The sequence below is a fragment of the Ascaphus truei genome, chromosome 12, assembly GCF_040206685.1.
Source record: "Ascaphus truei isolate aAscTru1 chromosome 12, aAscTru1.hap1, whole genome shotgun sequence".
NCBI lineage: Eukaryota > Metazoa > Chordata > Amphibia > Anura > Ascaphidae > Ascaphus > Ascaphus truei.
Window position 1 is genome coordinate 48,949,677 of NC_134494.1, and position 72,089 is coordinate 49,021,765.

Consider the following 72,089-nt stretch of genomic DNA (forward strand, 5'->3'; position numbering starts at 1 on the left):
CTCACTTACAAGCTTGCACAGGCAGTTACAGGCCCATGAGGCAAAGGGAATACACAGATAATGCATTAACTGGCCCACTGGGCTTACACAGTTAACCCCACATACACAGTGCCTAGCTTATACCCCTATACTGTGAAGCGCTATGTACATTTTATGGCGCTATACAAATAAAGACATACATACATACATGGGGGACAGTATAACAGAGGAACAAAATTACAAGCAACACAGTAAGGTACAATATTAGACCCAAGAGCTGACACTCTCAGCCCTTACCATATGGTTTCAGGGGCAGACAGCCGGGCTCCACCTTTATTAATGAAGGCCGGCTATGTCTACCGCCACAGACCCAAGTCACTAGATTGTCTGTTTCTCTGCCTTGGCCATTTCCTTGTATACTGTAACGATGCGCTCACCACAAACAAGGCGTGACCGCGAGGCCGAGGTGGGGATTTGATAAACGCCAACCCTCAGCAGCGAGGGCGCGTCTGGAGTGTTGATTTGCACAGGGAAAGGGGTAAAGAAAGTATATATTTTTTAGCAAAATATAAGGCAGTTTTCTGCATTAATAAGGAGAATTAGCCTTGTATGGTGCCCACATGTGTGTGTATATATATATATATGTGTAACCCTTGTTCCCCCCCCCCCCAACCTCACTTAGAGTCCAGTGTATGGGAAAGGAGTGCGTTACCTCGCTGTTTGGTGCTTCACCTGTTGGTTCGCAGGAAGTCCGAGTGGTCTGCAGATGTTATGAGTCGTAGACAGGACTGGCTCTTACAGGACTCTGGTTCATCTCGTTGTTTCAGCGCCTCCAGTAGCGTTGGCTCCCACAAGTGTAGGCGTCAGCCCCCATCACTACACACATACCTTCACCCAGCCCAGGAACTGACACCTTAGGCTGAGGTATATTTGCAGGGTCTTTATTTATCATCACACAGCTTAGCAGCAAACTCTTCTGCATACACCCCAGGACTTCTGGACGTTGCTTTACTTCCACTGCTCAAGGTGGTCTTGACTAGCCAGCCAATTGAACAGGCTAACCCCGCCATAGGGAAGACTCACAGTTCCCACCATCTCTTCTCCCTCCTTCACCCTAGCCAGGGATCTGGCAGAGACTCACTCATACATCCTCTCTCTCCAAGGTGGAGAGGAAGACTCTTCACTCATATGGGGAGAAACAGGTACGCCTTGGACAGACCCTGTTATATATATATATATATATATATATATATATATATATATATATATATATATATATATATATATATATATATATATATATATATATGCCAGTTTGCATGATGCTGGACCACTTCACGGAAAGGCTGATGCCAACTTTACAAGCCGGCCCTCAAAGGGTTTGTGACTGATCTTCAGACCACCTGCTCCTGTCAATTTCAAGACGGTAGCTCAAGCAGTTAACTGTTTTTTTTGGGGGGGGGGGCAGGGGGTTACACTGAAAGTTACTTTTCAGCTAAGATAATGACAATGTATAATGCAAGTCAGAGGCGGAACTAGGTATTTTTGCGCTCGAGGAAAAGGCATGCAGGATGTTATTACAGCGTATGCCTTGTATTGGAGAATGGTTCCCAGATCTCTGGATGGTGCTGGGAGGCCTTGTGCTCTGCGCACATCTTGGCTGCATCTCTGCTCCAGGAGGAACTGGAGGCATGTCTCAACCCCAGGAGAGGCTGAGCTGGACTTTCTCTCCCAGCCGGAGAGACTCAGAGCTGCACCATATACCCCACGATGGGGAGAGCTGGACGGAAACAATTTGGAACACTTCCTCCCTTAGGCCGAGTCCATAGAAGGACAGGCCGTGCTGAGCTGTGCGGATGCTCTGCGCTGAGCCCCGGCATCCTCCATGAGGATGCCTTGAGAGGGGGCTCACGCGAGCGTCCGCAGGCGTGCTGAGGCGCTGGATTTTTCAGCCGACAACCAAGCTGTTTTTCAGAGCGCTGTTGGCTGAAAACATCCAATCAGCGTGGAGCAGCGTCAACATCAGTGATGTTGACGCCGGTGCGTCGCGGGCGATTGGCCCAGCGACGTCACTGCCCCGCCTCCCTCAGTCTCCCCCCACCTCCGATCGCGCCCGCTGGGCATGAAATCGCGCAGATTTCAGCAGGCGAGCCTCAGCATCAGCGCGCCTCAGCCCTGCTACCCCCTCTATGGCCCCAGCCTTAGGCTGCGCTTATAATGCCGACTACGGCTACAGCTACGGCTACGGATGACGTCACCCGTCTCGGTAGCCCTTGCGAAAGTTGTAATTTGAGTTTTTGAGACGCCTCTGGCTACAAGGGGAGTAAGAGCAGGCAAGGGGGAAGGCAGAGGGGCGGGGACAAGAGCAAGGGGGAAGGCAGAGGGGCGGATACAAGAGCAAGTGGGAAGGCAGAGGGGCGGAGACAAGAGCAAGGGGGAAGTCAGAGGGGCGGAGACAAGAGGAATGGGGAAGTCAGAGGGGCGGAGACAAGAGGAATGGGGAAGTCAGAGTGGCGGAGACGTGAGCAAAGGGGAAGTCAGAGGGGCGGAGACGTGAGAAAGGGGGAAGGCAGAGGGGCGGAGACTAGAGCACGGGGGAAGGCAGAGAGGCGGAGACGTGAGCAAGGGGGAAGGCAGAGGGGCGGAGACTAGAGCACAGGGGAAGGCAGAGGGGTGGAGACAAGAGCATGGGGGAAGGCAGAGGGGCGGAGACAAGAGCAAGGGGGAAGGCAGAGGGGCGGAGACTAGAGCACAGGGGAAGGCAGAGGGGTGGAGACAAGAGCATGGGGGAAGGCAGAGGGGCGGAGACAAGAGCAAGGGGGAAGGCAGAGGGGCAGAGACAGGAGCAAGGGGGAAAGCAGAGGGGCGGAGACAGGAGCAAGGGGGAAGGCAGAGGGGCGGAGACAGGAGCAAGGGGGAAGGCAGAGGGGCGGAGACAGGAGCAAGGGGGAAGGCAGAGGGGCGGAGACAAGAGCAAGTGGGAAGGCAGAGGGGCGGAGACGTGAGCAAGGGGGAAGGCAGAGGGGCGGAGACAAGAGCAAGGGGGAAGGCAGAGGGGCGGAGACAGGAGCAAGGGGGAAGGCAGAGGGGCGGAGACAGGAGCAAGGGGGAAGTCAGAGGGGCGGAGACAGGAGCAAGGGGGAAGGCAGAGGGGCGGAGACAGGAGCAAGGGGGAAGTCAGAGGGGCGGAGACAGGAGCAAGGGGGAAGTCAGAGGGGCGGAGACAGGAGCAAGGGGCGGAGACAGGAGCATGGGGCAAGGCTGAAACGTTTCAGGAGGAGGAGTTGTAATTTCTGCTTGTATGCTGAATTTACTTTACATTTACTTTAAATTACGGGAGAATGTACTATTTTAAAGTTGTTCATATACAGTAGTGTGTTTCACTTGACAGACACACAAACACACACACACAATCAGGGCCGCCACACACAATCAAACACATATACAATCACAATCACACACAAGCACATACAGCAGGGCCCCACTTCTCGGCGCTCCATTATCCGGCGTTCCGCTTATACGGCGGCACCGAGAAGGGGGCCGCCATCTTGGATTTCCAGTCGTGCATGCGCAGAACGGGCGGGTGCGCCCGGCGCGCATGCGCATACCATAGGTTGCACATGCGCAGAACGGCAAAAATGCCGGTTTGCGCATGCGCAGAGGTGAAAATCGCCGGATCCGCTTTCCGGCGATTTTCACTATACGGCAGGCCTCTGGAACGAAACCCGCCATATACCAGGGGCCCTGCTGTACACACAAACACACACAATCACACACGCACGATTACTTCAAGTTATTGCTGCTGAAGGTGGTTCTACAAGCTATTGAATCATAAAGTGTACTTAGTTTTTCACACATGGCTTCTCCATTTTGGCTTTATTTTTGTTAAATAAATCATGACGGTGTAATATGTCATGTGTTGTTGTTCATCTGAGGTTGTATTTACCTAATTTTAAGACCTGCTAAGGAACAGATGATTGTTATTATGTCCTGATATGTAAAACCTTAGAATTCAAAGAGGGTGTACTTTCTTTTTCACACAACGGTATATATACAGTTGTATATATATATACATATATATATGTATATTATATACACAACCAATAAAAATGTATTACTGCCAGGTAGGGAGTAGGGATAAAGGCGGCTTGACCTTTATTAAAAGCAGTCACACCCACCCCTCCCTAGAAATGTTACTCTACCTGTATATCTTTATTTATATACGCCAGACGTGTACTCGGTGATTCACAAAGATACAATACAGGGAATGATGATAATAATACAACAAGCGCAGCAAAATCAGACAATAGGAAAGAAATCCCTGCTCCGAATAGCTTACAATCTAAGTGGTATGATGGGAGACTTGGGCCAGAGCCCCACTGGTGCTGACCCCGCTCATGCTTGAGAGCGGTGACGACACCAACTCTGTAAGCTTGAGCGCTGGGTGTCCTGCCTATTTTGCAAGTGCATGCGTCGGGGCATTGGGGGCATTTTGAGCGCACTTCTAAGTCACTTTTTTTTGTCTCCTCAAGTGCCAAGCTTGGGAGAGCGTGCATGCCCGCCCACGAGCGTGAGCAGGGACGTGAGGATTAATATTTCAATAAGTAAAAGCGGCAAGTGCCGAGCACACAGCATGCTCAGCGCCAGCGGGGATGCAGCCTCTGACTGCAGCCCTGCTAGCGCTCACTGCGCTGACCGTGCGGTGCTTGCCGCTTTTAGTTACATGAATGTATATGGGCAAGTCGCTTGGCGCTTGAGTAAACAAAAAAATTTAACTTTCCAGCGCGCTTAATTTGCCCGCAATGCTCCCCCAAGCACGCTTGCGAAATAGCAAGGACACCCGGCGCTCATGCTTGGAGAGCTGGTGATGTCACCGCTCTCAAAGCATGAACACGGTCAGCGCCTGTGTGGCCGTAGCCTTAAGCTTTGTCCCCGCTGGCGCTGAGCGCGCTCATGCTTGGAGAGCTCTCCAAGCATGAGCGCCAGGTGTCCTTTAATTTTTCACAAGCGCTCGCAGGGGGGGGGGGGGCGGGCATGCTGCAGGGGAAGCTGAGCGCGCTAGGAAGTTTAAAAAATGTGTTTATCTAAGAGCTGAGCGGCAGTGAGTGTGTGCCCACGCATACGTCACCTTGCCAAGCGTCGCCCGCTCAGCGAGCTCAGCACTAGCGGGGATGCAGCCTAAAGCTAAGGCCCCGCTCCTTCAGTCAGTGCGCCCGCACTGCAGACAGGCGGGGCGCTGACAGACACAGACCACAATATGCGGTCTGTAGGGAGCCGGGAGCCAGAGCGGGAGGGAGGGGGGCGGGATCTGATCGTGGTGCCGTCCACCTCCCCACACACATACATACACACATACATACATACACACATACATACACACACACACACACACACATATACATATACACATACATACACACATACACACACACACACACATATACATATACACATAGATACACACATACACACACACACATACATACATACACATACATACACACACACACACACACATATACATATACACATACATACACACATACATACACACACACACACATACATACATACACACTCACACACTTTAACCCGCAGCTCCTTCCCTGCTCCCCGCCCAAGGCGCCTCACATCTAGCTCCTTCCCTCCCCTCCTCCCCATTGGCTGACTCGCGTACCACGTGACGCGTCAACGCCGAAAATCCCTAGATTCTTGCAGCATCGGCCGGCTGACGCGTCACAGTATGTAGTCAGCCCTGTCGGAAGGAGGCAGCGGGGGCAGGGACCATTCGGGCAAGGGTCTGGTGGTCCGCGTCCCGCCTGCCGCAGCGGGTTCGCAGCCTTACAGAGACAGCAGGTGAGGGAATTAGTGCTGTAGATTGCAGTACTGGGCCACAATGCGTGGTAGGAGTCTCAGCGGGTGTGGGACCTCACCTCGCTGCCTCTTTCAAGCAGTCAGTTTGCCTATTAAATAAATCGATAGCTACGATGTATTATATAGATGTTTATTTACTATAAAGTTATTATTATATGTAACATTTATGGTTTGTTCATTAGAAAAGTTATTACTATACTTCATCTTTACCATGTTTGTGATTTATTACAAAGTTATTAATACATGCATCACTTATTATAGATGTGCTATTTATTATATGTATTATAATAATGAGGAAGTATGAGGAGACCGCTGCTTCCAGAGTTCAGCACCGCGGACAGCGCATGCGCGCCAAGCTCCAGCTCCTGGCGTGATTCCCCTAGGCCCCGCCCCCCCCTTGAGAAAGAACGAACACAGCGCGAGCCAGCCAGGGCTGAAAGGAACGCGTCCCCACGTCACGCGCCCTCGGCTCACGTGACCAGGCGAACGGTCAGTTTTAATGAGGTGACCGCCGCGCGCGCTTAACGGCCGGCAGCGCTATGTTACGCCATGAAGGAGCGAGGAAGGCGGCGGCGGCTAGGAAGTCGTCTCTGGACGGGCAGTGCTGCTGGGACGCAACGGAAGCGGCGGGACCGCCGCCACCACCGGAGGCCAGGGGCAGGACAGCCGCCGGTCAGAGGGGGGAGAGCGGCCGGGTGAGCACGGAGTCCGAGGTGTACGATGATGGCACCAACACGTTCTTCTGGTGAGTTGTGTCCCCTCCCGCTCCTTCCCTATTAGACACTGCATGGCCCGCTCTTGCTACGCTTATAGTGCACGCTACACCGCGACAGTGCTACCAAACATCTGGTACAGCAGGGCCCCGCTTTACAGCGCCCTAAATGTATACCCATATTCATTGGGTTCGGTGCGTGTTCCGTTTTTCTGGCGATTTTTGGCATGACGCGCTCAGCTAAGCCGCAGTTTTAGCGCGTGCGCAACTCCTTGTCAGGTGCCATTTGAAAGCGAAACAGTCGCGGTTTACAGCTCTGCGTCTCTGTTTTCAAAGGTACAGTACAGTAGGGCTCCGCTTTACAGCGAGTTCTGCTTTACGACGGCGGGGGCCTGGAACAGAACCTGCCATATGAGCGGGGCCCTAATGTAGTCACTGTTATATTTGATTTTTTTCGGCGACAGTCTCTCCTTGTGGCCAATCAGAGAGCTTCTCTGTCCCTCTGCCTTCCCCCCTTTCTGGCGTCACCGCGCCGCCCGCACTATAAGCATGGCCTTAGGCTGCGCTTATAGGGCCGGTGACACGATGTTGCGTCAAAACAAATGCATTGCCGCCGTCGCCGCGTGTGCTTATAGTAAGCACGATGTAATGGAGCGACGGCTTGGTCGCGATCGCTAGAAGTCATCTCAATTCGATTTTTCCAGCAACCGCAGCCTGACGTCGACATCACCGGCACTATAAGCGTAGCTTTAGTTTGTTAATGGGGTCAGGAGCAGCTTTTTAAAGGGCAATTACCCCATAGGTATTTAGTAGGGTCGAAGTTCCAAGGGTCAGGATTGGACTATTTAGAGGGGTGCAGTATTGTATTGCCCCATAGGCATTAGAATGATCAACTCGCTGAGAATCAGGATCAGCTTTTTTTTGTGACGTGTCCAGCATCAGTTACCCGTTGGGCATTAGTAGGTCAGCACCTTTTAAAAGCCAGGAGCAGCCTTTTTAGGCTAAGCTTATAGCGACGTCAGGCTACGGTCGCTGGAAAAATCGAATTGAGATGACTTGCAGCGATCGCGACCAAGCAGTCGCATTGCGCTTACTATAAGTGCACGCGACGGCGGCAATGCATTTGTTGCGACGTCGCTCTAGTCGGCCCTATAAGCGCAGCCTTTAAGGGCAATTGCCCCATAGGCATTAGTAGGGTCAAAGTCCTGGGAGTCAGCATTAGCCTATTTAAAGGGATCATGTGCCCCAGAGGACGTTGACCCTACTAATGCCTATAGGGCAATTGTCCTCTCAAAAGCTGCTCTCACTTTTCGGGTGCTGACCTACTACTGCACAACAGGTAAATAATGCTGGGCCCCTTCACGAAAAAGGCTGATCCTGACTCTTGGGGTTTTGACCCTACTAATAATGCCTGAAGTGTAAGGATCTGCCTTTTTGTGACGTGTCCCAGCATGATTTCCCTGTTTTGCATTAGCGCTAAACACCAGGGTCAGTCTTTGAGGCTTCCTGTATCACTTACAGGCATACCCCGCTTTAAGTACACTCACTTTAAGTACACTCGCGAGTAAGTACTTATCGCCTAATAGGCAAATGGCAGCTCACGCATGCGCCTGTCAGCACGTCCTGAACAGCAATACCGGCTCCCTACCTGTACCGAAGCTGTGTGCAAGCGGGGAGACTATAGAGCCTGTTACAAATGCGTTATTTACATCAGTTATGCACATATATGATGATTGCAGTACAGTACATGCATCAATAAGTGGAAAAAGGTAGTGCTTCACTTTAAGTACATTTTCGCTTTACATACATGCTCCAGTCCCATTGCGTACGTTAATGCAGGGTATGCCTGTACTTTGTAAACATTAGTAGGGTCAATGCCTTAAAAGTCAGCATCAGACTTTTTTTTTAAAGGGTTTCTGTATCATTTGCACACCCTAAAAGCCAGGATGGGTCTTTTGCATATGCTATAATATTTGCCATACTGGAATTTAGTAGTATCGACTGCCTGTGGCAAAATTAGATTAAAAGACCAGATCAGCCTCTTAGAAAAAAAACCTGTGTGTTCTCCTGTGTGGTTGAATAGGATCAGCCTTCCAGAAGTCAGAATCTCTCCCCTTACACACATTATTTTTAACCCTGAAGCTCTCTTGGACATATCTTTGTGAATATGATCACCCTCTTAAATGTCAGGATCTCTTCTTTGCAATTTATCTCCATGGTGGTAAATAAAGTATCAACCTCACCCTAATACACACATTAGTTGTTGTCTTGGTAATGGTAATATCACTATCCTAAAAATCAGTATTGCACACTTAACCACTTGATTCTAGTGGGTTCACCTTCGTAGTACAGAACTTTTACTTCCTTGAGTTCAGTTCGATCGCCCTTTTTATATCAGACTTGAATGGGGTCTGCCTCTTACTTCGACATCACCCTTTTTACACATCATGTTTTGCCCATAGACTAGAATGGGGTCTGTTTCTTACTTCGACATCACCCTTTTACACATCATGTTTTGCCCATAGACTAGAATGGAGCACCAATATGCTACATCCCTCCATAGACATTAGTAGAAATGAGTCTATGTGCCAGAATAACCCTTACTGTACACTAGAAGAGAATTGCCCCCATAGGCTCCATTAGGATCTTCCTCTTAGTCAGCAAACCCACTCATAAAGGAATTAGTAGGATGAGAGCTATGCTTTCAATAGACTGGATTAAGTGGATTGAGATTAATGCACTGGATAAAGCACATTATGTTAACCTGATGCGTTGTGAAGACAAGGTACAGTATATAGAGCCATCTGACAAATTCTTATATCTTAACCCTTCTGTTACATTTTAAACTATTTGAACCTCTGTGAATTGCCTGATACTGTACAGTAACTTTAAGAAATGTTATAGCTGCAAAGTAGAAGATATTAATTTGAGAATCTCTTCTGTTTTTAGAGCATAATATTGTACAAACCTTCAAAGTTAAGGTTCTGAGTGTAACAACCAATATTTAATGGATCTAGAATATCTCAAATAAGTATAGCAACACTATTTTAAGGCATTTTGACCACAGGGTCCAATAGTTACATTTGTAGTGGTGTACTATTTTGAATAATTGTGATATTATTCGTTTTCTTTTAGTCTTGCCTATTTGTTTTTAATACTTTGACTCATCTTTTTTACAATAACTTTTTAATTGACTAAATATTTTGTATTGTGTATAAATGTTTAGAAGATTATCTTCTCTCTTCAGTAGGTCAAAGATACAAAATATTCCCCCCCAAAAAGTTGTCAATGTAGCATTTTTTTAGTACATTAAAAAGGTATCAAAAAACATTTCTCGTTCAAAAACTTGATCTATAAGTCTGATCCACGCAATCACTGCACCTTTATCAAGTGGTAAATGTCATAAATTTTATAGCAACATCATAAAAACAGATCTGAATCTCTTATCTTGCAGATAAGAGTTGTTATTTGCCATACATATAATTGTAATTATTTATACAATTTTAAGTGAAACTATACAATAATTAAAGAGGGTGGGGTATTTATCAAGGTCTGTTGCAGGTAAACATGGACTTACTTGCACAGCAATTGAAGCTGAAACTGGTGCAATAACCTGCAGCATAAATTGGTGAATAACACCTTGATGTGCACAGGGAAATACTCTGGATCAATTATTTTATTACCATCTTCTACAGCGGATCTTCGTGAAGACTTGTGAATTGTACAACTATCAGAAAGAGAGTAACTGTTTTGTAACTTATCAGAAAGGTTACACATGCAGTTTTACTTTAATATTTGAATTGCAATTTAATTGATTTCTATTTTGTTGTGTAAATTTCATTTAAAAGTGGCAGTTTAAAATAGTACGTTTTAAAACGGCAGCTTTGAAAGACTGCGCGCTGCTACTACTACGCTGGTGCGTGGTCTGCATCCTAAATCCTATCGGGGGTGGGTTAATGAACGAAATTACCTTTGCAGCTTGGAGGGGTGATGGGACTATGGTTGAAACTTTCAAATATGTAAATGGTTTTAATAAGGTGCAGAGAGACGTTTTAGAAGAAGAGGTTCAGAAGCTGGAGCTCAAGAATTGGGAGAGCGTGCTTTTTTGGAAAGCATGGTGGCGTTATGGAAAAGCCTCAACAGAGGTGGTAGCTAATAATACAGTAAGGGAAATAATTGTAACCAAGGATGAAATAGGGTGTTGTGAGTACGGTGATGTTGATATGAGAATGGGCAGACTAGGTGGGCAAAGCGGTTCCGATCTGTCAAATTCTGTGTTTCTCTGTTTTTTTGGGGGTTTTTTTTAACATTATTTGATCCAGACTATTGAAAGGAATGTTGACGGACCCTGGTTCGGGCACTCAATATACAGTATATTAAATTGTACTCGTAATATTAGATGAGGCATATTTACCAAGCTCTCATTTTGGTGGCTTTAACATCTTGAACCTTGTTCCAAATGAGTGTTTGTGCCAGTTTGTTTATTTAACATGTATCGTCTAAAAACAGTCTGTTTTGGGTAATCCAAGTTGAACTTTGAAGAACTCCAATTAAAGAACGTTGCTGTTTTGCAGATATCTTTGACATGTTGCAGCTGTCTTATTAGTCTTCCTGTGCTGAGAATTGAGTTAAGAATTCAGTAAATGCATTATTGTTGCTTGAAGCACATGCATATTTAATAAGACTCTGAATGTGTCTTTATTTGCTGCATAGACTGTTTTGCTGTTATGTTCACAAAAACGCCATCAAAATGCTTAATGAATCGCACTAGGATGGAAAGTCTCGAAATCGCCACACATAGGGAGTTATGTCCGACGTGTCACTTTACTGGGACACTGACACTGAGAGGCATTCAGGAAATACGTCTTCAGATGTCACTTTCTATCAATGTATCTTTCACCTGAAGGAGCGGCGCGGTGAGTAAAGGCACTGACTGAAAATAATGACACAGACTTTGAAGCAGGGGAACCCGGTTCAAATCCCGGTGTCAACTCCTTGTCATTTTAGGTAAGTCTCTTTATCTCTGTTTCAGGCACCAATTATATATATATTTATAATTAATTAACATTCGCTATTTGAACAGAATATTCAATTAATGGGTATTCAGTTCTATCTCCCATATGACGAAGTTATATTGTAGTTGTACGGTGCTAGATTTAAACCAGATTTAAACATTTGATACCTATATTAATTTCTGTCAGATTTTGCCAAAATAGAAAATCATTTAGAGCATGATATATAAATCAGGAGGAAATATATAATATAAGTATGCAGAAGTAAAACACAAACAAAACATCTTTAAAGAATTTTTATTAATTGACTGAGATTTAATGTGGACAAAATGTCTGAGTTGTGATTATCATTACATAATGATAATTGGTGTTCATGTGTATAACACGCAGAAGAATAAAACATTTATATATCCTGATATATATTATTGGGTTAACATGTGCTCTCCTCCATACATTCTTACTTCGAGATTATCAAGGCAGGTCACGTTACACCAAGAAGATTTGGATGAATGAAGTCCATCTTTCAACACAGATCTTTCTAAATTACCATTACAATAAGGTGACACAATTTTATATACACACAGTGGAAAAATCCTGGACGACCAGGCCTAAAGATTCCTTCCTGTGCCTGTGTTGTGGTGCTGACTTACCCGCCAGTCACCGCTGCTACAGGCAACAACGCAACCCATCCTGTTTTAAGCACTGTCTCTCCAAATCTAGTGGGGGGGGTGAGGATGGGAGCACTCGGTGATTGTCTGTTCCCAGTGCAGCTTAAGGGCTGTTCTATACAGCGTGCGGCCGTGCGTTCCTATGCGACGCGCGTGCACGTGCCGCATGCTTTTCGTGTGTGTGTGTGTCTTTAAAAAAAAAAAAATCTAATACATTTTTAGTTTTACAATCCTTGACACACACACACATACACACATACATACATTTGAGCGAAGGTAGCGGCGCGAAAAGATAAATTTCTTCATCTTCGCCGCTGTCTGTCGGCTCCCCCTCTCCCTGTCGTGCGCGGCCCTTCTATAGAAAGGCTGACTGACGTCAGCCAGCTGAAATTCCGCGCGCTACGCTATAGAACGTGCCTTACTTGTGGCAGTGGGGGGGGGGGGAGCTTGCATTTGCTTGTGTGTCTGCCTTGATTTCCTCATTATGGCTCCGTTACCTTTACAAAAGAGAACCGTGCAATTTAAATGATTCTTGAGTCAGTGTAGGTTTATTGTAATACTCTGTCAATTAAGTGAAGGCAGTACTGAACTGAATATCATTCTGCATCAACATACTTAGAATGTAAGGGACAGAGCAGGTCGCACCTATCCTCATTTCTTTGTCCTGTTATTTACCTTGTATTAACATTTTGGGGAAGCACTATATAAACAGTGGTGCTATATAAATAAAATGATATGCGTACATACAAACATCACTATTTATCTTTAGCCTAAAGTATATTGTATATATTTGCTGTAGCCTTTTTTGTTTAGATACATGACTTCTTCTTTTCAAACATGAGCACCCTTTTAATCTACTTATTTTCTTGGACAGGAATTACAGGATTGCATGCACTTTTTGACAAAACACTAAATGGCTAAAAGGCCGAGTAAGCAGGGGGAGGGGGGGAAAGGCTCCAATAGGGAACGGCAGGCAGAAGCAACTAATGGGGCAATGTTGGAGTGCCCAGTCAGCTGAGAGAAGGGAAGCTAGGTTACAGAAAATATATTACATTTGGTTCTTGTTTCACTTAGAGCTGCAAAAAGGAGCCGCTCTGTACCGAGTCCTTATAATTCTCCAACAGACAACCAGACCTTAAAACCAACCTCCAAGTTATTCCCCTTCTGCAAAAATAAGACATTTGAAATTACTTTACAGGTGGATGCTACGAGCTAAGAGACACCTGCATCAAGTCCCGGTATGCGTTATTTTGCCCGTTCTGGTGTTGTCTCATTCTAGTCACTGGGACTTAACACTGCAACGGGTGCAATAATTCATATCGGCACTTAATGTATGTGCCTGTAAATCCCTTACTCAACATGCAGTGAAGCTGCCTTCCCATTCCCAGACAATATTATAGCTCCATTCTTTTGAATGGAGCAGATATCTTCTTCAGAGCAGGGAAGACTTCACAGCATACTGGCTAAAGTCCTAAGAGATACTCCTCAGTAGCAGTGATTCACCACTTTGTATTATAGTGACCCTGTCCAAGTAACCATAAAAACCTCAAGAAACTGTGATTAATAATGAATAACTAGGTTATAGTAAAATAACTGTTTACTTCAGTGTAAAAGTACAGTAGTGTTCAATATATCACTTTTAATTCAGTGTACAAGTAGTGCTATAAAAGCATCAATCTGCAACCATGTGTCCCCAGGTTTTTGAGGGGGCATTAAGATCCGTGAATTTCTTCATGGTCCTATTCCTTCACAGAATATATTTTTTAGTTTGCCTTCATGATGGCTAGAACAAGGTCGTCACCAAATAGCTAAGATGCCATTACAGACTTTTGGAATACACAAGGATCAGGAGGCCATTGTGTTTGAAACAAGGGTGCCATTCAGTTTTGCACCAGGAAACCCACTGAATCAAAACTAAAAATGTAATGCCAAATTTCCTTGGGACTGGAAGCAGTTCCTTCTATTTTCCAATTTTTGTTCATGTCTCAAGTTGGGGTGGCGGCAGGGGAGGGTTGTCTCTGGAAATTTTTGTTGCCAACATGCAGGCATGTAAGAAAATTGTGGTACAGGTCACCCGCTTCAAGGTTTGAAAGGGATAGGAAGATAAATCTATCTATTCTATTCATAAACAGTGGAATTGGTATGATCAGATAGAAGTAATATTGGTTTGTGACTCATAAGAGATTGTGTAAAGCTATTGAATACAGCTGATCTTGCAGACCTCCGTGCTTTGTAGATCACCTACTGCTTGTTTGGATTAGTAGAACATTCTCTAATGGAGATAATGGCCTTATGTGGAGTCTAGTGTATAGTGGATGGGCAGTATAGTGGTCCAAATAATGTTTGGTTGTAGAGGTCCTTCTGATTAGCCAATTAATATTGATAAGTTAACGCCGTGGTAACCCCAATACCTTGGCTTTTATAAGCCTTTCACTACCAGAAGGCCAGCAATGCATTTCAGTGCCAAGGTTAATCCAAGAGCCAGAGACATTAAATATTTGGACATTTCTCTGAAGTTGTTATTTTTATAAATTCATTTTATATACTTTTTTTTATTACAACACAATGGCACATGCCACTATTATCTGTGTATTCTGATCATGCTTAATCCGTGTATTTAAATATGTATAGCTTATTCAACTCAGAATCCAATTTGCCAATGTTACTATCTTGAGATGATTTCCAATTACACTGCCCTATAAACAGAATTGGATGCTTGTCCAGTTGTTCAGAACGACAATAATTTTAAGTATTTTTGTATAATTTTTTTCCAGTGCTTTAAACCGTTTTTAATCTTGGAAACAACTGACTAACCCACAGGTGTTCAAACTGGGGGATGCACAAGATTTTTTTTTTGGTGGGGGGGGGGGGGAGGGTCGCAGCCGTTGCAGAGGTCCCACGCTCTTCCTCAAGGCATTTAAATTAAATGCCAGGGGACCGTGTGAGGCCTCTGCAGCTTCACTTACCGTGATTATGCCGGCTTCGGGGACACGTCAACGTGGCGTCAAATGACGCTTCTGGTCACATGACACCGCAGTCATTTGACGCTTCAGACCAGGTAAGGTGGGCGCAAGCAGGGGGGGTGCAAGGCAAAATGTTTGCGCAACCCTGGACTAACCCATCATTCCGTTTGTGTGAGTTGCTGTGTAACCACTGATACAACTCTTGGTGATTAACCCACCATTTACTCGACTTATCCTGCTGCATTCGTGAAATTCTGTAGTTCTCAAGGGTACTTTGGCTCGCACGTTCTTTAAAGGTGCTGAGCAAATAAATACCCTTTTGTAAACAATATAAGATCTAATTGGCCACCTTTTTAAACAAAACTATGCTAAAAGCAAAGATTAGGCAATGTTTTGTTTTAGGTCTGTTTGTATTGCACGGTCGTTTATCAGAGTGCCAATAAAGGTAAGGGAACAGGGGGCTCTCACTGAAAACACAATATCTCTCAATATCTCACAGAGGGAGGAGTAGCAAGAGGAAATGAAACCCCTCACTGATAATTTGGTAATCCCAGGCTTTGTTTAATTTAATTATACTGCCCTCATTCGCCATGGAGAGAAAGTGGAAAAAGGGAACATTTCGAGATATTTAACGCAGCAATACTACTTTCTAAACACCCCCCCACCCCTCCCCCCCCCCCCCCACACACACACACCTTATTTTATTTTCTTATTTGGATATTTAAAGCATGTGACAATGTATCATTCTACATTCTTACCTTAGTCTGAGGACCCGCTGCACACGTCTGCACGGCCGCCTTGCATGCTGGCGGCGTGTGCAAGTCACTTCACTGCGATCTGCGGACTGCGATCTTCCGGCGCAAGGGGGCGCGGCCATTGAGCCCAGGGAGGGGTGGAAGAGGTTGTGGAACCGCAGGAGGGGGAGGCTGTGGGTCAGGGAGGAGAGGGATAGGGGCCATCTACTTTGCACACACCACTTCCATCCCAAGCCGCCTCCCTCCCGTAGCTCCCCTCCTTCCCTCCTCATTGGCTGACTCGTGCACCACGTGACGCGTCAGCGCTTCTGATCACCAGAAGCTTGCAGCTCCGGCAGGCTGACGCGTCACAGCACGCAGTCAACCCTGTCGGATTGAGGCAACGGGACCAGCACACTAGAGGTAAGGGGCTGGTGGCCCGCGCACGCCGCCGACCGCAGCGGGGCCTCAGCCTAAACTGGCAATCGCTTGGTGCTCTTGTTATAAATCCGTAAAAAGCCTGATTGTGTGACTAACGAAATTGCTGCCTTCTAACTTTATGCTTCAGTCTGTGAATTGCTGCAGTTTATATATAACATTATATTACTAAGTATAACACATTATTGTTACAGCTTTCAGAGCAATAGAAAGTCTGATGTTTGGAACACATCATCATATCTGTTTGTGATACTCTAAAAAAGGTGCGTCAGAGCCTATTTCAAAAGATGAAGTGTATAAGACTTTCTAAATGTTCACTGTAGCAACTAAAGGATAATCAGTACATAAAAAATATACAGACCGTATTATAATACTACAGGACTAATTTAAAACAAAAAATTAATAATCGTATCTATATAGGTCCTCAAGACCTGGTGATACATTTTTAAGGGTGCGAGAGATCTGCATAGAGGCAGTAACGTACAGAGCTTTCCAAACATCGCTGCTACTCCTTCAAGGGTAGATGTATGTATGTATTTATATAGCGCCATTAATGCACATAGAACTTCTGAGTAGTAATACACATGACAATCATATAAATAACAAATAATACAAATAACACATCATGGGAATAAGTGCTTCAGACATAAAAGCAACATTTCATGTTATAAGAGTTTAAGGAGCACTCCAAGCAAAAAAATATATATGTATGAAGCAGAAGGTTTGCGTAGCTGCATCGTATTAATCTCGGCTCTGGGGCCCTCCTGCTTCCTGAGATACTTACCTCTCTGTAGGTGCTGCTGGTAGGAAACAAAACCGCGCATTCCTGTTGGCCTGCGTGCTACAGGAGGGTTGAAACTCCATTTTGTTTCCCCAGCAGGGGATGTTGCCTGGGGCACCTTAGTAGGGAAGTATCTCAGGATGCAGGGGGACCCCAGAGGGGAAATTAAGGCAGTCCATCTGTTGGTACCCCCGTCTTTCCACCTATAACAATACAAATGGAAAAAAAAAGTAGTATGCCGAGCCGCACTTGTGGCTGATCGATTAGTAAAGTGAGTTGTGGATGAAGATGTGAACATCTCAAGTAGCTTTACTGCTTCATTCATTATAATAGAACTACACACACAAACTAGAAGCCTATGACTATAGCCATGAATTATAAAAAGAAACTTTGGATATTTTCAAGTCATATTTATTGCATTTACTTCCTATAATTGTTACATCTGTGTCTAACGTGGTGATTTTTTTAAACAATTTTTTTGTACATTGTTTGGTTTCATATTTGCAGTTAAAAATAATGCATTGTCTTGTTAGCCCAATTAGATGGGATGTTTTTTAATTTAAAACTTAAAGTTGCAATCCCACCTACTCCCATCTTTAAAAAATAAAATAAAAAATATTTCCCAGGATACCAGAAAACTCCTCCGGGTTTAAAAAGAAAAAAGTTATTTAGATGGTATGTATGCATCTTTATATAGCGCCATTAATACACAGCGCGTCACAGCAGTAATACATGTGAAAATCATATAAATAACCAATACAAAACACATAATGGGAAGAAGTGCTTCAGACATAAAAGTAACATTTAGGAAAAGGAGTCTCTGCTGCAAAGGGCTTACAATCTAATTGGTAGGTAGGAAGAAAGTACAGAGACAGTAGGAGGGCGTTCTGGTAAGTGCGTCTGCAAGGGGCCACGATTAATGTATGAGGTGTTAATTATCAGCCATGGAGCTAATCATATGCTTAGTTAAGCAGGTGGGTCTTAAAGGTGGATAGAGAGGGTGCTAGTCGGATATTGAGGGGAAGGGCATTCCAGAAGTGTGGGGCAATCGGTGAGAAGGGTTTAAGGCGGGAGAGGACTTTAGATACAAAAGGGGTCGAGAGAAGACATCCTTGAGCAGAAAGTAAGAGTCGGGATGGTGAGATGTAATGCCTCGGACATGGTCAAAAAGACCGTGCTGAGGTGCGCTGAGGGGAAACATTATCCCTATCAGCGCGGCTTTAGACGGCGCTTCCGCAGGCGTGCGGAGGCGTGTGGAATTTCAGCCGACAGAAAATTAAGTTTTCCCGCTGAGGGAAGCGCAGGGCCGGTCACGTGACTGCCAGACGTCAATGGCAGTCCGTGACGTGGCGCGCTAGCCCCGCCTCCCACTCCACCTCCAGGCCCGCCTCCCCAAGGCACACAAGCGCTCTCGCTGGCGCTCATGCAGGGACAAGAAAAATCTCCTGTTTGAGCAGGAGAGCATGAGCGTCAGCGCTGCCCAGCGCTCTTCCCTGCACCATGTCCCATACCTAAGAAGGAGCAGAAGAGTGTAAAGCTTTAAAAGTGAGGAGGAGAATGGAGTGTGTGATACGGGATTTGATAGGAAGCCAGGAGGGATTTCATCAGGGGAGACGCTGAGACAGATTTAGGAAAGAGTAGAGTGATTCTTGCAGCAGTGTTTAGGATAGATTGTTAGGGAAATAAGTGAGAGGCAGGAAGGTCGGACAGCAGGAGGTTACAGTAGTAATATTGCGGAGGAAAAAACAACGGTTTTAGCTATCTTTTGAATGTAAGAGGAGTAGTGTGACCTCCAGGCAGTGTGCTTGTGCTACTGGGCTTATGATAGAACTTTCAACAGTAAGGCTGAGATCATACTGTGTGCTTGAGCGCGTGTGTGGCATGGCGTGCGCGCGACACTCAAGCAATCTGTGCACATAGTGTTTCAGGCAATGGAGGCATGACCATGACGTCACAGAGCTGGTTCTCCGTGCTTGGCTGAATTGCTCATGTGACGCGGCTGCCGCTTGAAAAAACAGTTTTTTTTTTGTCTTATTAAAACGCCATAATGCTTTATAATGCACGCTGCGTGAGTACTAGTGGTGGCCTCTAAGAGATCCTACAAATTGTACTTGGCGCGTGCAGTATGAGCTCAGCCTAATGTGGAAGGAGGTAATAGGGCCAGGTTTGGGAGGAAATATGAGGAGCTCCGTTTCTGCGATGTTAAGTTTAAGTCGGTGGAGGGACATCCAGGATGATATCGCAGAGGGACATTCAGAAATTTGGTCTGTACAGCAGGTGTAAGGTCAGGGGTTGAAAAGCAAATTTGTGTGTCATCAGCATAGAGGGGATATTTTAACCCAAGAGATGTGATTAGGTCACCTAGAGAGAGTGTGTAAAAAGAGAAGAGGTGCCAGGACAGAGCCAGGGGTACCCTCAGAGAGAGCGATGGAGAAGTGTTGGCAAAAGAGAGGCTGAAAGTACGATGGGAGAGGTAAGAGGAGATCCAGGATAGAGCTTTGTTACGAATACCAAGAGCATGGAGAATGCGAAGGTGGTCCACAGTATCAAATGCTGCAGAGAGGTCGAGTAATATGAACATAGTGTAATGACCTCTGTCTTTGGCTGCATGGAGGTCAGTCGAGTGAGCAGTGCAGAAGCCAGATTGTAGGGGGTCTAGGAGAGAATAGCGGTGAGAAAATGGAACAAGTGAGAGAATACAAGACATTCAAGGAGTTTAGAGGCAAAAGGCAGGAGGAAGACAGGACGATAGTTTGAGAGACAGGTAGGGTCAAGCTTGCTGTTTTTAAGTAAAGTTTTAACTGTTGCATGTTTGAAGCAGGAGGGAAAGGTATCAGAGTAGTAGGAGGAGTTAAAAATGTGTGTGAGCGTATGGATTATAGTAGGAGTAAGAGGTTTTCGGAGGTGGGAGGGAATGGGGTCAAGAGGGCAGGTGGTTAACGGAGAAGAGATCAGCAATGATACATCCTCTGTGACAGCGGATAAAGAGTCGAGGAAGGCAGGAGAAGAGTTAGGAAAAGTGTAAGATGGGAGGAGGAAACAGAGGGGATGTGCTGATGTATGGATTCCACTTTTTTCCTTGAAATAGTCGGTGTCACGGGAGACCAGGTTTATCAACACCTTTTTGTACTGGGATCATAGAGCAAAGCAAGCAGGTAAAATAAATTGTAATTTATTTCACGAAAAGACATACACACAATGTAACACAATTTGCAGGGTTAACACACTTACTGGGAATGGGGCTAACAAATAAATCCATTACTGGAACGAAATTCACCAAGATGACCTCTGCAGGAGCACTTTCCACTGACCGGTAGTTACTCACAAAAGTCCTGCAACTGTTTTCGGCATGCAATGCCAGACACGACCACCACTACGTTCTTCAGAAGTGGGACTTAGAAACTTTTTTCTGAGTTGAAAATCCCTGAAGCCGGCTCAGGTCTATTCAGTACAGAGCATCTTTGAATTTGCCGCTGATGTTTTGGCGCTTGGAATCTGCCTCTCTTATTGGCTGCAAGGTTTCTTATGGGTTTCTGGCTTCCATTCACAAACCTCTACAGCCTATCAGAGTGTGGGAATTCTCCTGCCAGCCAATCACCGATTTGCCAGTATTGTAAAGCCGGGTCGGCATCATTTTTCATTCTGCAAGGGGCTTGGGTTAACCTGGCCCCTCTGCCTCTTTGCATGCTGAGCCCACCCGCTGTTCAGTCTCCACAGAGTCTGGGATCTGGCAAATTGTGGCCGGATAGCGCTATGTTAGCCCAGGACATTGGTGCTCAAGCAGAACTGCAGTACCCCTTCTGTTCAACACCTTGGCATCCCTGAGGCTTTCAAGTTCTGACTCCGCATAGACCCATAGGCACCAAGCTTGGTAGCCATCTGGTCTGCCCGGAATCCATGACTTGGAAATCCCACAGTTTATTTACAGGTTATCAATATATATACCTATTAAATATAACCATTTAATAAAATATACTGTCTTCTGTATGCTAAAAGATGTAAGTTCCTATTCTGGTGTCGGGGATGGAGTGAGCGTGTAATTCACCTTCCCTCACTAGCCTCGTTCTTGGCACACTTTAGAAAAATAACTTTTAAAACTTTTACACACTGCAATCGTGCTCCGCTTTATCACATAGCTAGAGCACCCCCTGAACCCCTATGCCAGGTTCAGGTTACCTGGGCATGTATCTTGGTACCTCTCCTATTTTGGGGAACCCCTGCTACACTACGACTCCGTGTATAGCTGCAGATACAGTTTAACCCCTTCATACCCATTTACCTTGTCTGGATAATGCTGCAGCAGGAATCCTGGCGGTGAGTCGTAAGAACGTTTTCAGAGTCATAGTTTGGCGGAGTAATGTGCTTGGCTGTATCCGAGAATCTCACTCAATTCCCGGATACAACTTTGGGGTTATTCCATAACTCTGGAACCCAGATATATAGACACATTTTGTAAAGACTTCCTCCGACAAAGCCACCCTGAAACTTACGGCTTAGAAATCTCCCGGTCCCAGCACCCCAGTAAAGGCAAAAGACAAATCTTTAATATCACATAATTTGCATACAGTCTCAGTAATACATTTTCAACATCTGGGTCCAAGAGATGGCACTCAGGGATCACAACACACGGGTCAGGGGTAACCAAGTGGGTGTGACCTTTATTGATGAGCCTGGTTAACCCCTTCACCGTCACACCTCCCCGCTCAAGTTGCAGGCTGTGTTACGATCGCCTCGTCCGGCGGTTTAACTGACCTGTCCAGGCGTGAAAGTCCATCTGAATTTCCATGCTCACTGACGGTTGTTTTGTGCTTGATGGAAAAGTCAAATTCTTGCAGGGCAAGACTCCCAACGAAGGAGCTTGCCATTTTCCCCAGACACCCTTTGTAACCAACTCAAGGGGTTGTGATCAGTAATCACTTTAAATGTCCGGCCATATAAATAGGGCTGCAGCTTTCTCAGCGCCCACAAAATGGCCAAACCTTCTTTATTAATTGTGGCATAAGCCCCTTCCCTGGGCAGTAACTTTCTGCTCAGGTAATAGAGGACAGGTCTCTACAGAAAAGAGGGGTAGGGAGAGAAGTGAAGATGAGATGAGGTGATAGAGAGAGGAAAGGGAGAAATGAAGAAAATTGTTTTTGTGAAAACCAGGTCTAGATAGTGGCCATCCTTGTGGGTGTTAGCTGTAGTCGACTGTTGAAGGCCAAAAGAAGAGGTTAGAGAGCCAACGCGTGAAGCCTAAGTGAGAGAGGGGTCATGAATATGGGAGTTGAAGCCCCCAAGGAGAAGAACAGGAGAGACTTAGAAAGAGAGTCAAGATTCAAAGTGAGAAAGACAAGGGGGTTGAGTAGAGGTGGGTGGGCGATAGATGACCGCCACGTGGACAGGGAGAGGAGAGAAAATCTAGACAGTGTGAGCTTCAAAGGAGGGAAAAGCAAGAGAGGGAGGAATAGGAAGGGTTTGGTAATGGCAGATAGAGGCTAGGAGGAGCCCCATGCCTCCACCCCATGGCATCGGCGTGGAATTTGGGAAAAAGAAAGATCATAAGAGAGGGCAGCTTCCAATGCAGAGTCAGACTGAGTGAGCCAAGTCTCAGTTATAACAAAGAGGAGCAGAGAGGGAGAGAAAAATAAGTCATGCACAGAGAGGAACTTGTTACAAAGGGAGCGAGCATTCCAAAGGGCACAGGAGAAAAGGAAAGAGGAGCGAGGTTGATAGGGGATAGGTATGAGTTTTTAGAGGGGTTTACACCAGAAGGAGTAGAAGTTCCATGTGGGACGCAAGAACGAGAGAATGTAGAAATAAGGCAGGGACCGTGATTGGGAGAGATATCCCAAGAAGCAAGTAGGAGAAGCATGGAAAGAAAAAGAATGTCTGAGGATGATTTGTAGGGGGTGTATTTTAGTGCAGGGGAATAGCTGTGTAGTGGCAGAGGGCGCAGGTAAGAAAGGAGTTCATGTGAACTGAGAAGTGGTGAAGGAAGGAGAGGTGGAGATGTATGAATACAGTTAGGCTGCGATTATAGTGGTCCTGCGCAACATTGCGCGCCGCAAGTACAAATGTGTGTTTCTCAATTAGGCCGACCATAGTGCGCTCGAGCGTGGCAGAGCGACCGCACGGACGTGTTTTTTTTTTTTAATTGAATTTGTGGGTTTTTTCGTGTGACGGCCGCATTACATGTGCGGTTTAGCCAAGAGAGCGAACCAGCCTGGTGACGCATCCGCATCGCCTGCAACCTCAGTACATGTTTCGCTCAAGCAACAGGTCCACGTGACGTCACTCGCTCAGTCGCGCATGCACACGCCGCATCTATAATCATGGCCTTAGAAACATAATGAGGCTGGTAGCAAGAAACGCGTATTTTGAAAAGAAGCGAGGTCACAGCAAATATAAATAGTAGCGATGGCATGGCAGCAATAGTTTAGTGCTGAGAAAGATAATGTCCTCCTTTCCAGCTTAGTTAAAATCCAGGATTCAGGGCCAGTAGTTGTGTTGTCCACTTGTTTCACTCATGTTGAACTCCACACTGTATGCCACTTAAGGACTGCTTTATATGTAGGCTGCTCCCCGGCAGAAGCTGCTCCCCCAGTGTGTCTCTAGTTTTATATAGGTCTAACAAGTCACCTGACTGATTTAAGTTCTGCCCTCACAACGCAATTAGCACATGTGAGGCACATAAAAACAAATGGTATTTCTAATCACACAGTTGTCCTACCTAGGTGTTAGCAGTTGAATTAATTAACATACCCAGCAGAGGGTCACTTGTAGACAGGACTCAGAGGGTTTTACTGCATTAAAAAAGCATACATACAATATTTCTATATTAAACTCAACCTTATGCTTTGTGTATGGATGTCACTTCTACTCCCAGCACATCCATGTAATGAGGAATTGTGAGAAATGTATCCTTAAATTCTCTATGTCCAACCCTAGCAATGATTAACCAGTCACATCTACTGTGTATTAAATCACTGCTTTGGTCTTTGTAACCCCGAGAAATTCTGAATTCTTGTTATCATGAGATTACTTTCCAATGCTTTTGTGTCTGCTGCTGTTACAAGGAATCTACTTTTCTCCCCCAAAACACTTGTAGGAGAGCTCACACCTTAACCGTTCTGTTTATCCTCACGTGTTCACTGGGATATGTCACCTTGCTTGAAGAAACTCCTCAAGATACAGCTTACAACATTAAAAGGTACATATTTCTCCTCTCGTCTCTTATTGTCCTTGTGTATCTTGTACATTTGTGTTCAGACTCCGAGCGTTCAAAGTGCAATCCTTCTCAGTCTGCAAAGAAAGTTCAGATTTTATTGTACTTCAAACCAGGTTTGGAAAAATCCCGGGCACCTGGACACCCGGGTGCCTAAACTTTTAACATGCTGAGTATGCAGGTGAAGTGGTATCTGACTTGTCAGTCACAGCTGTGACCAGCCACAGCGCACACTCATCTTGCTTTGCAGGTGATCTCTCTTACCAGACTCTACATTTTTCTATACTTGGTTCAGACTGTATGTTCATTTACGTTGTACTTGCAAATTAGGAGTTTGTTATAACAGCAGTTACAGCAGAGTTAAATGTGTCCCCATTATTATTGCTGGACTCCTGTTGAGTCATAAAATGTAAATTATATAGCAGTAACTGTTCAGTGAACCCCTAATTAATAAATCGTATTGCCTACTCATCTATTGCTAATAAAACTCTGTGACTGATCCCAGGGAGAATAGTGTCCTGAGCTCGTGGGGGAATACGTGCTTAAGACCCCCAAACTGCAGCTCACTGTGGGCAGATAGCATGGGTGGTATAGCTGTCAATTACTGCGGGAGCTTCCAAAAGTCACGCCCCACAATGCCTAGCTGTTGTGGATGCAAAGCATTGTGGGGAGCGACTTTGAAAGCACTTGCTATAATTGACAGCTTTAAACCCCACACTAAGGTGCATATTAGGGAATAGGGAAACATGCTTTAAACTGGTTTCAGTCCTACCTATCAGGAAGATCCCAACATGTGTCCATCTCAGGCTCTAACTCCAACCCCCTGGATATCACCTGTGGTGTACCGCAAGGCTCTGTTCTGGGGCCCCTACTCTTCTCAGTGTTCATTAATGATCTTCCCACAGCTTGCAAGGAAGCCTCAATACACATGTATGCAGATGACACAATCCTGTATGCACACAGCCATAGCCTCTCTGACCTTCAACACATACTTCAGTCTGACTTTTTTTGAGACTCGAAAACTGGATTTCCCAAAACAAACTGTTTTTAAACACTGACAAGACTGTAACAATGGTATTTGGGACCAAGACTAAATTTGTAAAGCTTCCAGTGACTGAGCTCCTGATTAGAACCAACGCTACCACCACCCTAACACCTGTCACTAGTTTTAAATATCTGGGCTTATGGTTTGACTCCCACTTAACATTCGGGATGCACATTGATACCCTGACAACCAAGACCTATGCCAAACTAGGGGTACTTTACAGGAACAAATCCTCCCGGTCAGAAAGCGTATTGCACAGCAGATGCTAATGCCAATTATTGACTATGGAGACATAGTATATGACTCGGCTCCTCAAACCCACCTTAGCAAACTTGACACCCTCTACAATTCAATTTGTCGTTTTGTTCTCCAATGCAATTACAACACACATCACTGCGAAATGCTCAAAGAACTAGATTGGTCATCACTAGAGTCTAGGCGCAAAGTTTACCTTTCCTGTCTCACCCTCAAATACTTTCTGGGCAAGCTACCCAGCTACCTGAACAAGCTCCTCACCCCTACCACATGCAGTACCTATCACCTGAGATCAGACTCCAAAAGACTATTCATGGTCCCAAGACTCAACAAAGTATCCGGACGTTCCTCCTTCTCCTTCCGTGCACCCCAAAACTGGAACAACCTACCAGAGACTCTCATATCCACCACCAGCTTAAGTTCTTTCAAATCTAAGGCTGTCTCACATTTTAATCTGGTCTGTAACTGTTTCATACGCTCATAATATATATTTTCTTTAACTGTGCACGCAATGTCTTGTATATAATGTATACCCTGTTCATTTATGTAACTGTATTTGTAACCATGTATTATTTGTTTTACTCTGTGCCCAGGACATACTTGAAAACGAGAGGTAACTCTCAATGTATTACTTCCTGGTAAAATATTTAATAAATAAATAAAATAAATATTGGGGCCTTACTAAGTGTGCAGTCCCCACACGGGCTCAGGAACCCACTATCCTGTCTGGGAACTGCCATTACAGATTTGTTTTGACGAACCCATGGAGACACCTCATGGACCTCCTAGGTGCTCCTGAACCCATTGTAGAGAATCACTGTTGTAGAGGAAGCAATTGTGCCCTTTGGTGCTTAAAGGAGTTAAATAAAGCAGCAGTCCTCACGTTTTATTTATTACGTGGAGAGCTCTTCTTGCCTTTTCCAGTGCTGTTTTTTTTTTTAAATGTGCTGAACCGGAGATGGACGTATTTGAAATTGTAGGTGTCTAGAAGGTTAAAGTGAAGCTCTCTCCGCTTTGAGCAGTCTAAAAGTTACCAGTGTAACGTCAGGCGCAAGAGATTAATACAAATCATGATTATTAAAGTACACAAAAAGCAGGACCTGCACAGGGGCAAGGTGCTAACACAGGAGTTAAACCCATAGGGGTGTAGGGGGGATTGCTTCTTTAATGCGTTGCCAACCAGAAAGGCTTTATTTAAATGACCGTGTGCGTCAACATTCTCGTTTTGGGAACTATGTTGGTAATTAAAAGCTAAATAAAATATATTATGTTCAGAGAGACTTGGCTTCACTTTGCAGTTGCTGGCCATTCTGGCTGTTGATGGGGTTAACTAACAGAGAAAAGTCTTTTAGTAGATGCTATTCTTTTGTGTCCATCTGTCACTTCTGTCCAGTCTCTCCATGCTCTAATCATCTCCCTGTCTGTAATTACAGCAAATTTACAACTTGTAATCACCAGCAGAGTTCCCAGTAGTGCACCTCCAGTACTTTCAGCAGGCCAGTTGTATTGTGTGTCTTTATTTATATAGCGCCAAAAGTGTACTCAGGGCTTCACAAAGAATACAGTACAGGCAGTCCTCGGTTATCCGACACAATGCGTTACTCAAAATGGCGTTGGATAGCAAAACGTCTTAAAGCGAAACACGATTTCCCATAGGAACGCTGTTTAAATGAAAGGTTCCGTTCCTGAAGACATTTTTAACACTAAACTACACCAAATATTTTATGCAAGCAATAAAATACGCAGCACACACATAAATTATATAGTGTATATACTGTATTATATATAAAATATAATAATATAATATATTATATAGTATTATATCTTATACTATATTAGTGAAAGCACTGTATGTTTGCCTGCCTGCCTGCATGCATGCATGCATGCCTGCCTGGATGTCCGGTGTCCCTAGGGGAAATCTCATTGGTCCCTTGGCCCGCCCGCCCCCGCACACCTCTCATTGGCCTGAGGCGGAGTGACGGGCCAAGGGACACACACACACACACAGGGAACACAGGGACACACACACACAGGGAACACAGGGACACACACACACAGGGGGACACACACACACACACACAGACACACACACACACACAGTGACAACACACACACGCACGACACACACACACACACACACACACACACACACACACACACACACACACACACAGGGACACGGACACACACACACAGTGACAGACACACACACAGTGACACACACACACAGTGACACACACACACACACACACACTGTTACATACATTAGCGGGGCTCACAGTGTTAGCAGCACCCGCGCGCACCTCCTCCTCTCCCCGTGTCTCCCGCGCTTTCACCCCGACCTCCCCCGGCGCCGCTACAGTCAGCGGGACACACACACTATTATTACCCCTTCAGCGCCCCCCCCCCCACCCACCCAGTGTCAGCGGCCGTGCGAGACCCCCCCTCTATATCTCCCACCTCCCCCCCCCCCCCCACACATATACATGCCCCCCCCCCACCTCCCGGCGCTACAACTCACCCCTCCCCGGCGGGGGAACAGCCAGTGGCCAGGCAGGCTGCCTCGCGGCGCCGAGTGCCCAAGATGGCGGCGCCCGGACACAGCGGGGGAGCGGCCACAACACGCTGCCTCCCGCCTCAGATCCACGTGGGACCTGCCGGATGGGTGAGTGAGCGGCCTTCACCTCCCCTCACCCACCCCTCACCCCCCATCAGCTCCCCTCACTCCACTTCTCCCTTCCACCCCCCTTCACCTCCCCATTTACCTCCCCCCCTCCACCCCCATTCACCTCCCCTCCACCCCCCCCCTTCACCTCCCCTCCACCCCCCCCTTCACCTCCCTTCCACTCCCCCCCCTTCACCTCCCTTCCACTCCCCCCCCTTCACCTCCCCTCCACCCCCCCCTCCACCTCCCCTCCACCCCCCCACCTTCACCTCCCCTCCACCCCCCCCTTCACCTCCCCTCCACCCCCCCTTCCCACCGCCTCCCCCCCCTTCCCACCGCCTCCCCCCCCTTCCCACCGCCTCCCCCCCTTCCCACCGCCTCCCCCCCTTCCCACCGCCCCCCCCCCCCCTTCCCTCCACCTTCCCACCGCCTCCCCCCCCTTCCCACCGCCCCCCCCCTTCCCACCGCCTCCCCCCTTCCCCCCCTTCCCACCGCCTCCCCCCCCCTTCCCACCGCCTCCCAGCCCCCCTTCCCACCGCCTCCCCCCACCCCTTCCCACCGCCTCCCAGCCCCCCTTCCCACCGCCTCCCACCCCCCCTTCCCACCACCTCCCACCGCCCCCCCACCGCCTCCTCCGCCCCCCCCCCCTTCCCCCCCCTCCTCCTAACCCTTCCCCCCTCCTCCACCCCTTGCCCCCCTCCTCCACCCCTTGCCCCCCTCCTCCACCCCCTCCTCCCCTTCCCGCCGCCCTTCGCCTTCATGCCCGCCTTACCGCCTCCCCACCCCCGCCTCTGCCTTTCACCCGCCCTTACTCCGGCCGCCTCTGCCTTTCACCCACCGCCTCACAGCCGCTGCACGCACTCAACAGACACCCGCCACACTCGACACATACCTGCCGCCACACACACCTGCTGCCTCACCCCCTTTCACCTCCCCTCACTCCACTTCTCCCTTCCACCCCCCTTCACCTCCCCATTTACCTCCCCCCCTCCACCCCCATTCACCTCCCCTCCACCCCCCCCTTCACCTCCCCTCCACCCCCCCCCTTCACCTCCCTTCCACCCCCCCTTCACCTCCCTTCCACTCCCCCCCCCTTCACCTCCCCTCCACCCCCCCACCTTCACCTCCCCTCCACCCCCCCCTTCACCTCCCCTCCACCCCCCCTTCCCACCGCCTCCCCCCCCTTCCCACCGCCTCCCCCCCCCTTCCCACCGCCTCCCCCCCCTTCCCACCGCCTCCCCCCCCTTCCCACCGCCTCCCCCCCCTTCCCACCGCCCCCTCCCCCCCTTCCCTCCACCTTCCCACCGCCTCCCCCCCCTTCCCACCGCCCCCCCCCTTCCCACCGCCTCCCCCCTTCCCCCCCTTCCCACCGCCTCCCCCCCCCCTTCCCACCGCCTCCCAGCCCCCCTTCCCACCGCCTCCCCCCACCCCTTCCCACCGCCTCCCAGCCCCCCTTCCCACCGCCTCCCACCCCCCCTTCCCACCACCTCCCACCGCCCCCCCCCCCCCCTTCCCACCGCCTCCCTCCTCCCCCCCCTCCTCTAACCCTTGCCCCCCTCCTCCACCCCTTGCCCCCCTCCTCCACCCCTTGCCCCCCTCCTCCACCCCCTCCTCCCCTTCCCGCCGCCCTTCGCCTTCATGCCCGCCTTACCGCCTCCCCACCCCCGCCTCTGCCTTTCACCCGCCCTTACTCCGGCCGCCTCTGCCTTTCACCCACCGCCTCACAGCCGCTGCACGCACTCAACAGACACCCGCCACACTCGACACATACCTGCCGCCACACACACCTGCTGCCTCCCGCCCCTACGCACCGACATCACTGACCCACCGCCTCACACCCTAGCAGGACCCCCACTCACAGACAGCACTCACAACCCACGCGCCAGCCGCCGCCTCACACACTTGCAGGACCCCCACTCACAGACAGCACTCACAACCAACGCACCACCCGCTGGCTCACACCCTAGCAGGACCCCCACTCGCACACAGCACTCACAACCCACGCGCCACCCGCCGCCTCACACCCTAGCAGGACACACGACTCAGATTTTTACATCACTTATGCCACCAAAATATACATTGTACTGTGGTGTGGTTACAATAAACCATTTTTATACAACATCGTATTACATTTTCTTCCATCTTTCTTTTCAATATTATTATCCAACCTTTACAACAAACAGTCACCTATTGTTCCACGATTTATAAATAATACTACCTATTACGCATTTACATCCCGGGCAACGCCGGGTCTCTCAGCTAGTAATATAATATATATTATATACACATAAACAACTTTGCAAAGCGTTATAAGAGCGTTGGATAAGCCGTTTCGGCATTGTAAAAATGAACATAGGTATGCATTGCATAGCGTTAGATAAGCCATTCGTTGTAAAGCGAAGCGTTGTAAAACGAGGACTGCCTGTATAGGGAATTATAATACAATAAGTGCAGCAAAATCAGAGCTTACAATCTAAGAGGTTTTGATGGGTAACTTACAGAGACAGCAGGTGAGGAATAAGTGCTGTAGATGGCAGTGCTTGGTAACAATGGGTGTAGGAGTGACTGAGTGTTGGACAGTAACCATAAGTGCAGGCTATTGCGATGCTTTTATTTGTGGGCGAGTTTAAGATTAGTCCGTATTAAAATGAGAGGGTTAATACAATTTACAGGGGGAGAGATGGCAGGGAGGCATGGGTGAAATCAGGTGTGTATGTTTGGGTTTAGGCTTAGGTGAGAGAGGGTTTAAATAGAGGATTTGTGTGGGTGTTTTTTATTGAGGGGTAAAGAAGTTGATGGAAGAAAGGTGTATAAATAAGGGTGCAGTGTTGTTGTGCAGAGTCCCGATCTTCCTCAAATCTTCACGTCCAATTTTAACTCAAATTAACTCTGCTACACACTTTAAATGTGACACTTAAGATGGGACACACAGCCAAATGGCTTCACAACCAGGATAGTCTGTCTTAAATACTCTGATCACAAATAACAATTAAGGGAGGGGTCTGCCTATCAACTCACAGAAACATACCCCAATAGTTAATTAAATCTTAATTTCTCTTGCAATTCATGGTAGGTGAATTCAGCTCAAGGAAACACACCCCAATAGTTGTAAAACAAATTGTGGTTTATTAACAGAATGGTGATCAATTGTCAGGTTAAGCATGCATTTATAGTGCGCAAACCCCACAAGCAATGGGTTACTAGAAGTAGCTACTGGTCTATCAATCTCAGGAATCAAATTTGATCCCGGGCATGCTGGTAATGGATAGTGTACTCCAGATCTAAGCTGTTGCACTTGTTACAGTCTCTGTGGGCTACTTGGCTATCTAAAATGCTCCTAGTGCAATTGTTCCATGTTGACCAAACCTATGTCACCATTTTTTATGTTTTGTAAATATGTATAATCAATTAAACCTTTTTTATTTTCCCCCAAAAATATTTGTTACGGTATTAATAACTATTGAACAGAGAATAATATTAATGGCTGTAATATTTAAGAAATTAATTTAGTATTACTATCAAGCATACACATTCTGTTATTTAACACGTGTCTTCCGGCACCAGAAGGTATCATATGGCATAGCACCGAATAGTGATTATGGTCTATAGTCTGAGTAGGAAATATTTCTTCTGTAGCATCCTGGAGCTGAGCGTTTCTCTCAAGGGTGTAAACTGTTGTACACTATTATGGGTTGCTGACAATTTTAGGGATTACTCTTTGTTTAAACTGTCCAGATAATTAAGCAATGATTGTACAGTATTTCAACAGACAAGCAGCTCAAGGCCATTTCAGGTGCAACAAACATCTTCATAAAGGTAGAGAACACTGACATTGACTGTATAGCAGGAGAGGACAACCATAGAGCCTAATCGACAGCTGTCACAACTAATTCCATCTTCATGTATAAGAAATCTGTGTAGTCTGTAACTTCTGGGGATTATTTTCCGTTTAACAAATGCAAACTCATCAGACCAGTGATTTCACTACTTGGTCATTGCTTTATCATTTGAATATGCAGACATCGGAGCACACTCCTGGGTTTAAACGATCTTCAGGGGATTGTTAGGATGCACTGAATGTTCTTCCACACTTGAAATGTAGTGCCAGCTCGGGATACATTCTGTTTATTCCATGTCCTGAGGGATGGGATATAGAGGGGATCAAGGAAGTTTACTTACTGCCGTTCCTATGACTGCCCTTCCTGTCTAGCTAAGGTTTCTTCTGGTATAGTCATAATTGTGTTGATAGAAAACAGTGTGTGTTGTTCTTTGTATTTGGTCAGTGAGCTCATGTTAAGTTAGGCTACAGTCCTTGGCCGACCACAATGCATATTGTTAAAGCCACCCATTATGTAATTTAGGGGCCTATGCAGAGAGCAGCGAATTTTAAAAATGGCGAATTTAGTAAAAAGTAGCTTTTTTGGAGAGTTTTATTCTCCATATGCAGAAAAGTGCGAATTCTGCTATGTTTAACATGGATGCGTGTGGCGAGTTTAAATTGGCGAGATGCGCGCTTCAGAAACGTGTAAAAACAAATTTGCGCCTTTTTTTTTCCCATTGCAATGGCCGCGAGCGGCAGCTTCTTGCCAATTTTTTCTGGCGAGGCAAAAAGGAGACAATCGTGCCATTTTATTGGCGCGAACAGCCGCTAGATGCCGTTCGCGGCTCTCTGCATTAGGATATTTTTAAAACTGGCGAGATTGAGGTTCTCGCCAGCCGCGAGGCGAGTTTTACAAATAGAAAAGAAAAATTGGCGCGTTTTTCGGAACTCGCCATTTTCTGCTGTTTTCTGCGCGATTTTCTCCAAAAAATGGCGAATTTCGAAATAGCGCTGCTCTCTGCATAGGCCCCTTAGTCTGTTGTGCTATGCGTCTTTCCTTGTTATATCTGTACATTTGGCATCAAAAGTTGATGTAAATATGTGCTCAACTGGGACAGTCTTTTAAAGGTGCTATCCCTGATGTCCTGTTTTTTAAAACCTTTTTTGTTTGTGCAGTGCTCTGGAGAAGGATAAGCATGTGACATTGTTCCTACGATACCACAGAAATGTTCTTTGTTCAAACATAGGCTGGAACATAGGCGGAAAGAGAGAGCGGCTAGTAGGCAACAAAACAAACATGGTGCTGCTTGCTAGTGCTAATGATGTACAGGTATATTCATTTCCTGGTAGTACCCATGGCAGTGGTCACAAATGGGTTATGCTCCACCCTACTGCTGAGAGAACAGAAAAACGTCCACCTGTGGGAGACCCTATAAATAGGTACATCTTTCCTCCTCAGGTAGTCTTTTTCTGTCCTATGTAACCGAGGTAGTGTTTTATGTTTTGGAAGCTTTATATTTTGGGGCGGGCCGTCGCATGACTAACCTAGATAGTCGATCCAGGGGAGTTCTGGCCTCTTTCTCCCACTGAAGCCGGACATCAAACACTCCAAGGAGTTGTCAGTCCGGGGAGCCAACCAGGCTATGCTGAAGAGTACCGCAGAGGTAAGCAGCTGCTGTCTTTTTGGAGACTCGCTTAAGAGCCTTCACACACAGCCCCCTGTCAATTTAGGCCACCGCCGCCACCATGAGGCGGGGGAGGGTGGATGTGACGCCTCATGCGGAAGACGCGTGCGGCCCTTTAATAATTAAAAAAAAGGCCTGTTTGGCCCATGAACACTGCTGCTTTGCTGCAAAAAACGATGGCAGACACTCGACGGATGCAGCAGAAAGATTGGAGAGCGCAGTGGTCATCACATATTAAAAATAAAGTTAAGACAACATAGTGCTACAACGTATGCGAAGTGTAGTGACTTGAAGATATCTATGAGGTGGGAACTCACACTTTTTCCAAATGCAATCAGCCTTTTCCAAATCTTTGTTTGGTGTGACAGTTGACGGGTAGCCTGGAGACTCTTTGTGGTGGTGATCTATTAGTTCAGCGTCGTGTTGGTCTCAAAAAATAAAAAACCAGACCATAGCATGAACTATTCCTTATTTGGTTTATATAGAAAAAGGAAAACAGTGTCATAAAAGTGTAGGTACATAGAACTATAGATGCCACGATATCTGCTGCACTACCGCCAGTCTGTGATCCTGCGTCTCCTCTCCGACGACACTCCCGGTTGTCGTCACTTCCGGTCTCGTGGGACGGAGCAGGGGATTGAAAGAATTCTAAGATCCGAGGCAGGTTTCTGCAGGTATCTGGCACTATCTGTGACTCAACACTTTTAGCCTGATAATCGGCTTCATCAGGAATCATCCTGGATGACACCTGACTTAGCCGATTGCCATGCGAAATGCGTTGAGTTGCTGAGATAGTGCTGTGCCGGATACCTTCCGAGACCTGCCTCAGATCGTGGAATTCTTTCAGTCCCCTGCTCGCTGTTCACAAAGCTTATAAGCACAGCATGGGATTAGATGCAAAGCCAGGGAAACCACTCTCGGACAGCTGTTTCGACCTTTTGGTAAACCTATCCAGCTTGAAAATTGCAGAGCAAGTACAACCAGCCTCACACTAATGAGACCCAAAAGGGTATTATTTATACCTCCTTGTTTTGAGTTATGATGACTTACATGGTTACAAATTCATAGTTACATTAAGTGAACAGGGTTATACATTATATACAACTAGCTGAGAGACCCGGCGTTGCCCGGGATGTAATGTTCCCGCTCCTCTCTGTCTCCTCTCTCCTCCCCCCTCTCTCTGTTTGTCCCCCATTCACATCAATCCAGTCCTCCCCCTCCCTCCTTTACAGCTCTGTTTGTCCCCCTTTACAGCTTCATGCAGTGTGAGTGCGTCAGTCATTGTGTGTGCGTCAGTCAGTCAGTGTGTGTGTGTGTGTGTGCGCGCGCGCGTCAGTGAGTCTGACGCAGAAACACAAACACACACACACAGAGTGAGTGACGCACACACACACACACACAGTCAGTGTGTGCGTGCGTGTGTGCCTCAGTCAGTGTGTGTGTGCGCGTCAGTCAGTGTGTCAGTATGTGTGTGTCAGTGTGTGTGTGTGCGTGCGTCAGTCAGTGTGTGTGTGTCAGTCAGTGAGTGTGTGTGTGTGTGTGTGTGTGTGTGTGTGTGTGTGTGTGTGTGTGCGTGCGTCAGTCAGGGTGTGTGTGCATGTGTCAGTCAGGGTGTGTGCGTGCGTCAGTCAGGGTGTGTGTGCGTGCGTCAGTCAGGGTGTGTGTGCGTGCGTCAGTCAGGGTGTGTGTGCGTGCGTCAGTCAGGGTGTGTGTGCGTGCGTCAGTCAGGGTGTGTGTGCGTGCGTCAGTCAGGGTGTGTGTGCGTGCGTCAGTCAGGGTGTGTGTGCGTGCGTCAGTCAGGGTGTGTGTGCGTGCGTCAGTCAGGGTGTGTGTGCGTGCGTCAGTCAGGGGGTGTGTGCGTGCGTCAGTCAGGGGTGTGTGCGTGCGTCAGTCGGGTGTGTGCGTGCGTCAGTCAGGGGGTGTGTGCGTGCGTCAGTCATAGGGTGTGTGCGCGCGTCAGTCATAGGGTGTGTGTGCGTGCGTCAGTCAGGGTGTGTGTGCGTGCGTCAGTCAGGGTGTGTGTGCGTGCGTCAGTCAGGGTGTGTGCGCGTGCGCGTGGCAGCCAGCCGGTGTGTGTGTGTGTGTGTGTGTGTGTGTGTACGTCAGTCACTCTGTGTGTGTGTGTGCACGTCAGTCACTCTGTGTGTGTGTGCGTCAGTAAGTGGGTTGTGTGTGTGCGTGGCAGTCAGTCAGTGCTGGTGTGTGCGCCAGTGAGTGTGTGTGCGTCAGTCAGGGTGTGTGTGTGTCAGCCAGTCAGTGTGTGTGTGTGTGTACCTCCTTGCGCCAGCCAGTGCTCCCGGCCGCGGGGGGGGGGGGGTTGTGTGTGTGTGTGTGTGGGGGGGTTGTGTGTGTGTGTGTGTGGGGGGGTTGTGTGTGTGTGTGGGGGGGTTGTGTGTGTGTGTGTGGGGGTTGTGTGTGTGTGTGGGGGGGTTGTGTGTGTGTGTGGGGGGGTTGTGTGTGTGTGTGGGGGGGCTTGTGTGGGGGGGGGGGGGTTGTGTGTGTGGGGGGGGGTTGTGTGTGTGGGGTTGTGTGGAGGGGAGGGGTTGTGGGGGGGGATTAGGTTACCTCCTTGCGCCACCCGGTGCTCCCAGCTCGGCCGCGGTGGGGTGTGAGGGGGGGGTTACCTCCTTGCGCCAGCCGGTGCTCCCGGCCGCGGGGGGGGTTGTGTGTGGTGGGGGGGGAGGTTACCTCCTTGCGCCCCCGGTGCTCCCGGCTCGGCCGCGGGGGGGGGGTGGGGTTGTGTGTGGTGGGGGGGAGGTTACCTCCTTGCGCCCCCGGTGCTCCCAGCTCAGCCGCGGTGGGGTGTGAGGTGGGAGGTTACCTCCTTGCACCCCCCGTGCTCCCGGCTCGGCCGCGGGGGGGGGGGTTGTGTGTGGTGGGGGGGGGGGGAGGTTACCTCCTTGCGCCCCTGGTGCTCCCGGCTCGGCCGCGGGGGGGGTTAACTGCTTGCTGGCGCTCCCGGCGGTAAGACGGGGCCGCGATGAGAAGAGCTGAGTGGGCAGGCGGCGGCGTGTGAGGCGGCGGGAGTTTTGCTGGTGGCGGGAGTTTTGCTGGCGGCGTGTGAAAGGTGAGGTGGAGGAGGCTTGGCGCCGGGGAGGCTGAGGTTTGCGGTAAGGGGGGGCGGGGGGTTTGCGGTGTGGGGGGCGGGGGGTTTGCGGTGTGGGGGGCGGGGGGTTTACGGTGAGGGGGGGCGGGGGGTTTGCGGTGAGGGGGGCACACACACACGACGGGAGTGAGAGGTGGTGGAGAGTGGGACTGGCGCAGATCCGAGGAGAGTGAGTGAGTGTGTGTGTGAGTGAGTGAGTGTGTGAGTGTGTGTCTCTCCTTTGGCCCGTCACTCCGCCTCAGGCCAATGAGAGGTGTGCAGGGGCGGGCCAAGGGAGCAATCTCATTGGCCTGGCCCAAGGTCCAATGGGATTGCTGCTAGGGACACAGGGAGGGACACAGAGAGACACATACAGACATAGAAACATATGACTGTTTGAGAAATATATAGTAGATACATTGGATGCACAGTTAAAGAAAATATATATTATAGGCGTATGTTTTACAAAATGGTGCTGTGCCTCAAGGCACTTTATGATCCAATGAGCAGCCTTCAGTGTTGGCATCATTTTCAACATTTGTCAAAAATTACAAATAACAAAAGTTATAAAGTGATATATTTGCAAAAATCACATTTTCTATCTCTTGGGATATTTCGCTGGGACAATTTAATTGTTGTGCATGCAAAGAACAGTTTTGTCCAGGCTTACAGCTGTCATCCAATTTCCACTTGACCTTTTTCTTCCCTATATCCAATATTGTAAATTGGTGCGTATAGAAATATTCCAACATGTTGGTTGGAAACTGATGGCCTGTAGTTTCATTACTCCCCGTGCCCTTCTGCTGCACACACGTCCCACAATTGTACGAGTCTTGAATGTGTATTAAAGAATATGAGCTCATTTTTACATCATATTTTTATTATGCAAATAACATATGAATGAATTGAGATCTGTGACGTTATCTACACGTTTTCCTTCTTCTCCCAGAGGTATTGTCGCCAGCATATTGGTGTTCTTGTGTTTTGGTGTCACGCAAGCTAAAGATGGACCATTTTCCAGACCTCATCCAGGTACATGTGCAGTTTTATATTATTACGTTTTTATTTGTTTAATGCATCATCTGTTTTAAAGACCCTCTAGACTGCAATAGACCTAACATTGCTGCAGACAAAGATACCTATTTTTTGTTTTTCTGACGTCCAATGAGCCAAATAAAAATTGGTGGTAGATTTGCAGTGATCCCCCTGTAGTCGGCACAATAGTTAACATTCACTAACCTTGAATATGATTTATAGTGCATGGTGGAAACATGTAGCCCAACGTTTTACATAATGTGTTTTGTTTCTTCTAGCTTACTGGAGGTTTTGGCTGTGTGTGAGTGTGGTGTATGAGCTGTTCCTCATCTTCATTCTTTTCCAGGTAAAACATTTGATCCCAGGGTACGGTAATCTAAAGACTTTATTTTAAGACTTAAATCAGTTTTGTGTAAAAGTATAAGCATGGTATGGCAATTTAATTAATGTAAATGTAGACAACTCCTACTAATTATCTGATCTGCTCATATACTAAACATTGTCTCTACTCTAATGAAGTGTAATGCAATTGTGTACCATCAACAAACACCCCCTCCCCGCTTCATACCTTCAAAACTGCCCAATCGGTAACACCCCCAATCGGACCCTTAAATCTGTCAATCTGTCATCGCCCCTCAACTGATTGAGCCTCAGTTTAAGGTCAAAGCTGGAGGGAGATGAATTAAAAACCTTCCTTTCTTAAGAGAGCCTGGCAAACCGACCCTAAAACCCTGGCAGGCAGCTTTCCCGCTCCCATTCACGTTTCCCACCCTTTGTTGGTCGTCATTCCCCTATGTTTTTTTTAGTAGGTCCCGGTTAGGTCTTGGATTTGTGTCCTCTCTCTAAGTTCCTACACGCGCTCTAGTACAGAGTTTCTTGTTGACTAGTGCGTTAAACATTTGAAATAAATACCAGGGCAGTGTGGTGATAGGCAATGAGCTTCCCAATATCATACCACTTATGTTTAACCTGCAGAGTGCCTGGGACCTGGTGGCACTAGAGTGGAACATGCCCTCGGATGCTGGAAATGCAGGGAACCCGACTTCTGTTTTGATCGGACTGGCGGGTCCATGGGAGCAGTCGGCCCGATCACCCCCTAGAAAATAAGCAGGTGCTTGTGATGTACCTGGTGTGTTGTAAGGATCTCTGACACCCGAGGTCCCATGCCAAGTACATCATTGGGGTACTTTAAAGGTTGATACCTTGGAAAAGATGTTGCTTTTATTTTCATCTGGGGCTTTACTTAGTACCAAAATAAACTGCAGGTTTGATTGTTGCCTTTAAAGTGTAAGCATTTTCATTTATTGATTACATCAGGTTTACAACTGATTTAAGGGTGGGGTTCAAACTTCCCCCCTCCCTGCAAAAAAACACCTTGTGTACATTCTGTGGCTACATGTGAAGAAATAAATGCATTTGCATAGTGCTTTTCACATCTCACACATGCAGTATCTTTATATACCCGTTTGAGAGATTCTGGAGGCGTTAAGAAGCTGCTAATAAACGACAGCAATCTGTCCAGTGGAATGGTACCTTTTGGGTGTGACCAAATCGCCACCGGCGCCATGCCTACTGACCGCACGGCGAGTCGCCTCCAGGTCACCTCGCTGTCACTGCCAGCACCTCTCCCAGTCGAGCACCTCCAAGATCGCAGCATTGCCTCAGCCCCTCTCCCAGCGTCAGGGCTACTCCGATGCGCAGGACACCCGGCGCGGCCAACAACAAGCAGGACATATTTTTTCGTTTCCTGCTGCTGGCGGCTGTGTCTCGAGCGGCGGAGGTGCCCTGTGTCTGGGGGAGGTGCCCTGCGACTGGGGGAGGTGCTGAGGACATGCAGAGGTATCCTGCGGCTGGGAGAAGCGCTGAGGACATGCAGCGGTGGAGTTGCCCTGCGGCTGGGAGTGACACTGAGGACATGCAGCGGCGGAGTTGCCCTGTGGATGGGAGAGGCGCTGAGGACATGCGGCGGAGTTGCCCTGTGGCTGGGAGAGGCGCTGAGGATATGCAGCGGCGGAGTTGCTCTGCGGCTAGGAGAGGCGCTGAGGATATGCAGCGGTGGAGTTGCCCTGTGGTTGGGAGAGGCGCTGAGGATATGCAGCGGTGGAGCTGCCCTGTGGCTGGGAGAGGCGCTGAGGACATGCAGCAGCGGAGTTGCTCTGCGGCTGGGAGAGGTGCTGAGGATATGCAGCGGTGGAGGTGCCCTGCGGCTAGGAGAGACGCTGAGGACATGCAGCGGTGGAGGTGCCCTGCTGGGAGAGACCCTGAGAACATGCAGCGGAGGTGCCCGGCTGGGAGAGGTGCTATTGGTGACAGCGAGGTGAACTACGGCAACTCGCCCTGCGGTCAGTAGGTATGGTGGTGGATGCCAGTGGCAATTTGGTCACAACCAAACGTCCTAGACAGCTGTCCATGGAGCAGTGCATTGTGGAGACTATTATTTACACCAGTCATATGATTACGTTTTAATGTATTTTCAGGGTGTGAATAACTGCATGTTAATAATATACTCTGTGTTTACCGATTTTTGAGTAATCTTTTTAATTATTTTTTTTGTTTAGACTGTCCATGATGGAAGACAGTTCATGAAATTTATAGACCCCAAATTAGGCGTTCCTCTTCCTGAAAGAGATTATGGTGGAAACTGTCTTATTTATGATCCTGGCAATGAGACGGATCCTTATCACAACCTATGGGTAAGACCTTCATTAAATTATCAAATGCATGCAGGAAATGTGCTTTTGCAGGGAATAATTCTTTACCATTAACCTCTTCAACTGGGAGGCAGAAGCTGACGTCTGTTCTTACCGCATTTGTTATTTACCAAAGTTTCTCGGCTGCAAAATTGGGGCAAATTTTGGGAGAAGAATGATTTACCAGGTTTATTCAAGAAAAGGAATCGGAATACAATACAAGAAATTCAATATTTTGTTTGCATAAATGTGGCTTACTTTTTCATTAGTTTGCTCTAATATTGCAGTATTTGGACTGATAAAATAACAAGCAGACGGTGACTGTGACCATGTGCTCATTTGCATGTCATTTCCCAGAATCCCTGGTTGCATTGTACGCTAAACGATTATGGGGAAAGACAGGGTTGTAGACATGTCTGAGACTTGTGAATGTGCTCACAAGTGGTATTTTTATAACATAACCCCCACGTTAAGTAGATAATCTAGTGGGGGAACATTTCTCTTATCTGTTTCAAGTGTGCCCTATTAACAGTCTGCTCCTAAATGAACTGGCAAAGTGTGTGTGTGGTTTGTGTGTGTGTGGTTTGTGTGTGTGTGGTTTGTGTGTGTGTGGTTTGTGTGTGTGTGGTTTGTGTGTGTGTGGTTTGTGTGTGTGTGGTTTGTGTGTGTGTGTGTGGTTTGTGTGTGTGTGTGTTTTGTGTGTGTGTGGGTGTTTTGTGTGTGTGTGGGTGTTTTGTGTGTGTGTGTGGGTGTTTTGTGTGTGTGTGTGGGTGTTTTGTGTGTGTGTGGGTGTTTTGTGTGTGTGTGGGTGTTTTGTGTGTGTGTGGGTGTTTTGTGTGTGTGTGGGTGTTTTGTGTGTGTGCGTGTGTTTTGTGTGCGTGTGTTTTGTGTGTGTGCGTGCTTCAGAGGCCCTAGAGTGGGATTGGAGGGTTCAAGTAAGACATTAAACATCTGGAATATGCACCAGGCTGTCAGAGCTGGTATTAGTAAGGATTACTAGGGATTTGTCACTGCTAAGACTGGTAACCAAATGACAGGCAAAAAATAATAGTAATAAGCCATCTGAACAAAAGCAGAAAGGGTTTATTAACCCCTTAAAGATTTACTGGATTATTATAAATAATTAATGTTTTCATTGTAAAGATCCACTGTATTTCTAACCTTTTCTGGAAATAATGGCCTCATAATTGCTTTACAATGAAGAAGACAAAAGTAGAAAAACGAATGCAAATGGTAACATTTGCTAATTATCTTTGGTCATTATTACAGTTGTTTATCAACATTTGTATCATGTCCATGATCAAGACGGAGACATGGGTGCGATAAAACCTGCTTTATATGTCTGCTGTGCTGTACAGACAAGCAGGGAAATCACTAAAGTTATTGGAAGTAATGTGTGTTGTGCACTTGAGCCTACTCTTCATTACTAATTAACCACAATATCCGAAGTCTCACCAGGCTTTTCTTTTTAATTAATTTAGTGCCAGATGCATTTAGGAAATATAACTGTTTAATTACTCTAAACGTAACTGATTTTAAAGTGGCAATCCATGCTACTCATGTTTTTTACATGCATGGATTTTTCTATTTATTTTTTTACCTTATTTGAAACCATGTGCCCCTCAGAGCTAAACTGCGGCATTCCTTAAAACGGAGACCCCTTCATTCCTGAGACTAATTCTTGTCCCTGTAACACATATTGCCACTAGGGGCCAGCCTCACCCTGACTTAAACAGAAGGCCGTGACATTGGGAGATGACATTGCAGCTTCTAATTGGGTAACCCCAGCGCTATCTTTAGTTTCTTGTACTGGTAAAAGTGAAAAGAATATATATTTTTTTTTTTTTTAAATCTCAGCAACTTTGGGGTCCCCCGAGCTTTGCGTATTGCAGTTAAGCTCCATGCAACCTCCCGGGTTTATAGAAGGTAAAAAATATGTATATTTTTTTCTTTTCAGGCGTATTACCGCTTTTAAGGTATAACGGGCATTTTCTTTAGAATGTGTGGATTTAACTTGCAGCATTTGTAGAGTACTTTGAAATTGGGTAATTGCGGGTTTATTTCTTTTCCAGGATAAGATGGATGGTTTTGTCCCTGCACATTTTCTTGGTTGGTATATAAAGGTGAGGATTAGCCACGTGTGATAAGAAGAACTACTGCTGATTAGAGCCATGTGAAACTGAACAAAATGTGTTTGCATTATATTCCCGGCAAAACGTTTTGCAAGCCTAAAAGTGCTAATAATGTTGCCAAATTAGTGAACTTTCAGCTAAATTTCGCAAGACCGTGACTAAAACATGGTATATGTTTGCTTTTATAGGCGCCTCATGGAGAGACTCTTGCGATTTTTAGTGTCTTGCCAGTATGTTTGACAAATCTGTTGCAAACTCTGTTCTCAGCCGCAGTTTTTTTTTTTTTGCCATTCAAAAAAGCAAAATAATTCCTGTTTCCAGATCTCATGCGAACGTTTCGAGCATCTCTACTGCTGATTAACATGAAAGTATGTGCACAGCCAGGTTTAACCCTTAGGGGGGGGTGCCCTTATGACGATCACTGAACATCATGCTATTTGTGCTCCTTTTCTGCGGGAGATGGTATTCACTGCCCCATTCATGTCACTACGGGCCGGTGGCGACCACATGATTGCAACTACACGAGTGCTTGGGGTAGCAATCTCTGAACTCAGAATCTCTGGTCTTCTCTCAGGAAAGGTTTTCTTGCATGTTAACCCATACTATAGCTACTAGTTTTTTGCTTCTTTTAATGCTAATTGATCAGACAATTAGCATTGTTCCCTCTTCTATATTACAATAGGCAGTTCAGTGCTGCACTCCATTGATACAGCATTTAGTTTTCTGAGACTAGCACTCACTTTAAACCTTTAGTTAACAACTTCTATTTCCTGAAACTGAACTAAATAATGCATCTTGGAATTGATGAAAAGACACATTTTGTATCCGTTCCCTCAACTGCATGGCACATAACTGACATCCTAGCCTCTGCGTCTGACCATACAGGAGCCAGGATGGCAGTTAGGTATGTTTCTGATATCATGAGACGAGTGGTTCTCATCACCACAACATAGTACTAGCTTTATGACACATCCATCCCTGTCCCTGATCATGAGTTGCATAAATATTTTAAATTGTTAGTCTGTTCCCCGGAGGGTAGCACAGTGTAGGAGAGATGCAGTATATCTTTTGTGACACTGGTGCAAGGCAAATGTACATATTGTCAGTTAGCTGGTAAATAGCCTTTGCGTGGCAACTTTGTCAGTGTGTGTCTTTCAAATTCTAGGCATTGCAGCATTGACAGATATTTATGCTAGGATCGAGACCCACGGTAATTATATAGAACTTATCTGTGGGATCTTGGAGAGACACCTATACGCTTTATACACTCTACAATACTAGGGGGCTAAGTTGTAACTAGCAAAGTACTGTATATCCTAGTTAATTTGTCACTTATATTGCGCTTATACTTAAGAACTAGCTACCAGCTGACTTATGGTTGGCGCCAAACCCAGTCGAGAGCCAAGAGTCACATACTTAACGGGAGTCTCTGATCTGTACTCGTGCATAGGGATGGTCCTAAAGTGCATGTATATGTAGTTTACAGCTATATAATGAATTTGCTCTCACATATATAACTGTCTCTGAGACAGGGGAGGCTAAGCAATACTCTGGATACCCGATTTGGAGGAGCATAAGATCGATATACACTGCCCTTGTGAATGTACATGGAGGAATTAACACCTTAAGTGCAACAGTGTCAACACTTCAAACACTGCTCAGACACTAGCAACATTTTAATTAGCCTATATTTTTGTTTTGTTCGCTGTTTCTATGTACTCAAGTATACAATATATTTTATTATTTTCTTACTATTAAGATTAAGTTTTAATTACCTCACTATTACCAACCTTATACTTGGTGGTACTTGAGTGCTTACCAAGCTGGGGTTCTTTTTCTCTGGTTTATTGTTATATAATTATCCCAGGCCAAGCACCGTACCCCACCCACACTACTTTTTCATATGGCACAAGCTGAGCAGGGGTCCCCCTTTCCCTCCTGCCCTCGCCCCCAAGGTTTATCTGTTGTGTAAATTAGATGCTGCCCTTACTGATGTTGATAATCCTAGCTAATTAACCTTTCCCCTTGCGGTGTAAGGGTTTGCATTTGAAGTCTGTTAACAATTGTATACATTTTGTATTGGCTGCTATGAAGCTATTTTATCAGTCCTGTTTTTGTACTTTCTTAGACACTAATGATACGTGATTGGTGGATGTGTATGATGATCAGTGTAATGTTTGAATTCTTGGAATACAGCTTTGAGCACCAGCTGCCGAACTTCAGTGAATGCTGGTGGGATCATGTAAGTAATGAAACCTGCAATTCCTACTATTTATTTAATATACACAGAAAATATACTTTAACCTATAATACTACACCAAGTCAAATAGCTTTCCAGATATTGTCTTAAGGCAGCTGAGCCACAGTGAAAAGTTAATTATCCCATAAATCAAGTCATTTTTACTTTATTTTTTTAATACGGTATGTGTAATATAAAATAATCTGCAATCGCCTATAATATTACTTGCATAAATGCCTGTAGTTAGTCATTTGCAAGGAGAAAAAGAAAAAAATTCTTTATACAATGTTTTCTTTTAGTGGATAATGGATGTATTGGTTTGTAATGGATTTGGGATTTACTGTGGCATGAAGACCCTGAAATGGCTTTCAATGAAACCTTATAAATGGCAAGGACTTTGGAATATTCCTACATACAGGTATGTTTCCTAATGGTAAACAGGGGCCTGCAACTAATTGGTTTGTGACTAATGCGTCTTTGTTCATATTTGTTCAGTAATGTAGAATTATGACACTTTATTGCACACATGAATAATTCTTTGAGTCTTTGTTTGCTCCTACACATACTTTATGCTTTTTTTATCATGCCATCTTGCATTTTTATGTATAGTGTCTTCTCCAAACTGGTTTTGTTTAATGATGCATCTTCTCTTAAGTTGGTTAAGATGTATATTTGTATGTATGTATATCTTTATTTAGTGCCAATAGTGTACGTAGCGCTTCACAGCAGTAATTCTCGTGACCTAATACAAATAACACATAATGGGAAGATGCACTTCAGACATAAAAGTAACATTTAGGAAAAGGAGTCTCTGCCCCGAAGAGCTTGCAATGTAATTGGTAAATAGGAAGAATGTACAGACACAGTAGGAAGCTGTTCTGGTAAGTGTGTCTGTAAGGGGCCACGGTCGATGTATGTGGTGTATAGTATCAGCCACGGAGCTGCTCGTATGCTTCCTTAACGAGGTGCTTATCAAGTACATGGGACGGGCGGTAGTTGGTTACATTGCATTCTATATTAACGGGTCTCTTCTATTATAAAAAAAAGTTTTCCAGACTTCAACACCAAAGCAAAAATAATGCCACATAAAAAGAAATTACTTTCTCCTGCATAAATTAAAATATACTGCTTGGTTGTTCTATTTAAGGATTTGTCCAACTAAAGTAATTTGCACAAGTTTAGAACAGAGTGAGGAAGGGCCATCTGGGACTTTTTCTGTACATGCTTTGGTGCCTCATTCTATGGACTTAATAAAACTAGATTCACAATTGATCTTTTTTTTGTATATGGTTTTGAGTGATGTTATATACAATTCTGCTTTTTTGCCTTCGTTTCAAACTTCATTCTAGGCGCCCAAATACCTGACAAATCTGAGGTGGTTTAAACCTCTGATTAATCTGTGTCATGTCATTCACTTGGTTAATAAGTTTCCTGCGTTTGACTCTCCACAAGATCATAAAAGAATAATTGCTCTGTCAAAGCTACTCTCACCTAGCACGGTGGTAGGCAACATGATGTACCTCAAGGGCTGCATGTGTGGCCCTTAAGCCCTCAAATGAGCCACACATTCCCCATATGTATATAGATACCTTTTATATCTCTATAGAGATGTATATGGCTGCTGGGGTGGCCAGCGGTTAGGAGTCGCAAGTGAAGCTCCGTTGAGCCTCGTTTCTGCCACCAATACTCTGGAAGCCATTTGATAAGATTTTTCTAATCTAGCCTTTGGGATTGACTTTTTAATATTTACCAAACTTATTATCAGATGAGGGAATTATGTAAGTTACATACAGGCTTTACCTCCTATCACTTCAAACGCTTAATGATGTTAAAATGGATATATATATATATATTTATTATTATTTATTTATTTTTATTTCTGTTCCAGGGGTAAGATGAAGAGAATAGCCTTTCAGTTCACACCCTATAGCTGGGTCAAGTTTGAATGGAAACCTGCATCCAACTTGCGCAGGTGGTTGGCAGTCTGTGGCATCATATCTGTGGTAAGGACACATTTGTGTACCTATTATTTTTTTTCCATCACTTAAAATCAATTGTTAGAGCACTAAAACAGTGGTTCCCTATCCTTTTAAACTTGGTCCACCGAAAAGATTAGTTTTGTCCGTGGTGGAACCCTTTCTGTATTCAGTGCACAAATGAAGATGGCCATGTTTTGGTTCCCCATGTAATGGAGTAAGGACTATAAATTGGGCCATTGATGCAGAAAAACTGTCTCTCTCTTGTCCCCGTCTCTATTTCTGTTAGTTACTCTGCCCTTCTTTTTTTTTGTTTTTTTGCCATTTCCTTCATCTCCCTTTTGGCACTCTGAGGCCCCCATCCCCTCCTTTGTCAGTCTTCTGGCGCCTATTAGGGTGACCAGCTCTACGGGTTGGTTTCTTACTAGAGCTTACATCTAATGTTCACTTTCAAGTTTCGAGTTCCAAAGAGTAAAGAGTTTTGAAATATCAGAAGCTGAGGGTCTTTTTGGAGGAATAAAGATTGTCTTAAGCAGACGTACCTTCTATCTTGGAATATGGAACCAGCACCTTGTATGACATATTACTTATTTGTTAAGCTCCTTTCTATTATAACTACTTGATTACTGGTCTTAACGTCCGCTTTTATTATTTACAGTTTTTATTGGCAGAGCTTAACACGTTTTACCTCAAATTTGTCCTTTGGATGCCGCCGGAACATTATTTGGTCCTTTTACGACTCGTCTTTTTTGTGAATGTTGGAGGTGTGGCAATGAGAGAGATCTACGACTTCATGGATGACTTGTAAGTTGTATTCATATCTTGTCTGCTTCATCCGTTCTTGATTATCTGCTGTTCTCACGGTTGGTGACGTCCATTGTTTGACCAGAACTGAGTTCATGGGCCTAGCCCATTTGTTATGATTAATGGATTATCACGAAGATGGTAAATCGGTTTTCAATTAACAAATAATTGATTGTAGGTTGTCTTGGTCATCTAGCATCTCTCCAAATCCTTTCCAGTGTTTCCAGTTGACTGAAGTTGCAAAGACCGATGTGGACAATAATGCTTTGTCAATTCGTCATGATATAACAGCGAATATGACCTCTATTATTTGTAGAAATTGTGCACTTATTTTGTAAGACTTGTCATTTTCTGCCAGTTTAGATGATGTTAGAAGTGCCTTAATTTTAAGCTATTTATTAGCTTCAATTGGGTATACAAGTTTTGTGCATCTACAAGGTTTTGCATACCTGTGTATTCAAGGCCACTCCAGCAGTGACCTTGAGCACTCCGCTTTGCTTGGTGATGCCTACAATGTGACTCATGTTATATCTGTCCATGAGGAAGATGGGTAAGGCAAGGTAATGTCTGGCTCTCCTGGCAATGTTATCGACCTTGGGCTACTTCACGTTTGCATAGTCCCCTTACTACTAGGTTAAACCCCAAACCACATGTATTTGGATTTTATACATAAATAAACACATTCTATATTGTTTAGAGAACAATTGCATTTATTTGAAGTTGTAGCCAAGGACATTTAATGCAGAAAACAAATTTATTAAAATAGCTGCAGGTGGCATATTGTAATTAATGTTTAAATTCTTGATCCTTTGAACCCTTGTTTCTGTATGCTGAGGTATAAAGTGTACGCAGATTAGTTTTTCGTTGGGGTTATTTTAAATAAGTAGAGGCTGTTAAATGGGCTTTATGCTAATTACACTTTTCTATTGCTTTTTCCTTCTCTTCTCCCTCTGGAGCACAGTAATCTTCCTACGCTGGGGAAAAATTAATACCAGTGAAAGTGAAGGATAAAGCACAATCTTAACATCAATCACAGGCACTATTGTTAATGGTGGAAGTGGGACCCCTCCCTCGCCTCTCATTGCTTGCTGAGTAATTGAAGAGCAGACAGTCAAACATCTCCCCTCCTGCAGTGCCTGGTGCTGGCAAGGAGGAGTCCAACATTGTGTTTCCCTTCAACAGTGGGGTCCTTCAATACCCCCTCCCCAATATCTAGAGAATCAGATCAACTAATAGGTCCTCGGAATGGTGGTGGAGCAGTAGATGCTCAGGAGTTATCAGGTAACTTAACTCCATTAATACCACATGGACCATAGCGTTCTACAACCAGTCATGCAATGCTTGCACCATTACCCTGTTCATTTTATAAGGGCCTGTAGTGCATTTTCTGCATTGAAATAAATACTATACTCTTCCCAGTTGCCTGGACTCCATCTAACCCTTGCACTAATTCCCTCACCAATACACTGCCTGTACTCATAGGTCTTGACATACACATCTGCCAACACCTCCGTTTGCATGTGTTGTCGTCTTGTTGGTGTCTGCCATAGGTGGGCTCCTCATCTTTCTGCCAGTCCAAAAGACGACAATCGCCTATTTTCACGCCTCTTCACATTGGGTCTTGATGTTCCTCTGCCACTTATATTTGCATTACAGTTCAAAATTGGTATGTTTATTGATCTTTGTGATACTCAGACTGTTGATTCTGCCTGAGACATGAGATCCCAATGAGCTTATCTGCTTGATTCCTGAGTTTTATCATTGGGCAGGTTTGCTTTTCCCACTGTGCATGGACCTACAGCAAATGATGTTCTCCATCACCATTCACACTCCACTTCCAGTGTGTGCCAAAAAGAGAGGTAGTGAAGGAGAGCGAATCCATGGACGTAGTTTAAAGAAGTAGATTAATCTCTTTACAAAATGTTGTTTCTATGTCTACAAGGTATTGCACCTTTTTAAATAAGTTTTTTTTTTTATATATATATAAAAGTGCTGTGTTTGAGGTATGTTCGCTAACCTACACATTAGATTTGGAACAAGGTGGTGATTTACCATGCTTGTTACTTGCGTAGTATATTTAAAGCGTTGACATGGTTTGAAAACCTTCTCTGTTTCAGAAAGTTCCATAAGAAGCTGGGACAGCAGGCATGGATGGTCGCTGCTATAACCGTGACGGAGTTCCTGATAGTCATAAAGTATGATACTTATACCATAACCCTTCCTCTGCCCTTCTATGTCACACAATGTTGGATTCTTGGTATTCTACTTGTGCTTATATGGACAGCCTGGCGTTTCTTTATCAGGTAAGATCTTTCCTTTGTAAGAATTTTACAGGGAATTAGGATCTGGGCATGTGTGATTTTTATTTTATCCCTATTATGTGAGCTGACACCTTTTTTTTTTGTAACCTCTTTTATATTTATTACATTTTTATTACAACAAAACATACATTTTATATTTACAAACATTGTATTATGGTGAAACTTTTTTGTAATGGTTATAATACACTAGCTGAGAGACCCGGCGTTGCCCGGGATGTAAATGCGTAATAGGTCGTATTATTTATAAATGGTGGAACAATAGGTGACTATTTGTTGGAAAGGTTGGATAATAATGTTGAAAAGAAAGATGGAAGAAAATGTAATACGATGTTGTATAAAAATGGTTTATTGTAAACACACCACAGTACAATGTATATTTTGGTGACATAAGTGATGTGAAAATGTGAGGCGTGTGTCCTGCTAGGGTGTGAGCGTGTGTGAGGCGGCGGGTGGGTAGTGAGTGCTGGCTGTGAGTCGGGGTCCTGCTAGGGTGTGAGGCGGCGGGTGTGTGGCGAGTGCGGGTGACAGCTGGTCAGTGATATTGTTGCGTAGGGGCAGGATGCGCCAGGTGTGTGTCGAGTGTGTGGGGTGGGTGGGAGGCGGCGGGTGTGTGTCGAGTGTGGCAGGTCTGTTGAGTGTGTGCGGCGGCTGTGTGGCGCAGGGGTGTGAGCGGTGGGCGGAGGGGAAGGGGGGAGATGGAGGAGGGGAAGGGGGAGATGGAGGAGGGGAAGGGGGGAGGTGGTGGGAAGGGGGGAGGAGGGGGGAGGTGGGAAGGGGGGGAGGTGGTGGGAAGGGGGGGAGGTGGTGGGAAGGGGGGGGAGGTGGTGGGAAGGGGGTGGGAAGGGGGGGGAGGTGGTGGGAAGGGGGGGGGGAGGTGGTGGGAAGGGGGTGGAGGTGGTGGGAAGGTGGTGGGAAGGTGGGAAAGGGGGGGGAGGTGGTGGGAAGAGGGGGGAGGTGATGGGAAGGTGGGAAGGGGGGGAGGTGGTGGGAGGTTGTAAGGGGGAGTGAAGGGAAGGTGAAGGGGGGTGAAGGTGGGGGTGAAGGGAAGGTGAAGGTGGGGGTGAAGGTGGGGTGGAGGGGAGATGAAGGGGGGGGGGGGTGGAGGGGAGGTGAAGGGGGGTGGTGGAGCGGATGTGAAGGGGGGGGGGGTGGAGGGGAGGTTAAGGGGGGGTGGAGGGAAGGTTAAGGGGGGGGGAGGTGGAGGGGATGTGGAAGGGAGGGGAAGTGTAGTGAGGGGTGGGTGAGGGGAGGTGGAGGGGATGTGGAAGGGAGGGGAAGTGTAGTGAGGGGTGGGTGAGGGGAGGTGATGGCCGCTCACTCACCCGTCCGGCAGCTCCCACGTGGATCTGAGGCGGGAGGCAGCGTGTTGTGGCCGCTCCCCCGCTGACTGTAACGGCGCCGGGGGGGGTGGAGGGGAAGTGAGTGAGGGGAGGTGATCACTCCGCTCCCCCGCTGAGTGTAGCGGCGCCGGGGGGGTGGAGGGGAAGTGAGTGAGGGGAGGTGATCACTCCGCTCCCCCGCTGAGTGTAGCGGCGCCGGGGGGGGGGGGTGGTGGGGAAGTGAGGGGAGGTGATCACTCCGCTCCCCCGCTGAGTGTAGCGGCGCCGGGGGGGTGGAGGGGAAGTGAGTGAGGGGAGATGATCACTCCGCTCCCCCGCTAACTGTAGCGGCGCCGGGGGGGTGGAGGGGAAGTGAGTGAGGAGAGGTGAAGGGGGGTGAGGGGACGTGAAGACCGCTCACTCACCCGTCCGGCCGCTCCCAAGTGGAGGGGGGGGGGTGAAAGAGCGGGAAACAGGGAGAGGCGGAGGAAGAGGCGGAGCCTCCGGGACCGGTGGGGAAGAGAGCGGGAGATGTGCTGCTAACACTGTGAGCCCCGCTAATTGTAACACCGCGCGTGTGTGTGTGTGTGTGTGTGTGTGTGTGTGTGTGTGTGTGTGACACTGTGTGTGTGACACTGTGTGTGTGACACTGTGTGTGTGACACTGTGTGTGTGTGACACTGTGTGTGTGTGACACTGTGTGTGTGTGACACTGTGTGTGTGACACTGTGTGTGTGTGTTTTTTTTTTTTTTTTGTGGACCTTTGGCCCGTCACTCCGCCTCAGGCCAATGAGAGGTGTGGGGGGCGGGCCAAGGGGGGTGGTGTGAGTGTGTGAGGCCAATGAGAGGTGTGCGGGGGCGGGCCAAGGGGGGTGGTGTGAGTGTGTGAGGCCAATGAGAGGTGTGGGGGGCGGGCCAAGGGGGGTGGTGTGAGTGTGTGAGGCCAATGAGAGGTGTGCGGGGGCGGGCGGCCCAAGGGACCAATGAGATTGCCGCTAGGGACACCGGACATCCAGGCAGGCAGGCAAACATACAGTGCTTTCACTAATATAGTATAAGATTTGTAGTAATTCAACAAAGACATTGAGGTACAAAATATGATATTATGACATTATTTTTGACACTTTGCATTTTTGTAGGTTTTGTTGCATCAATATTAATGTAAAACTGAAAGTTTCTGTTACATATCCTTTGCATTAATAGGTGTGTGTGTGTGTGTGTGTCTGCGGCAATCTCACAATCCACCATGTACAAAGTGCATGCAAAAGCGTTTGGAAGATAGTGACAATGTTTTAGGGCAGGGGTGCACAAACTTTTCTGTTTGCGCTCTCCCCTCTGCTCGCGGCCCTCTTCCCTTACCAGCTCGGAGCTTTGTGGCGTCACATGATCATATGCCGCGTCGGCATGGCAATGCGTTGCCATTTTACACCACGTTGTCATGGTGATGCGTCGCCGAAGAGTCAGCTCAGACCAGGTAAGAGATTTACAGAGGCCTCGCGTCACCTCCGGCATTTAATTTAATGCCTTGGGGAAGAGCGCAGGGCCTCTGTAACCACTGCACCCCCCACTTTGCGCACCCCTATTTTAGGTGATAACCATTTCTGTACATCTCTCGGGTAAACGAGTGTTAAATGAACTTCATTGAACTTCATATCTGTTCAAACTCCGACGTGCTTTACTTCTAAAATGTAACACCATTGCTCCCAAGAGCAAATGAGACACACACACACACACACACTCAATATTTTAGTGTGTCTCAAGGTGATCCAATTCGAGTATCAAGTCAGGTTTTGTAGAGATCTCTAACAATTACATATCACTCAGACACCCATGAGTTATGTATTGTGCAGATACTGTGTACTTGCCCTAAATCTGGAGCACCACGATTTCATATACTATTTATATTTAATTCTCAAGTCGTTTTTGACTTTGGGGATTGCCAAGTTTGAATAATAATAAACCTATCTAATTTCTTTTGTTGTCATTTGTAGAGATATTACACTGCGCTATAAAGAAATCAGAAGACAAAAGCAGGAATACAAACCTGAAGATGTATCGCTGAGAAACGGGGAGGCGACTTCTGATTTAGCGAGCAGGAACATTTCCAAACCGAAAAGGCTCTGAAATTCAGAAACCAACTCGGAACAAACAAATCAAGATCTGTCTTTCCACTCAACTCACCGTTACTGAACAGGAATTGTACTTTTTCTACTTTCACATATGGGATACTCCTGCTATTTAATAATGAAACGCATAAACCTCTTCTTCACATGGTTTTGGTTTTCCTGTGGAATATAAACTGGAACCTTTACCCGAGGTATTTTCAAACCCGAAGAGCTCAAATCGGCTGATTTTTGCACAAGACAAAAGAAAATGTGCATCTTTTCGAATTGCATTTTTGGTTTATAGTAACAAACAAGAATATCTGACATTTTACACGTAGCAAACCTTTTCCAAGTGAAACTAGTGGAGTTCTGTATTTTTGTTAGATATTTTTGGAAATCAGTGCTATATTTTGAGATTAGTTTTTTTTAATATAATTCACACCGCATTAAGAAAATAAGACCTGTTTTAGTTCTTCCTAAAGCTCTCGTATATAAAGAGACTCTGGCAAAGTGTTGGTGGTTATTGAACCACACTGTTGCTTTAATGTGAAATTAATTCATCATTCAAATACACTAATACAAGTTACTGTTGTGAATGTTAAAGGTAAAGAATTGCATATTTTAAAAGTAGTGTTGCGTCAACTAAAAAATTCTACTTTCCTTAACAGTTTAACCTGATTTCTTTGCAGGTGGTGCACACATTTTTATTTCTAGACAATTGTAAAAAATATTCCCCAGAACTTTCTGCTCAAGTTATAAACCAGTGTTGTGAGTTAGGGACTTATGCAGTCTCAGAAGCCAATGTCCTTCATATTAAAGGAGCAATCCACTCTAACAAACCCCACATTTTTTTTTTACAGGATTGGTATTAGGGGGTCGTCCAGAGCTATATCACACTATTCCGCTCCAGGGACCTCCTGGTTCCCAAGGTACTTACAGGTGACGTTGCTTGTAGTATTGCTTCCTGGTTTTTAAAGGGGATTTAAATGGCCATCCACTAGGAAGCCTCAACCGATGATGTTACAGCTTCCTATTAGCTCACAATTTGGCTGCCATTTTGTTTCCCATGAGGGATATTTTAATCCAGCAACTTCACCCATAAGTATCTCAGGAACCGGGGGGAAGGGGGGCGCAGCAACTCCGGTTTTCATTTTGTAGGAAACAAAAGGGGGGCTAAAAAGGACGGACCGCTTTTAAACTTACGTGCCTATTTATAGGGTGATCAAAACTAATGAAATCTGTTACAAATCTCCTTTAAGGAATTGAAATACATAGCTATTGGTTTCAATCACAAAAAGATCATTTAAATGTTACTGTAATTAACGTAGTTGATGGGTTTATCCGAATGTCAGAGATTTGGACTGGATTCACTAAAGGGAGCAAACCGTTATTTTTAAATCAAACATTTACGGCCTTTTATTAGAGCAAAATTTGGTGTCATGTTCCCTAAGGCAATATAGTGCAAGAAAACAGCAGTTTATATTAATTCCATAATTACTTTTTATTTTATTATCTGTTCCAGACCTATTCATTACGCACCATTACGCAGAAGGCACTGGTCCAGGTGGACCGTGCTAATCTTTAGGACACCTTATGTGCAATCAAATGAAGTATGATGTGTTACCAACAGCGACTGTTACAGGAATAGCCTATTCCCATATACTGAAATCTGCAGAATTGACCCATAATGTAAAACTAAGCAATACTGGACAAAAAACAAAGCCAGTGTTATCAATAAAATACAGTAACCTAGCATAAGAATATGCACACAACATGAACATTATAATGTGATCCAATACAAAGCACTCATTTGTGCTAAATGCAGCTTTATTAGCATGTAATGCATTGTAGAGCAAGAGGTCCATGCATCACAAATGTGAGCATTCAGGTTGTTTTCAAAATAAAGAGAATATGTTAAATAATGGCAAATAGTTTTTGTAGCTGGTGTGTCCATTCCTAGATGGGAGCGTTCAAAGTGTATTTGCTTTTTGTGTAGTCTTTTACTGAAGTAAGAGCGTTGCAGCAGGGCTGCCCCAATAAGGTACCATGTGTTGCAGGGGTAACGGGGCATGTTGAGTTGCACCATCATGTGCCTGTCATCAACAGGAAACTGCAGTGGAATATCCAGGTTGCCTATGGCCAAATGGAAATTATGTAATCCATATAAAAATAGAAACCCTTGCAGAAGAAATTGATATGGTAAAGAGTTCTCCTTCCTGCAAACTGGGAACCACAGCACCACACTTGCCAAAAACATAGAACATGTAAATGAAAACAATGGGTTTGTTTACATTGATAAATCCAATGCAATTTTTGACCCTGTGTTTTTATAAGATTGGATAACGTACGGTGCTAAACAAATAGCTGATTCATGCCGTCCGACTCAAAGCAAGCCATAGCTGCATATACGTTATTAATAATGTCCACTGACCTCTTCATGCAATGCATTTGTTTCCAGTGACATGGTTAAGCCTTTTCTCTAAACATCAGACACCAACCATTGTGCCATTATTTTATTCATGCCACTGTTTTATTTACTATATGGAGAGAGACTTTAGTTTACATTATTGCTCCTATATTTCAGATATTTGAGTAGTTTAATAGAAACACTTTATTTTTATAATTTATTTTTTATAAAATGTAGCTTTCCGCAGAAGTGCAATGAACTGCTGTTTAGGTATTTTTAAAAAAAAAATATATTGAAGATAGTGAATGTAGACTTACTTCTGGAAAAATATATATATCAAAAAGGTTTCCTTTTGCTCATGTATTTTCCACAAAGTGGCTTTTAGAGAATCCAGTCCTCTGTATTAATATTAATGATAATATTTTGTCCACTACACTTTTACGGCTAGTATATAAGCAGAAGTACCTTGGAACACGTCTTAAAGCTTTGAAAACTCTACTGCGTGCGTTCAATTCATGCATCTTAACACTAATACGGCCTATATTAACAAGAGGGTCTATTCCATAAGCCACTTTCTAGCAGCAGAAGACACATGATACCTTGTTGCCAATTCACTTTAATAGGGTGTCTTATGGAATAGCATTGCTTAGTAAATATGGCCCGAAATCCCTCAGTTCTAAAACTTCTTGACGAACTCTATAACTGTTCATTTTGAATAATAATTCTAGATGTTGGTTACCTTCGCAAAACACTTCTCGTACAAACAATGCTGTGTCAGCACATCTTTTGGAGATATTCACTACAATTTGCAGAAGAACAAGAACCCGCTGCAAAAGTACTTTTTGTATCAAAGACGTGTATTGTGTAGTAATAAACTTTTCTACTTGTCGGGCAGCTCTGCACTCTTGGTTAATAACACATGGTAATGTAACTGATTAAAAGATTCTCAGGTATATTTTCTTGTTTCGTTCATAAAACATGTGACCGATGTTTAGCCTTGGCTGGAGAATGTGGTTAGCTTGAAAGGAATGTTAAAAATCACTGTAATTAGCTCAGAAGTTACATTTCACAAACAGCAAAATGTCCGGGCAAACAGATATTAAATGGGCTGTACAGTGTTTTATGGAATAGAGAAGCTTTGTAAATTTGCGCATGAGTGCACCATGAAGCAGCTTAATCTACCTAACCTGGGTTAAGGAAACAAGAGCCAGCTATATAGCCTTTGTCACTTTTTAACCCGCCTGTACATAATTATATACAGTTAGCATTGGAAGTATATTTAATCCACTGTGCATTAAGATTTCTTAAGAGGCACCGTTTCGCTTTCAACTCTTAATAACTGCTTCCCTTCCCATTTCCCCAGTTTAGTTTTCTCTTACCATATACAGAACAATTATTTGTCAGATCAAATGTGACAAACCCAGAACCCGTGTGATTCGCCATATACTGTACAGTAACGTAAAAAAAATCTTACAGCAAAGTAGAAGGCATTTATTTGAGAATGTCTCTGTTTTTAGAGCATAATATTTTACAAACTTTTTAAAAATGAGGTCCAGAGTGTAACCCCAATATTTAATGGATCTAGAATGTCTCAAGTATTAACTACATTTTAAGGCATTTTGACCATGGGGTCCAACCATTGCACTTTTGGTGGTGTGCTGTTTGAATAATTGTGATATTTGTAGTCTTGGCTGTTTGTTTTAAATACTTTGGCTCATCTGTTTTACAATAACTTTTTTATTGACTAAATATTATGTATATAAACGTTTAGGATATTATCTTCCCTCTTCAGTAAGTCAAAGATGCTGAATATTTGCTCCGAAAAAGTTGTCAGTGGCATTTTGTAGTACATTAAAAAGGATCACAGAAAAACAGTTTATTTTCCCCTATATAATTTGCTTGAGTAGTACGGTAACTACATTATCTTGTTCAAATACCTGGTCTAGAAGTGTGATCCACTCATTGCCCCTGTATGAATTGTTAAATATCATACATTTTATAGCAACATCGTAAAAACAGATTTGAAACTCTTATCTTGCAGATAACAGATTTTATTTGCCATACATAAATACATCAAATTGTAATTATTTATACAAATGTAAGTGAAACTATCCAATGATTAAAGGGCGGGGGGGGGGGGGGTATTTTCAAAGGTCCGTTGCAGGTAAACATGGACTTACTTGCACAGCAGTTAAAGCTGAAACTGGTGCAATAACCTGCAGCGTATCTTGGTGAAATAACACCTTGATGTGCACATAGGGAAATACTCTGGATCAATTAAATTAGTACTATCTACTACAGTGGAGTTCAAAAGGTCCTCCACATTTACAGCTTGGAGGGGAGATGAGAATATGGTGGAAACTTTCAAATATGTAAAGGGTTTTACAAAGGTGCAGGAGGGAAATTTATTTGAGTGACGTTTTAGAAGAAGAGGTCCCGCTCAGAAGCTGGAGGCTGACGGCTCAGGGGAAATGGGAGGATATTGTTCTTGGAAAGCGTGGTAGCTTCATGGAAAAGCCCCCCCAAGAGAGGTGGTATAAGCTAATACAGTAATGGAAATGCCAGTTGAATTGTGGTAGGCACATGGTTATACCAAAAACAAACTGGATCAGCACTCAAAAATAATGCAAGACTTGGGTTTTGCTTTTGATCTCACCACGTTTCTTTAATGCATCAAAAAAGCAGCAATATAGAAAATCGTCACACATGGCAAGGAAATGTTAGCAGAAACACACTTATATGTGCACAATAGAGCAACGTTTCAAGGCCCCCTGGCCCTTTCGTCAGGCATTTATTATATATTTTTTCATGTTTTGTGTGTTGCTGCTTTTTTGCTACATTAAAGAAGAAACTTGGAGACCAAAAACACAACGTATGTCTTTCACAATTTTTGATGGGTGCTGATCCAGTTTGGTTTGTGTATGGTTGTATGCATCTTGCGGTGTGGACGCAGGGTCATAGCACCTCTAGCTGAATTATATTACACAGGGCGAATGCTAGTTCATTCTTTTTTTTTTTTATGTGTAGGCACATGGCTATCCTACATATGAAAGAGCCGAGGATGAAATAGGGTGTTGCGAGTAGGGTGATGTTGATATGAGTGGGCAAAGCGGTTATGATCTGCTATCAAATTCTGTGTTTCCCTGGATTATTATTTTTTTTTTACATTATTTGATCCAGACTATTGAAAGGAATGTTGACGGACCCTGGTTCGGGCACTCAATATACAGTATATTAAAATGTACTTGTAATATTAGATGAGGCATATTTACCAAGCTCTCATTTTGGTGGCTTTAACATCTTGAACCTTGTTCCAAATAAGTGTTTGTGCCAGTTTGTTTATTTAACATGTATCGTCTAAAAACAGTCTGTTTTGGGTAATCCAAGTTAAACTTTGAAGAACTCCAATTAAAGAACGTTGCTGTTTTGCAGATATCTTTGACATGTTGCAGCTGTCTTATTAGTCTTCCTGTGCTGAGAATTGAGTTAAGAATACAGTAAATGCATTATTGTTGCTTGAAGCACATGCATATTTAATAAGACTCTGAATGTGTCTTTATTTGCTGCATAGACTGTTTTGCTGTTGATATGTTCACAAAAACGCCATCAAAATACTTTTAATGAATCGCACTAGAATGGAAAGTCTCGAAATCGCCACACATAGGGAGTTATGTCCGACGTGTCACTTTACTGGGACACTGACACTGAGAGGCATTCAGGAAATACGTCTTCAGATGTCACTTTCTATCAATGTATCTTTCACCTGAAGGAGCGGCGCGGTGAGTAAAGGCACTGACTGAAAATAATGACACAGACTTTGAAGCAGGGGAACCCGGTTCAAATCCCGGTGTCAACTCCTTGTCATTTTAGGTAAGTCTCTTTATCTCTGTTTCAGGCACCAATCCTCTATCTATTTCTCAGTTTTTCAAATTCAGTATTTGACTGCAAATAGCACAGAATATTCAATTAATGCATATTCAGTTCTATCTCCCATATGAGGAAGTAATAATGTAGTTAGAAGGTACCAGATTTAAACATTTGATACCTATATTAATTTCTGCAAAAAGAAAATTATCCCTTAGCAACCTCCACTTGATCAAGGAAATGTAATCATTAACTGGAAAGAGATGGAGTTTACCCTATAGGACATTCCATCTCCACAAAATGTAAAATAATATATGTTTTTAATGATTTGGATAGAAACTTAATAAATACAATTTAAAACATCAATCCAAGATTAGCGCTTGACAACAGACAGCTATATTAATTTTCACCAGATTTTCCCAAAATAGAAATCCATTTAGAGCATAAGGAGGAACTACATCAAATAAAAATGCAGAAGTAAAGCAAACAAAAAATAAATAAAAGTATTTTCTTAATTGACTGACATTTAATGTAGACAAAAAGTCTGGGTTCAATACATAATGGTAATTGGTGTTCATGTTTACAACACGCAGAAGAATGAAACATTTATATATCCTGATATATATTATTGTGTTAATGTGCTCCCCTCTATACATTCTTACTTCGAAAGTATCAAGGCAGGTCACGTTACACCAAGAAGATATGGATGAATAATGTCCATCTTTCATCAAAGATCTTTCTAAATTACCTTTACAATAAGGCGACACGTTTTTATACACACACCTTGGGTGGAAAAAGCCGTGATTATGTCTCCTCCAAGTGCAGCTTAACTTGTGGCAGCTGGGGGAGGAGTATGCATGTGTCACAGATAGTGTGAGTATCTGTAACACACTCAGACAGACCAAGCCGGTGGAGGGAGGGGAGTGTGCTGTGACAGTGTTAATGTATGTACCCGTAAATCTGTTACTCAACATGCAGTGAAGCTGCCTTCCCTTTCCCAAACAATATTATAGCGCCCTTCCTTTTAATGGAGCGGATATCTTCTCCAGTGCAGGGAAGACTTCTTCACAGCATATTGGCTAAAGTCCTAAGAGATACTCCTCTGTAGCAGTGATTAACCACTTTTCATTATAGCGAGCCTGTGTTGGCATGATCCATTTACAGACTTTTAAAGAATTTAGTGACTCAGTCTGTCCAAGTACCCCTTTAACTGGGTAGAAACTGTGATTAAAAATGAATAACTAGGTTATAGTAAAATAACTGTACGTCCGTGTAAAAGTACATTAGTGTTCAATGTATCACTTATTTCAGTGTACAGGTAGTACTATCATGTTAATGAAAATTTCTACATTGCTTTAAAAAAAAATAGAAACTTAGTTGCATTTAAGAGTTATAAAAACATCAATCTCCCACCATGTGTCCCCAGGTTTTTGAGGGGGCATTAAGATCCGTGAATTTCTTCTTGGTCCTCTACTAGGCCAACCCCATTTTCCTGCACGAATATATTTTTTAGTTTGCCTTCATGAAGGTCGTCACCAAATCACAAAGATGCCATTACAGGCCTTTGGAATACACAATGATCAGGAGGCCATTGTGTTTGAAACAATGGCGCCATTCAGTTTTGCACCAGGAAACCCACTGAATCAAAACTAAAAATGTGTATATATAAGTAACAGTGATGTATCCATAATGTATCCCTTCTCCCTACATCTTACAATCTCATTTTGGTGTCTGAGAATATTTGGACATTTCTCTGAAATTCTTATATTTTTATATATCCATTTTATATGAACTTCTTTATTACAACACTATGGCACATGCCACTATTATCTGTGTTCTGATCATGCTTAATCCGTGTATTTAAATATGTATAGCGTATTCAACTTAGAATCCAATTTGCCAAGGTTACTATTTTGAGATGATTTCCAATTACACTGCCCTATAAGCAGAATTAGATGCTTGTCCAGTTGTTCAGAACAACAATTATTTAAAGTAGTATTTTTTGTTTCAGTGCTAAAAAACGTTTTTAATCCTGGTAACCACTGACAACCACTGACAACCATTGTGCTGTTTGTGTGAGTTGCTGTGTAAACTCTGATACAACTCGAGGTGCTTAAATGATCATTTACTGAAGTTGTCCTGCAGCATTCATGAAATTCTGGAGTTCTCTTGGGCACTTTTGGCTGGCACGTTCTTTAAAGGTGCAGGGCAAAAAACCCACCCTTTTGTAAACAATTTAAGACTAATTGGCTTCCTTTAAACAACATTAACTGCTAAAAGCAAAGATTTGGCAGATTTTTCTTTAGTGCCTTTGTATGGGGAGTGTTTTTTTGTCTATTTTGAAGTGAAACTTCCTTAGTGGCACCTCATTCGTGATGGGGCAAAAAAGAATTGTGGAGACAGAAATGAAACGGATGTGACGTCAGTGCTGGCAGTTGAGGCCGGGCTGTGTTCTGGCTCAGCCCGACCCCAACACTGACATCACACCCGCTCCACAAATCAGATGCGGCGGCGGCGGCGATAGCCGCCGGCGCCGCTCCTAATCATCCCCCCACACCCCACCCAGCCCCACACCCCCCACACACCATGACATATGCGGCGGCGATAGCCGCCGCTCCTAACGGCCGCTGACATGCTGCGCAGCCTCTCTCCTCCCTACCTCCGCTTTCCTGCGTCCCGCTGACTCAGCGCCGCCGGGGTCGAGGAGAGGAGCCCAGGGATCATGGAGGGTATCCGCCGCCGCAGCTCATAACGAGCTCTGCTCCCCCCACCCGCTGACATGCGGCGGCGGCAGCCCTCAAAATTTAATTGCCGCCACTCCTGCTGACCTCCCTCGGCTGAGGCATGGAACGGGGGGGGGGGGGTAGAGTGAGCTGCGTTCCCCACAGCACCAAGCCAGCTCCCGCTGACGATGACACGCTGCCCCCCTTCCCCGCCGACACTGCCTCTGCCCACGCAGCACTTCCGGAGGGGGGGGGCCTTTATTAGGTATCTGCCCGGTGCCCGGTGTGGCCGCGTCTCGCCGGGGGGTGGGGGGGGGGCGAGGAGAGACTCAGGCAGAGCCGCCGCGGGTCCGCAGCTCTGCCTGTCTGTGAGGGGAGTAGGAGTCTCAGGCAGAGCCGCCGCGGGTCCGCAGCTCTGCCTGTCTGTGAGGGGGGGGGGGGGGGGGGGAGGAGAGTCTCAGGCAGAGCCGCCGCGGGTCCGCAGCTCTGCCTGTCTGTGAGGGGGGGGGGGGGGGGGAGGAGAGTCTCAGGCAGAGCCGCCGCGGGTCCGCAGCTCTGCCTGTCTGTGAGGGGGGGGGGGGGAGGGAGGAGAGTCTCAGGCAGAGCCGCCGCGGATCCGCAGCTCTGCCTGTCTGTGAGGGGGGGAGGGGAGGGAGGAGAGTCTCAGGCAGAGCCGCCGCGAGTCCGCAGCTCTGCCTGTCTGTGAGGGGGGGGGGAGGAGTCAGGAGAGAGGGGGCAGGACACAGAAAGAGAGACACACATACAGTGACAGACACACACACATACATATATACACACACAGACACACACACTGACTGACACACATACACACACACACACTGACTGACACACATACACACACACACTGACTGACACACATGCACACACACTGACACATACACACACACTGACTGACACACATGCACACACACTGACACATACACACACACTGACTGACATACACACACACTGACTGACATACACACACTGACTGTGAATAGGTTAGGGGGATGTGTGAGGTGCAGGGGGGCTGCGCATACGTCACACGGTCACACGCACGCACACGGTCACACACACACGCACATGGTCACGCACACACACACAGTCACACGCACACACACACAGTCACACGCACAGTCAGTCGCGCGCACAGTCAGTCGCGTGCACACGCACTGTCACGTGCACTGTCACGTGCACTGTCACGCGTACACGCACTGTCACGCGCACAGTCACACACAGTCACACAGTAACACGCACAGTCACACGCACAGTCGCACAGTCACACGCACAGTCGCACAGTCACACGCACAGTCGCACAGTCACACAGTCACACGCACACACACAGTCACACGCACACACACACAGTCACGCACACACACACAGTCACGCACACACGAGGAATTCACGCTTAGTGCAAATACAAGGGATGTGTACGCATGTTCTAAGTCAAATTTATTTGCGTTTTGTCAATGAAATTGTATTTTGATTTTTAATTAAAACATCACCAATACAAATACAATTTCTGTGACAAAAGTCAAAGAAGTTTCACTTACTATGCGCGTGCACAGCACACACAGCTTTTTTTTGTTCTCTTTACTCTTATCACAGTCATTTATCAGAGAGCCAATAAAGGTAAGGAAGCAGGGGGCTGGCGCTAAAAACACAATTATATCGGACAAAGGGGAGTAGTGAGAGGAAATTAAGCCCCTTACAGGTAAATTGGTAATCCAGGCTTTTATCTCTTTTGCTTTGTTGAATCTAATTATATTGCTCTCATTGGCCACAGGAGAGAGAGGGCAAACCAGAGCCTTTCTAGATAAGAAATCTGCGGATATTTAAAGCAGTAATACTATATTCCCCTTCTTATTTTTATATGTAGAGCATATGACAATGTATAATGCTACATTCTTATCTAAACTGGCAATCGTTTGGTGAAATCCTGAATAGTGTTGCACCGATTCCTCAATTATTAAAAAAACTGGGTAACGGGTACCCGGCCAAAATTAAAGGTTCTACCCGGTCGGGTACCCAGTTACCCGGTTTGGCACTTACCTGCAGGGTGGCGGCGACATCATCTAGGACCAGCAGCAGCAGTCCTGTGGTGGTGGCAGCATCGGGAGGTGTCTTCAGCCAGCGGGGGAGCTGCAGCAATCACTTCCACAGCACCGGACCAGGTAAACAGTGTCTGTGTGAGCCGCCGGGGAACCACGTGACCGGAGCAGGAGATGGAGCGTTCCTATTGGACAGACGGCTAATCCCCTGAGGAAGACTATTAAGTAGAAACGCGCGTTGGGTTTTTCGTGGACTACAGAGTGGCACTTTAGTGATGACCTCCGTTCTGAATGTCACCAGCAATCAGCCCAGTGTATGCTGTGACAGCTGCGGAGCAGATGCTGTTGCTGTGAAGAAAATTGTCTGTCCATATGACCCAGGGTGGTCTGAATGCTCACCACAAAGACACTTATGTAAGTGGAATACTTTGTGTTTTTAATATTAAAAGCAATATTATACTATTTTGCTTTTTCTCCTTTGTATGTGGATTTCCCTTCCTTTCCTATGGAACATTACTGGTGTTGATCCGGAGTACTTATCTGGAAATTAAAGTTGGTAACTTCTAACAACCACAACGCCCTATTATCACATTGTACACGTGAGTGCAAACTTTATAGAGCTTTCAACACTGATTACATTTTTTGTAGTTGACAATATTGCACTATTTTGGTGTCTTTATTTCTATCTTCCATGTCCTGATGAGATTTGCGCACCTGTTTTCTTCTTCGATGTTTCCTAATGGTAACTGCAACTAATTGGTTTGTGACTAATGCGTCTTTGATCATGTCTGTTCAGTAATGTAGAATTATAGGCTAAAGCAGTAAAATTCAGGGCATTATTGAAAACCCTGCTCTCTGATTGGTTAAAATTCTGGGCATTATCCAATTTAAGCAGCTTGCAATGTGTAGGTTTCAATGTGTTTATTTCCAGCCAATCAGCTTTCGGAACAGCTGAGACAGGGCAGGGGATTCGTCTGAATGAAGTAACAGCTCTGAGAAAGGGCAGGGGATTGGTTAGGGCGTATGAGCCACGGGTTGACTCCTTGGGGGGGAGGGGGAGGGGTGGAGAAAGAGTCTGCAAATAAGTAAGTGGCTGTCTGCAGTTTCTTTGTGGCTGCAGTTTGTGTGTGCTGTACTGTTGTATATCTGTATAGAGGTGCTGTGTGTGTGTGTGTGTGTGTATAGAGCCCATGTATTTGTGTCAGTGTTAGCAGCAGTGTTTATGGGTGTAGCATGTTTGTGTGTGTGCGTAGAAGTGCTGTGCTGTGTTGTGCTTGTGTGTGTAAAGGTGCTGTGTTGTGTGCTGTTGTGGTGTGTGTGTGTGTAGCAGCAGTTTGTGTGTGTTGAGCTGCTGTGTGTGTGTACACGGAGGGGGCGGCTGTGTGTGTGTGGTGTGCTTGTGTGTGTAGAGGTGCTGTGTTGTGTGTGTGTGTGGCAGCAGTTTGTGTGTGTGTGTGTGTGTACACAGAGGGGGCGGCAGTGTGTGGATATAGATATCTGCAGTGTAAGGGTATATAGAGGTGGTTTCATGTATTTACCAATTTATTTTAATAAAAAATCTATTTAACTATACAAAAGTGTCTATTATTTATGAAATAAGCCTACATTTAGCCTATAATAGTAATAATCCCCTCAGAACCGGGCGTTACTGGCTAATAATGCCCTGGCTGGGTTAAGGTCCCTCGGCTTCGCCTCGGGCCTTCAACTGTTCCAGCCAGGGCATTATTGGCCAGTAATGCTCTGTTCTGAGGGCATTATTACTTAATTATGACACTTTGTTGCACACATGAATAATTCTTTGAGTCTTTGTTTGCTCCTACACATCCTTTATGCTTTTTTTTATCATGCCATCTTGCATTTTTATGTATAGTGTCTTCTCCAAAGTGGTTTTGTTTAATGATGCATCTTCTCTTAAGTTGGTTAAGATGTATATTTGTATGTATGTATATCTTTATTTATATTGTGCCAATAGTGTACGTAGCGCTTCACAGCAGTAATTCTCGTGACCTAATACAAATAACACATAATGGGAAGATGCACGTCAGACATAAAAGTAACATTTAGGAAAAGCAGTCCCTGCCTCGAAGAGCTTGCAATGTAATTGGTAAATAGGAAGAATGTACAGACACAGTAGGAAGCTGTTCTGGTAAGTGTGTCTGTAAGGGGCCACGGTCGATGTATGTGGTGTATAGTATCAGCCACGGAGCTGCTCGTATGCTTCCTTAAGGAGGTGCTTATCAAGTAAATGGGACGGGCGGTAGTTGGTTACATTGCATTCTATATTAACGGGTCTCTTCTATTATAAAAAAAAGTTTTCCAGACTTCAACACCAAAGCAAAAATAATGCCACATAAAAAGAAATTACTTTCTCCTGCATAAATTAAAATATACTGCTTGGTTGTTCTATTTAAGGATTTGTCCAACTAAAGTAATTTGCACAAGTTTAGAACAGAGTGAGGAAGGGCCATCGGGGACTTTTTCTGTACATGCTTTGGTGCCTCATTCTATGGACTTAATAAAACTAGATTCACAATTGATCTTTTTTTGTATATGAACTTGAGTGATTGTATATACAATTCTGTTTTTTTGCCTTCGTTTCAAACATCGTTCTAGGCGCCCAAATATCTGACAAATCTGAGGTGGTTTAAACCTCTGATTAATCTGTGTTATGTCATTCACTTGGTTAATAAGTTTCCTGCATTCGAATCTCTACAAGATCATAAAAAGGAATAATTGCTCTGTCCCGGTAGACCAGGCCTTTTAACACATTTATATTTAAGGAATCTGTCACAAGGCAAAACCAGGCAGGGAAATAAACTTGAGGTTTATTTGGATAAGACCTCGGAAACACACAGAAATACAAAATACAGAGAATATACACACTTACTGGGGTCTGGGGATTGAGATATAGCACTTTCCTAGTTGCAGGGCTCCTGCTTCAGCAAAAGGTGTTTCCCTGTCTGCTCCGGTTGGTTCCAATATGGAAAATAGCTGAAGCGCTCAAATGCAGGTATATCTCAAAATGATAATAAGCCAGACCACTGTACCAGGGTACTAACAATTGATATAGTACCTATTGTGTCATATAATGGGTACTATCCTCCTGAAGACAGGTGGTGTGTGGTGCAACCCACTCACCATCAGTCTCATTGGCAGGTTCCCCTGAAAAATATACAAGTACTCACATCCTGGTAGGGCAGGCAGGCTGTGCAGCTACTCAATGCAATACAGGGAAAAGGGAGACCAAAAAGCGCACCAGCACAAACGGAGCAGGAAGAACCCAGGACAAAAAAATGATTAAAAGGGCACTTTAATGTGGCAAAAGACCCATCCAATGCATTTCGAACGTCGCAGCGTTCTTTTTCAAGAAAAAGAACGCTGCGACGTTCGAAATGCATTGGATGGGTCTTTTGCCACATTAAAGTGCCCTTTTAATCATTTTTTTGTCCTGGGTTCTTCCTGCTCCGTTTGTGCTGGTGCGCTTTTTGGTCTCCCTTTTCCCTGCTCCGGTTGGTTCCAGCCTGCTGGCTGGGCTTCTCTATGCTTCTGTGTTGGTGTGAGTAGCTCTTTCACCCAGAAGCACCCTTGAGAAGCCTGCCAGCAGCTGCTTGTCTTCTTCAAATCTCCAACAGAAAAGAGAGTTATCTGCTACACTGCTCTGCCTTTATATAGGGCTTGCTGCCTATATAATACACTGAAGGGCCTGGCAGCCAATTAGAGCATGGATTGTGGTTGTGCATTCAATGATAGGAGGGGAAAATTAAAAACTTGCCAACGGAAATCTTGCATATGAGTTTGACATCCAGCAACTGTTTTCCTGGCTAGCCCCATACCCCCTGTGTTCCTTGCTCCGCTGTGTCTAATAAAAGAAAGGCTTTCTGCTCCAGGTATCCTGTTCACAGCCCTTCCCCCTCACCATGTGCTACAAATCTGCATGTCTTTTGCAATTAACACAGGGACTCCCTATACCTGAGCTGGGGGTATTGAAATGCTAATTCACATCTGGCTGCCTTTTGTCACCAAACTGGTTTTGCCTCACAGGACAAACACAAAATGCATTGTAGTTTTAAAACACAGCAAAACTAAAATTGGATCCGTAGAGATTGCACTCTACAGTTTGGACCTAAAATGTTGGGTCTGTGTACTGGGCTCTAAGACCTGTTCTAGGACACCAGCCCCTACACCGAATACAGTAACATTTGATCCATAGAGCTGACACTCTAAAACTGGGATCTGCGAGTGGGGGTTGTAAAACTTGCGTTGGCATACAAGCCTCCTAGACCCAGTTCTAATACCTTGCTGGCAGGCAGTACAGTTAACCCTGTTTTCCCCCAAATAGCCACCTTTTTCCTCATGTTCCAGAAGTCTCTGGCCTGCAGCTATTTCTCATAAGAGGCCACCCATACAAGGCGACCCACTTATAAGCTTGCACAGGCAGCTACCGGACCATGAGTCAAAGGGAATACACAGAGAATGCATTAACTGGCCCACTGGGCTTACACAGTTAACCCCCACACACACGGTTCCTAACTTGTAACCGTACGGGGGACAGTTTAAGGGGAACAGAATTACAGGACAAAACGGTAAGGTACAAAATTAGATCCAAGAGCTGACACACTCAGCCCTTGCCATACGGTTTCAAGGGCAGCCAGCCGGGCTCCCCCTTTATTAATGAAGGTCGGCTACCCCCTACCGTCACAGCTCTGTCAAAGTTACTCTCCTCTAGCATGGAGCTAGGTAACATGATGTACCTCAAGGGCTGCATGTGTGGCCCATTAGCCCTTAAAAGGGCCACACATTCCCCACATACTGTATATAGATATCTTTTATATCTCTCTATAGAGATGGATATGGGCTGCTGGGATCGCAGGTGAAGCTCCAGAGAGCTGCGTGTTGGGCACCAATGATCTCGAAGCCATTTCGGAAGATTTTTGTAATGTAGCCTTTGGGATTGACATTTTAATATTCACAGCCAAACTTTTTATCAGATGAGGGTATTGTGTAAATTACATACAGGCTTTACCTCCTGCCACTTCAAATACTTAATGATTTTAAAATGGATTTATATATATATATATATATTTTTTTCTATTCCAGGGGTAAGATGAAGAGAATAGCCTTTAAATTCACACCGTACAGCTGGGTCAAATTTGAGTGGAGACCTGCATCCAACCTGCGCAGGTGGTTGTCAGTCTGTGGCCTCATATTTCTGGTCAGTACACGTTTGTGTACGTATTTACTTTTTCCATCACTTAAAACAAATTACCGTAATTGTTAGAGCACTAAAACAGTGGTTCCCTATCTTTTTAAACTTGGTTCCCCGAAAGGATTAGTTTTGTCCTTGGTGGAACCCTTTCTGTATTCAGTGCACAAATGAAGATGGTTTGGTTCCCCATATATTAGACAAAGGACAATAAATTGGGTCATTGATGCAGAAAAACTGTGTCTCTCTTGTCCCCGTCTCGATTTCTGTTACTCTATGCCCTCTTTTTTTTCATTGCCACTTTCTGTATCTCCCACCTGGCACTCTGAGCCTCCCCAATACTCCCCCGCCCCCCTTGTCAGTCTTCGGCACCTAACAGGGCAGCCATCATAGGTTGGTTTCTTACTAGAGCTTACATCTAATGTTCACTTTCAAGTTTCGAGTTCCAAAGAGTAAAGAGTTTTGAAATATCAGAAGCTGAGGGTCTTTTTGGAGGAATAAAGATTTTCTTAAGCAGACGTACCTTCTATCTTGGAATATGGAACCAGCACCTTGTATGACATATTACTTATTTGTTAAGCTCCTTTCTATTATAACTACTTGATTACTGGTCTTAACGTCCGCTTTTATTATTTACAGTTTTTATTGGCAGAGCTTAACACGTTTTACCTCAAATTTGTCCTTTGGATGCCGCCGGAACATTATTTGGTCCTTTTACGACTCGTCTTTTTTGTGAATGTGGGACGTGTGGCAATGAGAGAGATCTACGACTTCATGGATGACTTGTAAGTTGTATTCATATCTTGTCTGCTTCATCCGTTCTTGATTATCTGCTGTTCTCACGGTTGGTGACGTCCATTGTTTGACCAGAACTGAGTTCATGGGCCTAGCCCATTTGTTATGATTAATGGATTATCACGAAGATGGTAAATCGGTTTTCAATTAACAAATAATTTTTTTTTTGACTGTATGTTTGGTGTCTTGGTCATCTAGCATGTCTCCCAATCCTATACCCTGTTTCAAAGACCGATGTGGACACTAATGCTTTGTCAATTGGTCAAGATATAACAGAGACTATGATATCTTTATTAATTGCAGGAATTGTACAATTATTTTGCAAGACTTGTCATTTTCTGCCAGTTTAGATGATGTTAGAAGTGCCTTAATTTTAAGCTATTTATTAGCTTCAATTGGGTATACAATTTGTGTGCATCTACAAGGTATTGCAAACCTGTGTACTCAAGGCCACTCTAGCAGTGACCTTGTAATGGGTGCTTACCACAAACAGGGTGGAACCGCGAGACCGAGGTGGGGATAATGATACATCGACCTGAAGCTGCTTCAGGATGCGGGACTCGTCGTTGTGGGTAGGCGGGTCGGTGTAGGAGCGCGCACTGTAAAAGGAGAGCATGCCGAGGTCGAGGAGTGGACAGGTACAGATCATAGGGGATACTAGCCGAGGTCAAAGATTGGAGAAGTCAGGGAGGGTCAAAGCAAGGCAAGGTGAGGCAGGGTGCTTGAGACCAGCACATATCACAAGAGATTATGCTCAGCCAACTTCCTGGTGGAAGAAGCTAAACATAAATAGCAGGAAGAGCCAATCAGGCACAGAGCTGCACAGCAGGCAGGAACAAGGCTGGAGCCAATCAGGGGACTGGAGCTTGATGGGGCGGAGCCTACGCCGATTCTCACAGACCTTGAGCACTCCGCTTTGCATGGTGATGCCTACAATATGACTCATGTTTTATCTGTCCATGAGGAAGATGGGTAAGGCAAGGTAATGTCTGGCTCTCCTGGCAATGTTATCGACCTTGGGCTACTTCACGTTTGCATAGTCCCTTTACTACTAGGTTAAACCCCAAACCACATGTATTTGGATTCTATACATAAATAAACACATTCTATATTGTTTAGAGAACAATTGCATTTATTTGAAGTTGTAGCCAAGGGTTAAAAAAGGCATTTGGGCAAGGACTTTTAATACAGAAAACAAATTTATTAAAATAGCTGCAGGTGGCATATTGTAATTAATGTTTAAATTCTTGATCCTTTGAACCCTTGTTTCTGTATGCTGAGGTATAAAGTGTACGCAGATTAGTTTTTCGTTGGGGTTATTTTAAATAAGTAGAGGCTGTTAAATGGGCTTTATGCTAATTACACTTTTCTATTGCTTTTTCCTTCTCTTCTCCCTCTGGAGCACAGTAATCTTCCTACGCTGGGGAAAAATTAATACCAGTGAAAGTGAAGGATAAAGCACAATCTTAACATCAATCACAGGCACTATTGTTAATGGTGGAA

General features: G+C 45.3%; 1 protein-coding gene across 2 annotated transcripts; it reads left to right on the forward strand.

Annotated features, from left to right (window-relative positions):
* Positions 1-6,253: 6,253 nt before the first annotated feature.
* Positions 6,254-57,822, forward strand: PTDSS2 (phosphatidylserine synthase 2). 2 transcript variants are annotated; one of them, XM_075567650.1, is made up of 12 exons: positions 6,254-6,598; positions 24,252-24,353; positions 37,873-37,955; positions 38,237-38,304; positions 40,517-40,651; positions 42,721-42,771; positions 44,909-45,022; positions 45,319-45,437; positions 46,908-47,022; positions 47,654-47,799; positions 49,917-50,102; positions 53,430-57,822. In XM_075567650.1, the coding sequence occupies exons 1-12, from the start codon at positions 6,393-6,395 to the stop codon at positions 53,560-53,562; spliced, it is 1,458 nt and encodes a 485-aa protein (XP_075423765.1). In that variant the 5' UTR covers positions 6,254-6,392; the 3' UTR covers positions 53,563-57,822. The 2 variants fall into 2 exon arrangements, with proteins under 2 accessions (XP_075423765.1, XP_075423766.1); XM_075567651.1 differs by lacking the exon at positions 6,254-6,598 and adding an exon at positions 11,472-11,572.
* The last annotated feature ends 14,267 nt before the right edge of the window (positions 57,823-72,089 follow it).

Excerpts from the sequence above, each read along its gene's own strand:
- PTDSS2 (XM_075567650.1), top strand. The coding sequence starts at position 6,393 with ATGTTACGCCATGAAGGAGCGAGGAAGGCGGCGGCGGCTAGGAAGTCG. Across the intron at positions 24,354-37,872 it reads ACAGCTTACAACATTAAAAG|AGGTATTGTCGCCAGCATAT; the intron begins GTACATATTTCT and ends TTCTTCTCCCAG. Across the intron at positions 47,800-49,916 it reads TACGACTTCATGGATGACTT|AAAGTTCCATAAGAAGCTGG; the intron begins GTAAGTTGTATT and ends TCTCTGTTTCAG.